The sequence below is a fragment of the Helianthus annuus genome, chromosome 13, assembly GCF_002127325.2.
Source record: "Helianthus annuus cultivar XRQ/B chromosome 13, HanXRQr2.0-SUNRISE, whole genome shotgun sequence".
Lineage (NCBI taxonomy): Eukaryota > Viridiplantae > Streptophyta > Magnoliopsida > Asterales > Asteraceae > Helianthus > Helianthus annuus.
Window position 1 is genome coordinate 35,866,015 of NC_035445.2, and position 72,089 is coordinate 35,938,103.

At 38.2% G+C, this 72,089-nt stretch overlaps 1 non-coding gene across 1 annotated transcript; it reads right to left on the reverse strand.

Moving 5' to 3' along the window:
* Positions 1–69,886: 69,886 nt before the first annotated feature.
* Positions 69,887–69,993, reverse strand: LOC118486057. Its single transcript, XR_004877913.1, has one exon. It is a non-coding gene; the product is annotated as a small nucleolar RNA R71 (small nucleolar RNA).
* Between the last annotated feature and the right edge of the window lie 2,096 nt (positions 69,994–72,089).

The following is a 72,089-nucleotide window of genomic DNA, read 5'->3' on the forward strand; positions in this document are numbered from 1 at the left end:
CTCATGATGACCCATTCCTCAGGGACAACAAATCCTGGTTTTAAAATCAAACACTCTTTGTCAGTGAAGTGAGTGGTATACATCCTGTCACAAATCTGAGAGATACTTAGTAGATTATTCTCAAGCTCAGCAATGTAGTTAACTCTTTCAAACATCACAATCCCATTGGATAACGTTCCTTCACCAACGATCCTACCACCTTGATTACCCGTGAATCCAACATATCCTCCATTTATATTCTTCACATCGTACAACAATGCAGTCTTCCCTGTCATATGTCTGGAAGCTCCACTATCCATGATCCATCTCGAAACCAGTTTTGGAAGATCCTGCACATAAACCAACATGATTAAAAAAAAAATCAATAAAGATGCCGATTCATGCTTCACGATCAAGGAAGTTCCGGCAAATCATACACACTTAAACAGATTTTGATGCTACCCAAGCCTCTTTGGACTTAGGTAACTCAAGTTTGATGTGAGATTTTGTTGTGTAAAGTGGCGGAAAATTTTTATCATTTAATTTCAAGCTTTCTTTAGACTCAACCTCAACCTCTTTGTATATGAAAAACTCATCTTTTTGAGGTTGACCAGATGGTTGGTCTTTCTTTGCCACCCATTTCTTTTCAGAAATTGATTTTTCTTTTTCAAGATTTTCATAAAAATCCAAAGGAACACTCATCTTTACCGGTGTGGTAGAAGATGATTGTTTTTCCATCTCAGAAACCTTTGGTTTTGAACCACTTGCTCTCATTTCAGCAACTTTCGGCATGCATGTTTGTTGAGTAGTTGCAACCCGTTTGTAAAATTTGTCATTTTTAGTTACCACTTTCTTTACGGGTTTAGTTTTGACTTTGATGTTGTCATTTTTCAAACTTTTTTTCTCAACAACCAATGGAGCTTTTCCCTTCACATCATCCTTCCTTTTCTGACTCTCAACGACTTCAGTCTTAGGCTTCAAGTTGGTACACTTTCGTGCAATATGCCCAACTTGATTGCATCTGAAGCATGTTCGGGTGTCAGTTACCCGACTTGTGCCTTCAGACTGAGGTTGTGAGGCCTTCTCCTCAAAGAACTCTTTGTATGATTTTGAAAAGATTTTAGGTTCTTCATTAGAAAATGAACTCGAACTGTTCACAAACACTTTCTTTTCAACAGACTTCTTGTTTTGAACATTCGTCTTCTAATAAGACTTACCCCCTGATAACCACCTGACCAATTGTTTCGTTTGTTATTATAAAAACGTGGTGGAACAACAGGTTTCTTGTAGTAAGCTTTATCTTTCTCAAAATTCATTTGTCTCTTTGTATGACTCAGATTGTTCACTTCTGACAAATCAATTTCAACCAATTTGAAAACATTTGTCAATTTGTTCACATTTACATTTTCATTGGGAAACTCAAAATCCGAAAACAACTTATCTGAACCCAACATCTTGTACATGACAAGATTTGGTTCTTCATTTAAGTTGTTCTTGGACTTTTGTTTCGGAATGTATTTATCCAAGAAACATCCATCATCTTCATTTGAATCAGTCTGAACACTATCATCAGATGATGATGACGAAAATGTGACATCAATCAACTTTGGAAGTTTTATTTCTTTTAAATCTTCTTCATTATTAACCAGCCCAGACTTTTTCTTTGAAAAGTTGTTTAAAACTGGTGGTGGAACTTGATGATATCCCACCCCTGTTCCATCCGAAAATACATCTTCGCCAGCTTTGTTTATCCTGATGGGTTTTGGAACAATGTGCTGCAAAACAAAGCTCGCGGAGATGTAGCTGGTTAATTTTAATTGGATGTGTTCAGTTTCAATTTTCTCTTCTTGAAATTGAAGCTTCAGTTTAGCAATTTCATCCAATTGTTTATTGATTAACTCTTCTTTCACTCTAAGCACACCCGACAGTTGAAGATTCTCTTTTGTTGTTTTACCATTTCGTTCATCAGAATCTTTAACCGTTCGCTTAAGCTTCTCAAAATTTTCAGTGATGTGACGATTTTCATGAATGAGTTTTTCATTTTCTTTCTTAGTTCTTTCTATGTCACTTTTATCACTTTCAATTTTTTTAGTTAACTCTTTTGCACGATCGTTTGAAGCTTTCAGCATTTTATCCCGGTTTAAGATCTGGTTTTCTACCTCTCTGACTCTTTTTGTCAGATCTTCAACCTTTTTGTTGTTAAGGTAAGCGATAGTACTACAATCTTTGCAGTTTTTCATGCAATTCTTGCAGTCACTATCACTTTTAACTTTCTTACCTGACACTTGATTTGTATCAATCTGACTGACCTGGCCTTTTGACTTAGTTCCAGAACTAGAATCTACCTCCAGTTTCTTTGCAGCAAGAACTTTGTCCGCCATTTTCATCAGATTTTCAGTTGTGAGCTCCTGTGATGTATCTATCAATCCATCATCAATCTTCTTTTCTGCCATCTTCACTTTTTCTTCTTTCTCTTCCACTTTCTTTTCAACGCCACCCCACCATTCTTTCTGTCTGGCTTCTTCTTCTTCAGCGTATTGCTGAATGATTGCATCAACACTGATGGAATTGGAATCAACTGCGATATTTCCTTGTGGATCAAGGTAGCATTCTCTATCTGCATCCCATCGTTTTGCCCTTTTTACTTCTTTGAAAATGTTGTGGATTCTGCTCATTTTTTATTGGGCTTTCATTCTTCTGTTCACAAACTTTTCTTCTTCCGTTATGTTGTCTTTAAACGGAACAATCTTTGTTGCTGCGAACGCATAACCAACTGCGTCTTCCTCAGGCAATATCTCACTCCAGTCATATCATTCATCGTCATGAATGACCGCAAGAGCTCTAGACTTCTCTTTTTCCTCAATTTGCTTAAGCCTGGGAGGTTCTGATTTATTCTGATGGTAAATTGCTTTCTTGTAGTAATCTTCTCGGAATGGATTAGTAGAATCGTCAGCATAATCATTTCTACACTCGCGTTTAAAGTGACCTTTCTGTTTACATTTGAAGCATGTCACCTTTGATTTATCAAAACCTAATTTGGTAGAAGGTCCACCAATAGATTTTCTCCCAGTTATTTCCATGAAACAATGTGCCCTTCTTACAGCACTGGCCATACACCACCTTATGTCGATCAATTCCATCTCCTCCGGATCTAACTGATCATAGTCTTCTTTTGTAAGGTTGGTGTTGCCTATCTTCCCTGCTATAAGACTTTCATATGACTCCAATACAGAGGCTAGGAAAACCATTGTTGTTTTGCTAAATCCTCACAGAAATTTTGACCATTTTTCAAATCCACAGCGATGTTGCATTGAAATACATTCTTTGGTGCTGATTGCTGTTGGCTTGAAGTACTAGAAGATGATCCTTGACTTGAGGTATTAGAAGACATTCCTCCATGAAAACCACTGTGTGAGGTCTCTTGATTCTTTGGTTGTGAACTTTCTGCTGTGAAGGCCGTTTTGGGAGATGCTGTCTTTGGAATCATGCTCTTTGGATAATAGAGTTCCACATTTTGCTGATATAATGAGTGATTGACTTTATGAGTTTTCTTTATTTCCAGCTCATGACTTTCTAGTCTCTCTATGAGCAAATCAACCGTTAACTCTTCTGGCTTGATTGTATTCTTGATCATCAATGCAAAATATTGCCAATCCATTTCGTCTGGCAAAGAGTCAAATAACTTCTCAACTAGCTCTTCTTGAGAATAGATGACCCCATGTCTTGCCAACTCCAGCTTTAGATGCCCAAATCGTTCAATTATTTTAGGAACAGACTCATTTTTTAGACATCCAAACAAATCAAATTCCTTTCTTAGTAATTTCTTTTTGTTTTTGATGATTTCGGCAGTACCAACACATTTAACTTTTAACTTCTCCCAAAGATCTTTTGCGTTTTCATATTCAAGCAATGAGATTATGTCTTTTCTCACTGACTGGTTTATCAATGCTATGCATTTCTGCTCAGCCACGAAAGTTTCTATTTCTTCAGTTTCTGACAAGTTTTCAAAGTCTGATCTTCCATGGTTGAAACCGTTCTTTAAGCTTTTCCAGCTCGGGTACGCGAAAGCTCTCAGCCATTCATCGAATCTTTTGGCCCACCTGTTATACTCTTCGATTGCCATCAGCTTTGGTGGTTTAATATACGTTCCATACGCACTTTCTACTCTTAAGGCATCGGACAATGTCTTCTTTGCACTTGGAGAGTTTTCATTCGTTCGGCTTGATGTATCATCTCCAGAATTTTCAGCAAATGCATACATCTCACTAAAAGGATTCATGAATTCTTCCATTTTCAAAGTACCTGAAACAGTTAACAAACACTTAGAAAAATTTTTGTGATTTTCAAAAGTCTAACACAAATGCACTTGGATCGAATGGCTTGTTCGATCGATCAGCACACCCTTAATCGGTTGGCTCATTCGATCGGTTAGCTAGTTCGATCGAATGACAAACAGAAGAATATAATCAGCAATAAATTACTATCCGATCGATTGGCTTATTCGATCGGCTAGCAATATGACGTCAGCAAAAGATATCAAATATCAACAATGCTGTCCGATCGATTTGCTCGTTCGATCGGCTAACACTGATGATGTCAGCAACACTTTCTGAATGCAATCTAACTGAAATTATCTGAACGGTTATACACCCAAGTTGATGATGTCAGCAAGTCTAAGAATAGCTAGGTCGTTCGAACGGCTGACATCAGCACACAAGAACAGTTTTTCATAGTTTGTGATGAATTTGAATAAGTTTTAGGTTGAATTTAGTTATGAAAACTTGAAGGATTGTACTTCTGATGATTACGAGTCAATCTGTAGCAGATTTATCAAATTTTTAACCGTAAAATCACTCTGAATTTTAAGTTTTTCTGATTTTATGGTGACAAAGTGAAAAATAAAGCTAGATCTGAGTAGAAAGTAGAAGAATCTATCAAATTTCCAGTGAAATTTGAGTCGAATCGGCAGAAATAACAAATTTCCGGTGAAATTTGTTTCTGAAACAGCAAACACGGCTTGAATTCCGATGAATTCGTCTCTAAATCAACAAGCACGGCTCGAATTCCGGTGAATTCGTCTCTAAATCAACAAGCACAGCTCAAATTCCGGTGAATTCGTCTTCGTAGATCTCGATTCAGCTTCCTGATGCTCTGATACCAATTGTTGGTCCCTCGGATGGGATCTTCTTCTTCGGAAACTAAGTTGAATCGTATATGATTAATGCGCGGAATTCATGTAATCACACAACAGATATACGAGAATAAATTCTACTCTGAATCATAGTCTGATCTTCTATTGATAGAATATGAAAATGTACAGGCTCCTTAGAGAGTTCAGACGGACATGAGTTTGCTAGAAAGTGAAAGTGTCAAAGGTTCCAAATGAGCTGATCGAGCAGCTATATATAGGCACAGTCAGGATAGAGTGAGTGCTGGCCGATCGGCTGACCTGCTGTTCGATCGAACATGCGGTTCGATCGGTTGGCCTGTTCGATCGGCTGGGCTAGCCGATCGGTTAGCATGGTCAACAAAAGTCAGGACTTAACAAAATAACACGCCATATCCTGACTTGCTTTACAAACATACAAACAAACATAAACTATTCACAAATATACAAAACATGAATACATGTTGACGGAAGCTACAGACGTTATTGTACTAACACCTTCGTTATTACCTTTAACCTTTTCATTATGTCTAAACAATATTCAAATCTAGATTTTTATACTAACCCCGACATGTTATCACATGGTATATCAGCACACATACCATCAGACATTTCATCACCACCTCAAATTACATTAGAACTCTAAATCTAATAAATCAGTAGATCAGATTCAAGCCAACAGTTTGTCACAAGGATATTATTAAACACTTTATCTTTATTCCTAAATTCAATCATATATAATTGTACTACTTTTTACCAAATCACCGAAAATCATAGGAATGCAAGACATACATGAACTGACCAAGGGTTTTGGAGAATCGAGAGGGTGTATGTCACTCGTGTCACTGTTCCTTTCCGTCATTTCAGTCACAAGACACTGTTGCGTCACATCGAAGCTTTGTCGGAGGAAGATCCCCTGCCGCTGCCATCCACCGCGCCGCCGTCGTCTGACACCGCTGTCCCCATCTCCGACGGTTACAACCGTCATTGCCGGTGCGGTCGTCGCCACCGCTGCGGCTTCTTTCTTTCTAAGGTTCTTCTCTCTCTATGGATTTAGAGGGGTGTGGATGAGAGTGTAAGTGTTGGAGGTCAGATTGTGCACAAGAAAAAAAGGAGTAGATTGTGAGGGTATAAAGAAACGAGATAGGTGGCCGGATTGTGGAAATGGTGCCTATCGGAATGGAACAGATGTCCGGTTGATGATGTTGGTCGCCGGAAATCTAAATGAGGGAGAGGGAGTTGTGCGGCTGCATTGCTTAATAGGGTTTTTGTTGAAACAAAAATGTGGGGAGGGGTTATAAAGTGTTCACATATACAAGTAGGGTTTTGGTTTAGGTGAATTGGGTTACGTTGGGCCTTAGCCCAAGCGCGTATGGATCATAAAAATCACGTGCCTCTCAATTTTACTGGGTAATTTTAAAATTAAATAAAACGAAAATTATACATGTAAAGTGAATGCTCGGCTTAGGTTTGTTTGCTTAAACGAAATGCTCCTCTCGACGCGGTTGTGATTATTTAATAAGTAATAATAATAAAAATAATATTAATAAATGCACGTATTACTAGAACACCCTTCTCTCGACAACGAGAGTACGGGTTGTCACAGTTACGATTGCTGAAGACGCAAGACTGTGAGTTTCATGTCCCCCTTTTCTTTTAATTGTTTTCGTTTTAGAACTTCGGGGGTGAAGTACATGGATTGCAAATGATTTACAAATGAAATGAACTGCTAGATCATGTGAAAGGGTAGGCGTTAGCTTGAGACCATTAATCCTTTAGAAGGACCGAGGGGCATGAGTGATAGATCTATTTGGGTGTTGCGAGCCCCACCCATGAGTCCGCGAGTTGGCTCATGTGGTGACTATGTCGTTCCAGCCGGGAGGCCCGGTGCGAAATACGCAAAGGATTGAGCCTTCCTACACCGGTTCACCCATGTTAATGTATTAGTTACACATTAATTGATCTGTTCATTTTCACATTCAAACTTTCAACGATTTCAAAGGTTTATTCACAAACACACACATGAGCTCGCTCAACTTTTGTTGATGTTTTCAAAATACATGTATTTCAGGGAAATAGTAGTGGATCTGGCGGGCGTTGGATGTTTCAAGCTGCGTTAAGAATAAAAGATGTCATCCATGGTCTTAGGGTTTGGTTAGTGTGTCTTATTCCTGAACGAGACACGTCTTCCAAATCCTGGTTTATTTAAAGTCATTGGTCGAGTCTATGTGAACTTTTAAACAAGTTGCAAGGTTGTACTCGTATTTGAATTTTTATGTTTTAAGATAATGTTGTCATGTTTGTAAACTAAATTTATGGATGAACATCTATGGTTTTAATCATATAGTGTTGTTATGATTGAATGCAATGGTATTAAGAAAGTCACACCATAATCATGCTTCCGCAAAAGTCAGGGTGTGATAGTGTATGTTAGCTTCTAGGTCTCTCATGAGAAACTTAGAAAAGTTGTAAGGTTTTTCCTGTACAACTACATGAATCACTTCCATCATCCTGTATGATAGCTTGTTGAAGTCTCCAATCTTCTTAGAGAAGCAGACACTAAGCTGTGTTACTAAGTACTGGAAAGGTGGTATGAAACCAGATTTGCTTATCTGCCTTGACACGTTATATGTATGATAGCCCATGTCCGTCAAGGTTTATTGTACCATTTCCTTATCCAGAAAGGTATTTTCTTGATCATCACCCAGCTGGAGGACATCTCGAAGAGTTTCCTCCTTTAGGGTGATTATGACCCCCATAACCTTGCTTTCTATCCACATGGAAGTGCCACTGAAGACGATTTCAGCATTCCACCAGAATTCTTGAAGAAGTTCTGGATAGATGGTGACATGTGTAGATACAGCAAAGCCCAAGGGACTTTGCATGATCATGTTGTACACATATCTGCAATCTTCCCATGCAGGACCTTTCAGATTAGACCTAAGTCTAAAGTTATGATGTCTGTGAAGAGGGAGAGGAAAGTGTGTTTGTCTCATCATTTTTGGGTGTGCCATTTTAAAATAAGAAATTTCTGATGAGGTGCTTTTGAAGATAAGATTGTTTGGTGTGAAGAAAGTCTTTTTCAGGGTGTTAATATTTATAGATGAATGTGATAGTTATACCATAAATGTTATTAACAGCCAAAGATTTTCATTTTCATTTCAATCTCTTCATTTAAGACGATATCTGTTGCAGTGAGAATATGACAGTCTGCTAAGCCCCGTGTGTGAGTAAGCATTGAATAGCCAGGCGGCTACTTTTATAGCTCCTAATCATTTTTGTGCCTACGTGTCTCTCAAACTTCTTATGAAAAAATGACGTTGCATGCATTGGTGGTATAAGAAAAATTCAAATTTCTGCAAAAATTTTCTTGTGATGGTTGATTTTCTCTGCTGTGACATTGAATTTTATCTTAATGCATGTTACTTTTCCCCCTTTTTCGTTTTTTTTAATAAAAGAAAGAGAAAAAAAAATACAAAAACAGACTATTCACAGTTATGAATTTATACACATGTGAGATATGCATGAACATGGAAAATTTTTGATGATCAGTGATCATTCTAATGTTTCAACAAAGTTTCTGATGATATATCAGAATTTCTGATGATTTCATCAGATTTTCTGATATTTCTTCAGATTTTCTGATAAATCATCACATTTATTGAGGATTTATCAGATCTTTTGATATTCCATCAGATTGATGGATTTCTTTGTTAGAAACCTGTTTAATTATTCTTTGTTTATCAGAATTTTGATCTTCATCAGTTTGGTTTTCGATTTGTGGCCTATTGTTTTCTGAAAAATCTTCATCCTTTATATTAACCATGCCAAGTTTGCTGATTTAAAAATTGTGTCTCTTTTCATCAAGAGGTTTTGTAAAGATATCAGCAATTTGGTTTTCAGTTGGAACAAAGTACATTTCTATGTTACATTTCTCAACATGATCTTTTATGAAGTGATATCTGACATCTATGTGTTTGGTTCTTGAGTGATGAACTGGAATTTCTATTATTGCAATTGCACTCTTTGAATCACATAGGATTGGTATTTTTGTCAGATTTACTCCATAATCTTTCAGCTGAGTTTGCATCCACAGCACTTGTGAACAGCAACTTGCTGCTGCTACATATTCTGATTCAGCTGTTGATGTTGCAACACAGTTTTGTTTCTTGCTTGCCCAACATACCAATTTTTCTTCCAAGATTTGACATGCACCAGGTGTGCTTTTTCTGTCAATCTTGCACCCTGCATAATCTGCATCTGTATATGCAATTAGTTCAAGGTTTGTATCTTTAGGATACCAGAGACCAAGTTCTGATGTGCCTTTTAGATATTTGAAAACCCTTTTTACAGCGTTTAGGTGGGATTCCTTAGGATTGCATTGATATCTGGCCAGAAAGCATGTTGCAAACATAATATCTAGTCTGCTTGCAGTTAAGTATAGCAATGATCCTCTCATCCCCCTATAGGTTTTTATATCTACACATATTCTATCTTTATCAGAATCCAATTTGTTCCCTGTTGCCATGGGAGTTTTTGAAACTGAGCAGTTTTCAAGTGAGTATTTTTGAAGAATTGTTTTTACATACTTTGATTGACTCAAAAATATTCCATCAATTCTTTGTTTTACTTGTAAACCTAAGAAAAAGGTTAACTCACCCATCATGCTCATTTCAAAGTGGCTGGTCATTAGTTTTTGAAACTTTTTACAGAAATTTTCATTTGTTAATCCAAATATGATGTCATCAACATATATTTGGACTAACAAAGTGTGACCTTTGTGTGTTTTGAGAAAAAGTGTTGTGTCAATAGTACCTTTTGTGAATCCAGAATTGAGTAAGAAGTTTGAAAGTGTTTCATACCAGGCTCTAGGAGCTTGCTTCAAACCATACAAGGCTTTGTTTAATCTATAAACATGATTTTGAAATTTTGGATCAACAAAGCCTTCTGGTTGATGCACATAAACTTCTTCCTCAATTCTTCCATTCACGAATGCAGATTTTACATCAATTTGATAAACTTTGAAATCTTTGGATGCAGCATAAGCAAGAAAAATTCTTACTGCTTCTAATCTTGCTAATGGTGCAAAGGTTTCATCATAGTCTATACCTTCTTGTTGACAATAACCTTTGACCACTAACCTTGCCTTATTCCTGGTGATTATGCCATTTTCATCAGATTTATTTCTGAATGCCCATTTTGAGCCTATGACTTATTTGTCATTTGGCTTAGGCACCAGATCCCATACCTTACTCTTTTCAAACTGATCCAGCTCTTCTTGCATAGCTTGAATCTAGTCTGAGTCATTTAGAGCTTCTTTGATAGACTTGGGTTCCATCTTGCTTAAGAACCCAGCAAATGCACACTCATGTGCTGTTGCAGATCTTGTTCTTACACCATCTGCTGGATTGCCAATGATGTCAGAATGAACATGTCCTTTAATCCATCTCAACTTGTTGTGAAAAGTTGTTGGTTCGGATGGATTTGAAGTTTCCCCCTGAACAATTGCCTTAGTTGTTTGTAGTGTATCAGAGTTTTGATTATCATATATATATTTCATTGTTCTGATTCAAGATTTCTGATGCACTGACCATTTGTTCTGCAGGGTTAGTACATGAATTATCTGTTGATTTGTTTGTAAGAGATTTATTATGTTCTAAGAAATGTTATGTTATCATTTCAAAGAGATGTTCATAATTTTCTTGTTTGTCAGAAAAGTTTATTTCTTTCATGTATTCATCAGAAATCTTTGTTTCTGATGAGTCATCAAAAGATACATACAGACTTTCTCTGATTGTCATAGTGTTTAGAATAAAAATTCTATAAGCTTTTGAGGACAAAGAATAACCAAGAAAAATACCCTTTTATACTTTTATGTCAAATTTCTCAAGGCTTTCAAAATCATTGAAAACAAAACATCTACAACCGAATGTATGTAAAATGTTTAAACATGGAATTCTTCCATTGATAATGTTGTATGGTGTTTTGTTTAGCCTTTTGTTGATTATGGTTCTGTTTTGGGTAAAACAGGCATTTGCTATTGCTTCTACCCAAAAATGAGTGGGCATTTTAGCATAAGCAAGCATTGTTCTGGCTGCTTCCACTAAGGTTCTATGTTTTCTTTCAACCACCCCATTCTGTTGAGGTGTTATGGGAGCAGAAAAATCATGAGAGATTCCTTTACTTACAAGAAAGCTCTCAATCTTTGAATTCTTAAATTATGTCCCATTGTCTGATCTGATTCTTCTGACTGTTAGTTTTAACAGATTTTCAATTTTTTTGATAAAATTAATGATCAAATCAGGAGTTTCACTTTTCTTCCTTAAAAATTATACCCATGTGTACCTGGAAAAATAATCTACTATTACTAGTATGTATTTCTTTCCAGAAAAGGTCCACACAGATCCATATGTAAAAGTTCCAAATTTTTTGTAATAGAAGACTCAGAAATTGATTTGTGTGAGCTTCTTTTGGATTTTCCCATCTCATAAGCTTCACAAATTTTATCCTTCTTTGAGGATATAAAAGGTAATCCTTTTACCAGGCCCTTGCTTGCTAATTTGCTTAGGTTTTTTAAATTTAAGTGAGCTAACCTGTTATGCCACAACCAACTACTACCCTTGTTGATTTTTGAAAATAAACATAATTTTGGATGTTCATTTTCTTCTTTGAAATCATTGATTGTCTTATCCTTTTTCCACTTAAATAAATTTGATTATCATCCATACCTATTAACAAGCATTTTTCTGGTAAAAAGGTTACCTGAAAACCTTTATCACAGAATTGACCACAACTTAGCATATTGTACTTTAAGCCTTCTACATAGGCTACTTTCTCTATGGTCAAACATCCATACCTTATGCATCCATATCCCATGATCCTCCCTTTTACTCCATTTCCAAAATTTACCATTTTACCCAGTTTTGAAACAAAGTTACTGAGTAAGCTCCTGTCCACAGTCATGTGCTTGGAGCTTCCAGAATCACAGTACCAGATCTGCTGCACATGATGGTCCTGAAATGGAAAAATTAGAGGGTTTTTGGTACCCAGACTTGCTTGGGTACTCTTTCTGATGAGATTTTAATCAGATTATTTTCTCTTGATGGCCTTTCATCAGAATATCTGTTATATGCTGAGCCATAAACAGATTTTTCACTTTTCTTTTGGAGATGGTGTTGAACAAGCTTCAGTATATCAACACACATACAAGATTCTTTATCAGAAATTTTTGATATTCATTCTTGTGATGGAATGAGTGGATAATTTTGAAAAAATGAGTGAACAGCTTCTAGAGTTTTTAAAGATTTTTTTTTGCGTTCACTTATTTTTGCTTTAAAGTTGGGTTTTTCAAAAGAGTATTCAGAACAGGTTGATTTGCATGATTCAGAGTCAGATTCTGATGAAAATTTATTGGAAATCTGATGGGTTGCTTTTACATAGACAGTGGGTTTACTTTCTCTTGTTTTTACATATCCCAAGCCTTCTCCTTTGTTCATTGGTGTGGACTCAATGAAGTTTATGAATTCTTTAGCTTGTTGAAAACCTCTTACATTAATTTCCTTATCATTAATTTTCTTGTAAAGATCTTTTCTTTCATTTTCATAGAACTCAATTTTAGCTCAGTGATCTAAACTTTCTTCTATTAGTAATTGGTTTTCAAGTATGATTTTATTCATGGTCCTTTGCAACTCATCAGGCTTTTTACTATCTGATTTCTGCTTATCTTGTAGATTTAGAAAATCTGACATGAGCTTGTTTAGCTTGTGTTCAAGATCATGATTATCTAAATTTACCTTCTGTCCTGAAGTTTCTGGTAGGTCATCAGAAAGTGCCATAAGGCAGAAATTACCCATTTCTTCTTCTTCTTCATCAGAAGAATTATCAGATAGCCATGTATCAGTCCCTGCAATTAAACTGACTTGTTGTTGTTTCTTTGCTTCTTCCAGCTTCTTCTCATAATAAGCAACATCTTTCAGTTTCTTCGTCTTGCATTCTGATGCATAGTGGCCCCTCTTCTTGCACTTGTAACACACAACTTCAGCCTTTGCCTTATCCTTAGATCTACCTTCTTCCTTAGATCTTCCATCCATCCTCCCTCTGTCACTTTTCTGGTATCTTTGGCCTCTTCCCCTCAATCTCTGCCCAAAGGTTTTAGTGAGCAGTGCAATTGCTTCAGCAAAAGCTGAAAAATCTGATGATGTATCTAAAATTTCAAGATTTTGACTGTTTGATGATAGTGGATCATTGGTAGGTGTTCTTTGTGAGTTTGAGATAAGAGCTAAAGATCCCCCTCTTTGAATGGATTCTTCAAATATTTCTTCCTCTCTAGAGACCAGAATGCTGTACAAGTCATGAAGACTCATATTACCTAGTTCTAAGGTTGAGGACAAAGTCATGGTTAGACTTCTCCATTCTCTAGGTAAGGCATCCAGAAATTTTATGTTTCTTTCATCATTTGATTTTATTATTCCAAAGTCTTTAGCTCGTTCAAAAGTTTTGTAAATCTTTGATATGTTTCATTTAATCTTTCATTAGGTAAACTTTTGAACCTCTCATATGAGGAAACGTTGTTTGTTCTCTTGTTTCTTTTCATCCTTTCTCCTCCTTCACAAAGATTTTCCAACTGATCTCATATTTCCTTAGCTGATGCACATGCATCAACTTGTGAAAATATGTCAATAGGGATAGCCATTATTAAAAGTGACTTTGCCCTTTCATCCCCAGCCACCTTTTCCTTGTCTTCCGGACTCCAAAGTATTTCACTTTTGGGAGCTCGGGAGGCAGGGATTGCAGGTGATTGGTCAATTGCTGGAATAGCTGGTATTTCAGTCATTGGTATATGTGGACCCCTTTCAATGGATTGAAACAGAGCTCGGTCATGACCATTAAGGAAATTGACCATCCTGATTTTCCATTGGGGGTATTCCTCTATGACCAGAGTCGGAGGTTTAGACATAGAGCCATTGTTAAAAGCATTATTCCATGACTGAAAGCTGGCCATATTTAGAGAAAAGAAGATGAGCGATTGATCGTTTGAAAATGATTTACTCAATCTGCTCTGATACTAATTGTTGGTCCCAGTTTGGACTTAAAAACTTCTTTTCACGTAATATGGCAAGTGATTTCAATAGATGTGAAAAAAGTGTGTGGAAATGGAAATCAGACTTTCAAGAAACAAGACCTATAGAATTTTCAAGTTTATATCACTTTGAAACAAAATGGTTTACAAGGTGATTGTAAGATTATTATCTATTACAAATGAATACTTGAATTCTGAGGGTGAAAGGACAATGGAGTTTGTAGTATGTATTGAATGCTAAGCTTAACTCATTGTTCTTTGCTTGGTGAGCCTTCTATTTATAGATGGCTGGATACATGAATAAACATTTGTTTATTCATGTATAAGTCCTGCATAAAGTAGCTATTTGACATATTCATTGAATCCAACAGTCAAGTTGCCTTTGTAATCATGATATCCAATAATGTCAAGTTGCTTCGGTTATTGTGGCAGGATAGAGCTGATTTTTAGACAAGTGGGGTATTCATCAGAATTTCTGATAAACCACTTCATCAGAAATTCTGGTGAACAAATCATCAGAAAATCTTATGACCAGAATCGTCAGAAACTGATAATATTTCATCAGAAATATCATCAGATCCATTAGAAAGACCTTCTATGATAATCTTCTTCAGCTCTTGGTCAACTTATGATACTTTGAAGTAGATGTTGTTCTTTTTAGTTGTCCTATCCGATCTTCTTCTTCTTGTTGTGATCTTCAGAACTGTTATCTTCTTCATAGATCAAGTTGAATATGATTTTCTTCAATACTTACAAATAAAGTTTCCTAACAAATATGGTTCGTCATAATCATCATAATAGTTGTAGTCATAATCTCCCATGTAGTAATTCATTGTTTCGATAATACCTAGGAGATTACGGCTCTCGGGAAAAAGTTTTTATGAAAGCAGAAGGTAAAAACAGTCTCGTGCGATTAGGCACGGCCCCGTGTTTAGGACTGTGATTTATCTGATACTGAGCTTTTTTTAATACGACACCATGTCAAACTAGGTACGGCCTCGTGTGAGCCTTCTGTGATGAAAATTTTGTTAATTTTCATATACTGCAAATTAGACGTGGCCTCGTGTCACATGAGGCACGGCCCCGTGTCAAGTTTATGTACCTGAAAATATTTAGAAAAAGAAGAAGAATTTTGGAGTGAAAAAGTGAAAAAGATGATAAGGCCGTTGATTTTAAACTTTCTAAAAATCCTTGTGTCTCCGGTAACGGTGCCAAAAACTTGACGTGGCAGAGTGTAGGTATAGTTTTTAGTATATTTTTAGCACTTTTACTAGTTTATCAAGCTTTAAATTTATAAAACACGATATAACACTATAGCTCTCTACAACATGTTAAGGCAAGTCACCCATCGTTTGCGTAACATAGTGATGGTAAGATACCGAGGTCGTACAAGGACAAAAGAGCTTTTAATACCGGAATATTGTCAACGTCTAATTTAACCAATTTTTTTTGAGAAAACGTTTAGCAAATAAAAATAAAAAATACATTAAAATATTAAAAAGAAACAATAGACAATGTAGAATCACATGGTTTCGACTCCTCTTTGACGTATCCTTTGATGATTTCCTCACATTGGTTTTCTAAGAGATTATCTTATGTATAGTGGCATGTCCCTCTTTTGGAAGCAACGCTACCCTCGACCATATTGGTCTGAGTCAACAGGGATACAGTCCCGCAAGGCCGGAATATGGAAAGATAACTAAGTAAGTTTTTAATGCAAAATTTGTCATGTCCCACAACCCTCGGCCATATTGGTTTGAGTCAGCAGGGATACAGTCCCGCAATGTCGGTTTAAAGTTTTAATAGTAGTTTATTTATAAGGGATTCAAGCCATTCTTACTTTTCCCGATTTGATACTATCTTCCTCAATAGAAGTCCTAATAAGCTTGAATCAAGTCCTCGCAGGATCTATACACTGAACAACGCAAGAACTTTACCCAAACCTCCGTTCTAACCCCCTTCCAAGTAGTTAACGTGCTTTATATAGACCGTAAAGACACGAATGAGTGAATCAATAAAACATGAAGAGATGATAGAATAAAGTTCACTTTCAATATAAAAAAAACGACTTATTAAAGTCATTAATACATACCCAAATAGAAAGTAGACCTAAGCTTGGGAATCAAAAGTAATACATAAAAGATTTGTCTTCACCAAGTGATGTAAGAGATTAGCCAAGCATAGCCCTTGTTTGACAAGAACTCTTACAATCAATCTTGGATCTCAAGACTACTACACACTCTAAACTCGAACAGGTGTGGCGGATGATGGTGTTGGAGTAGTGGTGAAGTGAGAGAGAGGGCTGCCAAGGGATGAATTGCAATTGAACCAAGCACCCCTACTTATAGTTGGAAACAGGCCTTTCACACGACCCCATGCCCAAGGGGCACGACCCCGTGTCCTCTTCTTCTATGTCTTCAGTTAATGAGCTGTGTCAGTCCGTATGCTCAGACAGCCCGTGTGCTAGAGGGCACGGCCCCGTGGTCTTGTACTTGCTGTACTTTGGAAGATTTCGCATATCTGGTAGTTGACCATGGCCCGTGTCCCTGGGACACGACCCCCGTGTCTCTTCTCTTCTTCTGATCGTCTTTTTCTTCATGGACTCTGGAATGGGGCACGACCCCATGCCATGGTGGCACGTCGTAGTGCCTGTCTTCTGATTTGTTGTTTTGGCCTTAGGATGAAGCTTGGAGAGTAGTTATGGCTTGTCAATTTCTCTTCTTTTGTATTTATGTTGGTTTTTTGTCGTTAATTTGTTCCTTTTGTACATTTAAGTTCTTTTAATCCTGAAAATCAAAAGTATACAAAGAAACACACTTTTCCCAACATTAGTACATAAAAGGGTTGATTTTATACCTTATTTGATATAATTTGTATGTTGCGTTTTGCGCATATCAATAATTCACATGTCGGGTTAAGGAATGATAGGTATTGGTACTGTGGTGTTGGTTCGTGATACGTGAAGTGATCAATAAGTTATTATCCACTAAGTCGGGAGTTAAACTGAAATGACCAGTTGCGATTTGGGTTGGATGTTGGGATGGGTGTAGAATTGCAGATATTGGTTTTGAAATTGATGGGTTGGTAAGGTTTGTCTTATAAACGAAATCTATTCGGTTCATGTAGATTTGCACAACCTTCACCCTTTTTTTTTCAAGCCTACATTTTTTTTTGCTTGAACCCTCCATTTGATTTTTTTGTTTAATTGCGGTGGTGTCCCATCATGCCACAATGAACCTTCCATCACGACATGCCCCTCCCCTAACACATTATATTTTAAAAGTTATAAACAAAAAAAATGAGAGAAACCTATGAAAGTGTCATATCTCAATGTGTGGTTAGTAAAAAAAACTAACATATGGGAAAGTGTAAGGTTTAAATAAGGCTGGGTCTATTCGCACACGCTGTTTGTCTTTTTGCACATCCAAAGCGCCTCGCTATGGCCAAAGCGGGGCGCTTTGGCTTTGGTCAACAGACAAGGACTGACTTCTGTCAGTCCTTGTCTGTTGACCAAGCCAAAGCGCCCCGCTTTGGCCATAGCGAGGCGCTTTGGATGTGCAAAAAAGACAAACAGCTTGGGTTGGGGTTTATTTGGGTTGATGTGGGTTAGTTTGGTAGGGATTTTTGGTTGAATTAGTATGGTAGAGATTTTTGTAGTAAAAAAATTTTATGTGAGATTTGCCGTTGTGAATGGGAATTTGTTTTTGAATGATTGAATGTTGCCTTTTTTGAATTAAAACGTTGTTTATTTTATTTTATTAAATTTGCCGTTATAATTACGTCGTTACGTCATTATTTTTACAGAAGGTGTATAACATAAGTTCAAGTTCAACGAGCGTTAAATAAAACGAACACGTTATTTGTTTTTGAATGATTGAATGTTGCCTTTTTTGAATTAAAACGTTGTTTATTTTATTTTATTAAATTTGCCGTTATAATTACGTCGTTACGTCATTATTTTTATAGAAGGTGTATAACATAAGTTCAACGAGCGTTAAATAAAACGAACACGTTAAATAAAATATATAGAAAGCCATAAGAATTAAACGTGATGTAAATAGAAGATTAACTGCAATATATATATATATATCAGTTTGTACATACAATACACAACAAAAAGGTACAACTGAGTACATAATACATAACAAAACACTAAACAAACAAACTAAATGTACTAATCCTCGTGCGGTGGGGACGGTGGGAGGGGACGTGGAGGCAACGCAGCGAGCTCTCGTAGCTCAACGAGCGTCTGGACCATCCAGTCAATAAGAGCGCCCTGACGTCTGAGGCGCCGGTCGAAGTCCCAAGCCACCTCACGCGCTACCGGAGGTAGGTCCGCGTAAACGTGCTGCGGGTACTGTGGAGGCTCAGGAGCTGGCTCAACTGGTGGTACGTGGACCTCCTCGACCCGGTCCTCCTGCGCCGGATCATCCTGAGCCTGAGGCTGAGGCTGAGGCTGAGCCTGAGCCTGAGCCTGAGCCTGAGCCTGACCCTCAGGCTGATCCTCAGGCTCATCGATGCCCAGAGCCTGTCGCTGAGCCCGCCGAGCGGCCTGCTGAACATCAGGAGGGGCTAAGATCCCAGGCCTCACCTCAATAACAACCGATATGACCTCCGGCAACTCCACTGGCTGAAAAATCAGCCCGTCAGCACCCCTGAACCGCAGACCGACATCAAAGGTACGGGTGATCTGCATAGCGGATACTGACGCGCGGCCCAACCTGGATGACGGGACCGGATCGGACAGCAGCGGATCTAGCTCGGGCACGATCCCTAGCGATCGTGCAATGGCGGTGATAAACGAGCCAGTGTGAAGATACCCGCGGAGTTGCCGGTGGTATGCAGTAGCAAAGTACTCTGCCAGGCTGGCTGCTAGATCGCAGGGCTGGCGGCGTAGTAGGCAGTAAAGAAAGAAAAGGTCACTAAGGTTGACCTTCTCCTTGCTGGAACCCCGCGGTACGATAGTCGACGCAATCACCTGGTGCAGGTATCGGTACAAGGGATCTACAATGGTGGTGGCCTTTTGCCAGGATTTCCCAAAGGGAACCCTGGAAATGGCCCTCCAGAAACTAATAAGCGTCTGCCTGTCCATCATCGTAACAGCCTGCGTATATAAATCAGTATCAAGCTCAGGCTCAGTGTACAAACCTGTGTGGACAGCAAACTCCCGCACACTCATCTCAAACTGCTGACCGGCCAGACGGAATGTAACCTCGTGTACCGGAAATAAAGGGTCCTCCACGTAATCCGCCGGATGCGGCGCGTATGTAAACGTAGAGCAAAACTCGTACGTAAGCTCAGGGTACGAGTCCTCCATCGCTAACTCAAATAGGCGCGACCAGGGAGTATCTAGCCCAACTATGTCACGCGCCCGCTCGATCTCCCCCACGGTAGATAGCAGCTCCCAGTCTATGCCTACGTGCTCCCCAATCGGTATGGTGCGCAACCTAGCGCATCTCCCCCTCGCCCGCGACCCCACCGGAAACTGAAGATACGGACATGCCGGCTCCTCCTCGTCCCCCACCAATCCCTCATCAATATGCTCAATCTCCTCATCGGATAAATTCATCCCTGCACGTTGATCAATTAAACAAATATTAATAATTAAACAAATAATAAATAAACAAATAATAATAAAATAATAATTATTAAACAAATAATAATTAAATAATAATAAATAAACAAATAATAATTATTAAACAAATAATAATTAAATAATAATAATTAAACAAATAATAATAATTAAACAAATAATAATTAAATAATAATAAATAAACAAATAATTATTAAACAAATATTAATAAACTAATAATAAATAAACAAATAATAATTATTAAACAAATAATAATTAAATAATAATAAATAAACAAATAATAATTATTAAACAAATAATAATTAAATAATAATAATTAAACAAATAATAATAATTAAACAAATAATATTTAAAATTAATAAACTAATAATAATAATTAAACAGATTATTTAATAAAACAAATTAAAAAAAAATCAACATGAACCAAAGCGCCCCGCTATGGCCTCGGCGCGGCGCTTTGGTTCTTCATTCTGAAGAACAGAAGCCAAAATGGCAGCGGATCAACCTCAAAACAACAACAATCAAGCCATAAAATTGAATGAAATGATACACGAAAGATTAAGGGCTTTAGATCTAACCTTTATGCGGCTGAAAAGCTCGGAAAATCAACGAAAATGGCTCGAGTGTGTGTAAATCGCACTTTGTGTGTGTTTTTTGTTGTTTGGGTGAAGTGAGGGGGAAGATGCCCCGCTTCAGGGTATAACGAGGGACCAAAGCGCCCCGCTATGACCATAGCGCGGCGCTTTTGTCCCAAAACGCTGCGTTATGGGCATAGCGGGGCGTTTTGGTGTTTTTTTAAATTTTTTAAAATTGTATTTAATTAACAAACGGGCCAATAAATAGTCTAAATTTGCCGTTTTTTCTTTTATACATCATTTTTTAATATATATGGACTATACGGCAAGTTTCGGATCAAATCGGTTACGTGTGATGTCTTATTCCGTTATCTCGTGTCATTTAGGTTTGAAATCACAAGTACTCCTGTGAGAAGTGTTATGTGTAACAGCCGCCTACCGTACATGAACATGACTTATTTTTTCATTAATTGCAGTATTATGATGTATATTGTCATTTCGGGTCGTACAAGTGCGTATTGAATCCGATTGGGTCGTGTCGGTGACATTCGGTTTTTAACGTGATGTAACGCGTATATTGAACAAACACAAACGTGGTTATTATTAAACACATTTAAGATACACAAACACAAACGTGATTATTATTAAACACATTTAAGATACATCGTGAACATATGGGATTGCATTAAGGTCGGGGGCACGATACGTAAGCATTTCGTACGTGTCGATCTGATCCCTGTATAATGTATGCCAGCCTACTGCGCGCTCTGTTCTGTTCGATGTCCAGAGTAGGTTTGGGGGAGGCATTGGATAACAACCTTCAAGCTCTACATGTATGAAATGCCCCTTGTCGACGAACACAACCGCAACTACCAGGTGAGGTTCCTCAGCTTCGTTTGGGCCGCCCAGCATAGGGAAAATTGTATCGCTCCCACGAATGTCGAAGGTGTGAACAATCACACCGTATCGTTGGGCAATAAGAAACCCCGTCTCAGGCATCGACATGTAATTTTCGATACCGTTTAACCAGCGCATCATAATGTCCTACATTTTCCGGATCGAAAACCTGCCTCCAAAGCGATTCGTGCATACATAACTCCTTTAGAAGCTGTTCCCGGATCTTCAAATATGAATTTTGTTTCAATCCTAACCCAACAGCCACCGATCTAAATCCACAATGACCATCTGGTTTCACGTCCTTTATTTTAACGATGTATGGATGGATCACGTTGGGAATCTGAGATGCGTAGTTGCGGATCGCTATATCCGTCTTAGGACCGAGCTTGATATTCGGGAAATCAGGGTGTAGGTTGAGCGGTTTGGTATTCTTTCCTCTGCAAGAATCTTCGGCTGATATGTACGAGCTGTGACGGGGAAGATCGTCTGAGGCATCGACCCAAGTTTCTTCTGACGGATTGTAAGAGCTTTGTCTAGCAGCTTCAACCTTTCTTTCTTCCTGCCTTTTCAATGTTGGTCGACCACGAGTTTTCTTCAGAACAGCAGGAGGTTTTTTGTTACTGTTCCCTGGATTGAGGATTTGCTGAAACTTTTCAAAGAAGCTCCTTTTCACTTGAGGGGGTGTTGGATCGATCTGTTTTTTCAATTTTTCAAATTCCGCGTCTACATCAATATCCTCTATTTTATTCCTTGCAGGCTTGAAGTCAAGCTTCTTCCAAAACACGTCTATGTGTGTGATCCGGATTTGCTGACCTGTGGATGAAAACAAATTAGGTGGCAAAATCATAACGAGAAAGTTCAAAAATAATAATTACATTTATTTTCCAACTTTTCCAAACGACAGGCACATGGCAAACCACAGCTGGTAAAAAGTTGGCAACCACAGCTTGCACCGTAGGCTCTCAACCCGTCTTCCTTACGCTTTAGTTCCATACTCAAAAGCTCAATCGCATATATTGAAACCTTTCTGAGAATATATGCAAGCATGGGCTGCTTCTTGTGGTGTGTCATCACTTTTCGGAGGCTTGTTTCAAAGGTACTTCTAATCTCGGCGTATTGTTTAGCAACAACATGATCAACATACAGTACAAGTTTATCCAGTGTGTTGCGATGACTTGGAAAGTGACTTTTTAATGTTGCATGCATGCTCTCAACCCTGTTGGTCGTAGTCTGGCGAAAGTTGATAGTTTGGTTAATCCAGCAAGATACAAACTTTTCACGGTACGGATCCAACCAGGATTTCTTCATATAATCATAAACCTCTAAAATTAAAAAAACGTAAATAGTCAGTTTTTGTTATTATATAAAATTTGAACATAATTATGTAAGAAATACTCACGTTCACGGTCAGCTTCTTTCAGCTGTGCTTCAAAGTTTTCCAAGTTATACATGTATATTTCCTCGGTCGTAGACTCGCACAATGTCCTAAATGTACGTACGAATTCTTTCCACTCCTTGTCAGAGAATTTCTTCTTGCTGTTCTTATTAATATTTTGTTGAATATGGAACCGACAAAGATACTTATGCGCTTTTGGAAAAACTTGTTCACACGCGTTCATTAGCGCAAAATCCCTGTCTGTTAAAATCACGCGCGGTTCCATACATCCTGCCAGCATAGACTTGATCCTCTGCAACACCCATAGGTAGTTCTCTGACTTCTCGGCGGAAATTACAGCACAAGCAGCCGTAAACGATTTGTTTGTCGACGTCATGCCTACGACCTGAACAAATGGCAGGTTGTACATGTTCGTTTTGTATGTGGCGTCAATCATTAGCACATGCGGGAAGGCACACCACATAGTGAATGATTTTTCGTGAACAAAGAAGACGTCTTCAACTTCGTTCGATATCTCATTCGTGCGCATGTAATAAGTGTAATTTTTTTCGATAAGAATGTTTTCAAGTTTTTGCATCGGAGACTTACCGACATTTTTTTCGGCGTTGATCTTCTGAACAGCGTTGTGTATATCTTTCGGAATAAGCTTTCTAGCCGGATTGTTTTTTGTCAGCGTTCGCCAAATACTTTGGTTGCGAATATCTTGCTCTGCCAACTCCTTAACCAGTTTTTTGTCCTCCGAAGAAAGCCTTCTCGCATACGCGTGACCCTCGAAGTTTTCAATAGGAGTGTGGTTATGCTTCGCCTTCGTCACCTCGATCCTCCAAACACTTCCGGATGATTCCGAAAACCCGATCATCTCGAACGGGCAGCCTATTTTCTTGCTACCCGTTTTCCTCTGTGTAGCTACACTCTTATGCTCCCCACCAAAAGTACATTGAAACCAAATCTTGTAATTCTCTCCTCTTTTATTCGACCTCTTTGTCACAATGAGGTAACCATTGTCTTTTGCCGTGTCTTGTACCCAACGCACCAGCTCTTTACGTGACGAAAAGGTCTGCGTTGTATCAAACGAAAATGTAACCGGGTAACAACCTTCCTCGTCAATAGACACATCCTCCGGCTCACCATCGTCACCGAGATTCGAATAGACTTGATGTTCAAAGCTTTGTTCACAACCGTAACTCTGGTTTGGATAACACTCCTGCTGTACAAAGCTTTGCTCGCCACCGTAACCGAAATTCGAATAACCTTGTTGACAACCGTAACTTTCGTTTGGATAACACTCCTGCTGTACAAAGCTATACTCGCCACCGTAACCGAAATTCGAATAACCTTGTTGTGCGTAAGGGTCCTCCACAGGGGTATTCAAATCCAGCTGCACCGTGTTATCACGATAACGAATGCCAGATACAACCTCTGTCTCCCTCAAGTTGGACGACACCGGTTTCTCAAACGAGTCAGAAATAGCGGTCCCCTCGTAAGAATCAGGAACAACCGACTCGTCAGAATAATCACCGAAAAGATAGTTACTGAACCACGACATCGTTTTTTCAAAAAATTTAACTAATAGAGCAAAGAAGATCGACAGAAAACAATTCGAGTGATGAATCTGTTGTCTGGCCAGTGATTTAAAGCCAGAATTTGGGATCGAAGCGCCGCGCTATGGGCAAAGCGCGGCGCTTAGGGTTCACGGGACGACTGAAACCTAGGAAGCTTTATGTCTGTCAGTCTGTCACTCAGTCAGTCATTCGAAACCTCGTATCACCTTTTGTCGCCCTAAGCGCCGCGCTATGGCCAAAGCGGAGCGCTTAGGGGTGTGAAAATTATTTTGGCTGTGTGTGATTAGCATGATCCTTAAATAATAAGCTTAATGGAAGTGGACTGGTACCTTTTAGATGGTATGATGAAAGAACATGCTTTAAGAGCTTATACCTCATGCTGCAAGATATGTACAATTTGCTACATCAAACCCTCCTCACAAAGCACTTATTTTTAATATAATAATATAAAATAATAAGTATTGTTAACACTGTATGCAACATATCTATATGTGTAAACTTTCATATCATAATAAACGAACGAAAAGCTGGTTTGTATTTCTTTATCTATTATCCAACTAAAAAATATAAAATCTTTTCAACGTTCACAAACAGTTTGTTAAAATGCGTTGCTCGTATCATGTTGTTATATAAATGATAAACGTTTTACGTTAGATAGATTACAAAACACATTTCGCATACAAACTGTAAGAACCATTTAAAAATTGTCACGTGACATCCAAACAATTATAGAGAAATGATAAAATAATATCCTAAATAATATCAGTTATATTGAATTCTCTATAAATATGCTAACAAACAATTAATTCTTTATTTGGATCGTCCTTTCATTTTCAATGTGCTGATTAAGAAAAGTACTGATATCATTCAAATATATGCTAAAATCAATTATCTTGATTAATTTTCATGTGCTAATATAATTAAAAAGTGCTACTTTTATGTATGTATTGTTTTGTATGTGCTAATTTAACTCTTTTTTAAGTGTTAAGATTTGTTCTTAATTACAATTTGTAGGATAAATATGGTTTATACCAGAACCAACCCCTACAGTTTTATTTTTTGTTATACACATATACTACCAGGGGCGGTTCTTAGAAGGGTTGTGGCAGGGCCACAGCCCGGGCAAGTTTTTCGGCCGTAGTGCTAATTTTCCGTATTTCGATTGAAATTTTTTATATATACTATGATTGGCCCGGGCTTGCCCGGACTTTTTTTAGTGCCCGTGTCTTTCGGCCCTGGCACAGTCAACGGGCAAGATCCGCCACTGTATACTACAATTAACCTTAAAAATATTGCATAAGTTGCTTAAAAAGCGAGAAATGTAGTATCGATGTTGAGAAAGACCTATTTGAACAAACTTTACTTAAATAAGGAACCATTTAAGTTTCAATTATTCCCGTTTACCAGTATTTCCGAATCAATATTGTTCATGTTACTCCAAAAATAACTTAAATAAAATATGTAGATCGAGTCTTAATCTTTTTCTAAATGCAATTGTACTGCATAACATAAAAGTGCAATTTAAAACCACGTTCTAAAGAAAAGTTTTATAACGAGTAAATGAGGTATTAAATAGAAACTTAGTGAAGCATAATGACAGTACCATTACCGGTACCGATGTTGATAAAAAAGTAAAAGTATTACTTTGGTTCATCATTGTACCGGTACGGTAATTCTTCTCGTTGTAACATACCATACAAAAAGAATACTCTATTGCGAATACAACTCTATCTTCAAAGAAATTTATGCCTAAAATCATATAAACGAATACTAGTGCCACTACAGAAGTTGTTCACGATGGTATTAATTCGCTTCGTAACGATAAAGAAAAAAGTTAATTGTATTTGACCATTTATATATAAAACAAAACTTTTAAAAACATAAATAAAAATAAGCACATCACAACGATATATTCAGAATTGCATAAATATTACATTATATTAATAGGATGAAAAAAGGGTAAAAGACTTCGGTTTATATATAAAAAAACTAAATGTGATCTAGCTTTATAACATATACGTTTTTGCCTTGATTACGTGTACATTACTATCTACCACGTTTCAAAAATAAAAAAAATAAATAAATAAATAAAACTAATATTAAGACATTGATAAAAGTAAACAAATCAAAATGGCATGCTTGAAGTTTAATATATTATAAAAGTTACAAGGAAAGAAAAATATGTTAAAAAATAAAAGAAAGATAAAACTTAAAAATAAAAAAAGATAATATTATTCTGTTGTTTATTGTTGAAAACTTAGATAGGTTGTACTATCCCGTTAATTCATTGTAAAACTTTTGAATTTTTTATATGAAGTTAACAAAATTTATTTTATATAGAGTAAATCGTTAAAACCATCTAGGTTTGAGGTGATTTGCCTGTTACACTCAATATATATATATATATATATATATATATATATATATATATATATATATATATATATATATATATATATATATATATATATATAGGAACATGATCCGTTAGGAACCACCCTTTATTGCGAGAACCGCGAGAACCAATGTGAAGACAACCAAAAAATACCTAAAAAACTTCCCAAAATTTTTTTTTTTTACTATTTTTTGGAAAAATCGCTATATTTCGTCAATAATAAAAAAAAATTCGAGTAATAGTTATCCTTGCACATGTGCATTTGTATCATTTGTTTGACAAATTCTGTAATTCATTATAAATATCAGACAATTGCACTTTCATTTACACTATCATTCATAATACACTACTTTTTACATTAACAGTAATAGAAATGCAAATATGCATCTATATGTATGAACTTGTTATAACATTAACAACACTAGAAATGCACATGTGCATTTATATATATAAACATGTCATAACGTGTTTTAGTACACCACTTTGAATACACATTCCCTTTCATCTATCATACCATCCATACTACACTACCATTACCTCTTACCATCCGTAATGCAATACCATTGCTTTTTACCATCCATAATACAATATTGTTACCAATATTTCACTTTATTATATGTACATCAACACCCTTTATACAATCCTAACAACATATTACATCATAAAGTGACAAATATAATCAAACCATCAACCACTAGATATAACTAACCAAAACACATGTATATGGGCCTACTTCATCATTTAAAATCACAAACTTTTTGTACCAAAACACCTTATTTCATGTTGATACATATAGATGCACATGTGCATTTCTAATATTAGTAATGTAAAAAGTAGTGTATTACATATGGTAATGTAAATGAAAGTGCAATTTTCTACTACTGGTAATATATTATGGAATTTGTCCAAGAAATGATACATATGCACATGTGCATCCATAACTGTTACTAAAAGAACGTTTTTTTATAACAAAATATAGCGATTTTTATTAGAGAAATATTTAAAAAAAATTTGTGGGTTTTTTGGATTTTTTAGGTTTTTTTTGTGTTCATATTGGTTCTCCTGGTTCTCGCAATAAGGGTGGTTCTCAAATATATATATATATATATATATATATATATATATACACACGACTTTGTAGCGAACTCTCATCCTATACATATATAGGGATGAGTTAAAATGAGAACCACCTTAGTTGTGAGAACCGTGAGAACTAAGTCATCCAAAAGGTTTTTCCGATTCTTTTTCTCAAAAGTCATAAAATAAACATCACTTGTTTCAGCAAAAAAAAAAAATGCCGCATACCAACATTTACGTGAGGAGTAAAAAAATATTCATCTTCATACAAAATTTACCCCAGCTCGTAAAAAAACTTGCATTAGTCAAAACTACCGACTCGACAATTTTTTTTTTACTTTTTTTTTACAGATGTGTTTATAATATTTTCATCTACGTTTGTGGGAAAAAAAATTTCACCCAACTCGCGCGAGATAAAAAAGTTCTCACGGTTCTCACAACTCTTGTTGGTTTTCATTTGAACACATCCCTATATACATATAGTATTTGGACACATATTGTTTTGATTTTGTTGTCATTTGCATTCAAATCAATTCAAATCGCAAACCCATAAAATGTTTTGTTAACTCAGGGACGGATTAACCCAATTATTTTTCAATTTTTTATTTTATTCTTAATTTTTTTCTACCTTTAAATAATAAAATAAAAATATTTACAATTATATAATATATACATATATACACGAATTTATATGTGTATATATATACACACACATTTATTTTTTAATTTCCTTTTTTATCTTTAAATAAAAATAAGAATAAAATGAATTATAATATATATACACACACATTTATATATACACCCACCACACACACACACTCTCTCTCTCGCTCTTTTCTCCTACTTTGTTCTCCACCTTCATCATTACTACCACCACCACCACCACGAGCACCCCATTTATCTCTACAGTTGTACCTCATCTCCCCCCGACGACCCGTCGTACCTAACATCAGTACCACATGTTTCTCCAGTTTCTCTCTGTTCTCACCAATACAGATCTCGTCTCTCTCTTTACTCACCGGTAAAGTACCACTCAACTCTCCCATCTCTCTGCACCTGACTAGTGCAGTTTCTGTCGATTTTGCACAGGAAATCCCCAATCCACTACACACACGCATCCCTAGAAGCTCAACCCCTCCACCGATTTTTATCGATTAGCTCTTAAGTTAAGGCACAACCGTGCTCCGACATGTGCCTCTGTGTGCCGCCTTCACCCCCAAATTTTGAGAAAAAGGTTTTCAAACAAATAAAAATAAAGAAAGAAACTAATGTAATAAAAGAAACAAATAAACCAGAAAGAATCCCTTGGTTCCGACTCATCTTTAATGTATTCTTTGACGATTTCCGTACTTTGGGTTTCTTTAAAAGATTATCTTAGTTATAGTGGCATGTCCCTCTTTTGGAGGCAACGCTACCCTCAGCCATATTGGTCTGAGTAAGTAGGGATACAGTCCCGCAAGACCGGAATATTTAAAGATAATTAAGTAAGTTATTAATGCAAAAAGTGGCATGTCCCACTTTTGGAGGCAACGCTACCCTCGACCATATTGGTCTGAGCCAGCAGGGATACAGTCCCGCAAGGCCGGTTTAAAGTTTTAATAGTAGTTTATTTATAAGGGTTTCAAGCTGTTCTTACTTCTCCCGATTTGATGATATCTTCCTCAAAAGAAGTCCTAATAAGATTGAATCAAGTCCTCGCAGGATCTATACATTGAACAAGGAAAGAATTTTACCCAAACCATCCTTCTAACGCCCTTCCAGGCAGTTAACGCGCTTTATATAGACCATAAAGACACGAATGAGTAAATCAACGAAACATGAAGAGATGATAGAATAAAATTCACTTTCAAAATAAAAAAAAACTATTTATTAAAGTTATTAATACATACCCAATTAAAAAGTCACCAAAGGTTGGAAACAAAACTGATGTAAGAGATTAGCCAAGCATGGCCATAGTTTGACGAAATCTCTTACTGTCAATCTTGGATCCCGAGACTTGTGACAACCCGAGATCCCAAGGTCCTTCCTATGTGTATTATTTGTTTTGCAATCTTGTTCTTATTATGTACAATCATCCAAATGATCAATGTTTATGTGTAATGTTTGGTTGCTTATGTATGAGTAAGTTTGGTTGTTAAACTAATGTGTTAAACAAGATTCTTCATCACAAGTCCATCCCGACGAAAAATAGGACTTTCACCACATGTAACTTCGACGAAAGATGGATCTTTCGTCGAGGATGGTTTTTCGCCGTAGCATGCCTCGGCCCAATGTATTTCGTGGCCCAACTAGTGATGATTAGAAAACCCTTATAACCGTAAGACGTAAACGTGAAACCCTAAAAACTCTTTCTTCCTCCCCTTACTGTGCGACGGCATTCGAGAGTTTCGAGACCTTTATCTCAATCGGATTAATCCTCTTCGTATCACGGTTAGTGTCTCCTTGTTAATGGTGTGTTATGATTCTGAGGATGCTTTGTTATGATTTTATGCGATTAGGGTATGTTAATGACTATGATAGATGTATGCTTAATGATTATTGATTATCCAGAACTGTTGCACATCAAGTCTTGATGATTAGAGAGTATACATGAATTGCTGTGGTTTTGATTGTAACGCAAAAACTATGGTTTCGTGTAAAGGATCATAGGACTAGAGTTTGTGTTTAATCATGATATGAAACTTTGGTTGATTGTGATGATGAACAATGATTAAGATTACTATGAACATGATAATGTAACTGTCATTTGATCCTTTGATTATGATGTATATGTGTGTAACTGATGATTCTGTGGCCAAGGGGCTGTTAACTGATCTCGACGAAACATTGTTGATGTTTCGTCATAGTTGACACTGACGAAAGATCGGTATTTTGTCACCCGGGATGTTGACGAAAGATAGGTATTTCGTCATTTGGGATGTTGACGAAAGATGGATATTTCGTTGGAATTGTTTATGACGAAAGAGAGGGGACTTTTGTCGGTGGGGGACTTTCGTCGAAAGGGTTATTCGCCAAAAGAACCAGATTGGGGTTGGGCTTTTATAGATAGCCCAGTTAACTGTTGTGTGCTATTGCATGTTATACATGGGATGTGAACATGTATAGAGCAGGGTATTTGATATATGATATACGGTAAATGCAAACTGTATATGAATACGTGAATTACAGTATTTGAATACGTGACTTATTGTGTACAAATACGTGACTAGTTTGATTGTGTAACTAATGATGATTGGTAACCACGATATGGTTCGGGTAGAGCAACTTGGACGGGTAATTTAACATACCGAGCAAATCAAAGGTGAGTTCATTCCTCTTGAGCATGCGTCCCGGTGGTTGGGACAGTCATTGGGTATCCCTGAGAGGGATAGGTTTTTTGGGTAAATCAATTGGGTATTCCGGAGAGGAATACGTCTTCTGGGGTAAAATCGGGAATGTTGGATAATATATTCATCCTATCACCTTTAAGTCCCATCTTGTTTGTTACCTGAGAGGTAACAGAGTATTAGTTGGTAGCGCTATCTAGGTTTGGCACCCTCACCCCGTACCTGAGAGGACGGGTGTGAACTAATGACTCAGTCATGCCCAATGCTTTGATAGGAGCATTGGGGAACGGGCAAAAATCAATCAGGAGCCGTCTTGTATTCGGGGTATTATCAACATTAAATCAATGAACTAAACTAAACATTTGGTAATCAACGTTTTCGTAAAACTATGAACTCACCAGCGTTATCTGATACACTTGTTGCATGCTCGCAAGTCGTTAGGTACTTTGGGAAAGGAACTTGTTGTCTGGATGGCTGGAGTGGTCATGGGTCGAAGAGCTTGGATACGCGTGTCTTGTTTATGGAATTCTTAGACATTGGGTTTTGAAACATTTAAACAATGAATTATTATTTGCTTCCACTGTCACTATTTAACTTGGATTATGTTCTATGAATGTTTTATTTAATGAATTGGAATTTTGTTAAACATCTTATGGTTAGTTCAATGTGATTGGTGGCTAGATCCTGGTACGTCACACGCCTAACGGAGTTACCGCATGTGGTATTTTAGGGGTGTGACAGTTTGGTATCAGAGCCACTTGTTATAGTGAACTAGGTTTTAAAACGCTTTTATAAAACCAGACTATAACCGAACAGTTCAGAAAGCGACCATGACACTCAGCTCCAGATTGTAAGGTCTGCTCTCGTTTATTTATTGTCTAGTATATCTAGTATACCCTTATGTATGATGTTGCGTGCGATTGCACACACTTAGCATTTCAGACTAGATTCATGTGTATTTACCTGAGTTATGTGATTGATAGAGTCATAGTGCGATATCCCGTTAGCTTTTCGTGGTCTATGTTTGTGGTGCTTTGTCTTGTTGCGAGAACTTGAGGATCCTTTTAGCATGAGTTGGGAGGAGCCGAGATAAACATACAAATCGCATTATTATGGGTGCACACATAATAATAATGTGGGGTGCATGCGAGTCCCAATGAGATCTAACGAGTGTGAAAGGGGTTCCGCTTTGTTGTCTGATGTATTTTGTAATCTATAGAAGTTGTTGTGAGTTTGACTCCTACCTCATCTCGACTCTTAACCCTTCTCCTTCTCTTATATAGAATCATGAGTGAACGAGGTCATGGACGTAGTCACATTGCGATGATCCGGGCTGAGCTGACAAATTTGATTAACACACGTGTGGCTGAGGCTTTGGCAGCCTACCAAGCTGGTACGATATGTGCCAATTACCCTTTATTCTTGTGTCACGTACACAACTCTTGCCCGTGTGTTGTGTTTATTTTCTCCTTTAGGTCAGCAAGCTAATCCGAATCAAAATAATCCCCCTGCTTGCACGTTTAAGGCGTTCATGGATTATAGGCCACAGACGTTCAGTGGGACTGAAGGGGCCGTGGGGCTACTGCATTGGTTTGAGAAGGCGGAGTCAGTATTCGCAATGTGTAACTGTCCTGCCGGGGACAGAGTGAAATGCCCAAGTCCAGATGTTGGGCATTGAGATGGCAAATGCCACTACTTAGGACGATTTTAAGGAGCTGATGCAGGAAGAATACTGTCCTCGCGATGAGATTCAGAAACTCGAGAACGAGTACTACAATCTGAAGATGGAGGGGTCTGAGATCTAGGCTTTCAAGAAACAATCTCATGAGCTAGCAAATTTGTGCCCTAACTTATCTCGACCCCCACCGCGGAGAATTGAGTTGTATATCAAGGGTCTAGCACCAGTAGTAAAGAGTTTGGTCACTGCTGCAAACCTCAACAACTTAGCTCAGATCATCCGCTTAGCACCAGCGTGGCTCGCTACCACCGCGTGTTTCTAATACTGCTACTACTACCACAACTACTACTCCTGCCACTGATAGTAAGCGCAAATGGATGATGTGGACAAGGTGTCCAATCCGAATCAGCCCCAGAAGAAGCCAAACACCAACAGCCATCGCAGTTTTAGCCAGACATCCTCAGTCAATCAGAATCAAAGCAACAACTCAAATCAGGGCTCATACGCAGGGAAGCAGCCTAAGTGTAACAAGTGCAACTTCCACCATCGCGGGCCGTACACCCGAGTCTGCCACAGGTGAAACAAGGTGGGCCACATCGCTAGAGACTACAGAGTCTCACTCCCAGGGCAGCAGCAGCAACAACCTCCACAGCATCAGCAATCACAACAACAGGGGAGGTAGCAGCCTCAACATAATCAGGGAAATCGTAAAGGGTGCTTTCAGTGTGGTGATGAGGGTCATTTTAAGCGGGATTGTCCTCAACTGAATCAGAATGCGGGTAACAACAACAAAGCGGGGAATAACAATAATGGGAACAATGGTGGGAACGGGGCACGTGGAAGAGTATTTACTATTGGTGCTGGGGAAGCTCGCAATGATGGCAACGTTGTGACCGGTATGTTTTCTGTGAACGATCTTTTTGCTTCTATTTTATTCGACTCTGGTGCCGATTGGAGTTATGTGTCTTTGGGGTTCAGTCGTCAGTTAGGGTTGACTCCCACACCTCTTGTAAATAAGCATGTAGTAAAATTAGCTGATGGTAAATCGATTGAAGCTTCTCATGTCCTTTTTGGTTGTAAACTTGATCTTATGGGTCAAGTGTTCGACATTGACTTACTCCCGTTACTCTTGGAAGTTTTGATGTGGTCGTTGGCATGGATTGGTTGTCGAAGCACCAAGCAGAAATTCTATATAAAGAGAAAATCATGCTTATCCCTCTCCCTAGTGGAGAATCCTTGTCGGTTCAGGGTTATATCATCTTAGCTATGCAAGCTTAGAAGTGTCTACGAAAGGGCTACCCTGCTATTTTAGCTCTTGTTACCGATTCGCAACCTGAAGAAAGGAAGATCGAGGACCTTCCAGTTGTTCGTGAGTTTTCTGACGTGTTTCCTGAAGAGTTGCCTGGTTTACCTCCACATCGCCAAGTGGAATTTCAGATTGACCTTATGCCAGGAGCAGTTCCGATTGCCTGTGCTCCTTATCGTCTTGCACCAGGAGAGTTGCAAGAGCTGTCAAATCAACTTCAAGAACTGTTGGATAGAGGTTTTATCCGACCCAGCTCTTCGCCTTAGGGAGCCCCAGTTTTGTTTGTGAAGAAGAAGGACGGGTCCTTTCGTATGTGTATAGATTATCGGGAACTCAACAAGGTGACAGTCAAGAACCGTTATCCCTTACCGCGTATCGATGACTTGTTTGACCAATTGAAAGGGTCAAGTTTCTACTCGAAGATCGATTTAAGATCAGGCTATCATCGGGTGAGAGTCTGAGAAGAGGATGTTCCAAAAACAACTTTTCGGACGCGATATGGACATTATGAGTTTTTGGTTATGCCATTCGGGTTGACAAACGCACCAGCAGTCTTCATGGACCTTATGAACCGTGTGTGCAAGCCGTATGTTAACGATTTCGTTATTGTGTTTATTGACGACATCTTGATCTACTCTAAGAGCAAGGAGGACCACGAGCGACACTTGCGCCTTATTTTGGAACTCCTGAGAAAGGAGCAACTCTACGCGAAGTTTTCTAAGTGTGACTTCTGGATACAAGAAGTGCACTTCCTTGGTCACATTGTTAATGAATCAGGGATACATGTGGATCCTGCTAAGGATTGATGCTATCTGGAATTGGGCGGCACCAAAGAATCCTTCGAAGGTGCGACAATTTCTTGGTCTCGCTGGGTATTATCGAAGATTTATCAAGGATTTCTTGAAGATCGCTCAACCTCTTACCTCGTTAACACAGAAAGGCGTTGTATATTCTTGGGGAAATAAGCAGGAGGATGCTTTCCGACTTTTGAAACAGAAACTCTACAGTGCACCAATCTTGTCTCTGCCTGAAGGTACTGAGGATTTCGTGGTATATTGCGATGCTTCTATTCAGGGTCTTGGTTGCGTGTTGCTGCAACACGAGAAGGTAATAGCCTATGCTTCTTGATAACTGAAGTTGCACGTGAAGAACTACACAACTCACGATTTGGAGCTAGGAGCCGTAGTTTTCACGTTGAAAACCTGGAGGCACTATCTGTACGGTACCAAATGCACTATCTACACCGACCACAGGAGCCTCCAGCATATTTTCGACCAGAAGGAATTGAATATGTGACAGCGTCGCTGGGTAGAATTATTGAACGACTACGATTGTGCCATTAAGTATCACCCAGGTAAAGCTAACGTTGTAGCTAATGCCCTTAGCCGAAAGGAGACGAAACCTAAGCGTGTGCGAGCTTTACAGCTCACTATTCACACAAATCTTCCTGATAAGATTCGTTCGGCTCAGACAGAAGCGTTGAAGGAAGAAAATACTACAGCTGAGTATTTGCGGGCATGGAGAAACGACTGGTGGAAAGATCTGACGGCATATACTATTTTATGGAACGGATTTGGATTCCTCTGTTTGGTAACCTTAGAGACCTTGTGATGGACGAAGCGCACAAGTCTCGATATTCTATTCACCCAGGTTCGGATAAGATGTATCAAGACCTCAAAGTTATGTATTGGTGGCCGAAGATGAAAGCTAACATCGCGATGTATGTGAGTAAATGTCTGACTTGTGCGAAAGTCAAAGTAGAGTATCAGAAACCCTCAGGCCTGCTTCAACAACCAGAGATACCCATGTGGAAGTGGGAGCAGATTGCTATGGATTTCGTCACTGGTTTGCCAAGAACTCAAAATGGAAACGATACCATCTCGGTGATCGTTGATCACCTCATGAAATCTGCGCACTTTCTTGCGATCAAGGAAACAGATAAGTTCTCTCAACTTGCTGCTGTTTATCTGAAGGAAGTGGTTTCTAGGCACGGGGTGCCAACTTCTATTATCTCTGATCATGATCCGCGTTTCATATCTGATTTGTGGCAATCTATGCATAAATCTTTCGGCTCACACCTCGACATGAGCACTGCTTATCACCCACAGACGGATGGTCAAAGCAAACGAACCATCCAGACACTTGAAGACATGCTGCGGGCATGTGTGATCGATTTTCGTAAGGGCTAGGAGAAACACTTGCCGCTGATCGAGTTCTCTTACAACAACAGTTACCACACTATCATCCAGGCAGCTCTGTTTGAAGCGTTATACGGCCGGAAATGTCGTTCTCCTCTTTGTTGGGCTGAGGTGGGTGACAGCCAGGTCACAGGTCCGGAACTTGTTCTTGAAAATTCGAAAAAGATTGTCCAGATCAGAAATCGTATGGCGGCGGCATGCGACCGTCAGAAAAGTTATGCTGACAAGCGTAGGAAACCCTTGGAGTTCGCTGTAAGCGATCGCGTTATGCTAAAAGTCTCACCCTGGAAGGGTGTGGTGCGCTTTGGGAAGCGCGGCAAGCTTAATCCATGTTATGTAGGGCCATTCAAGATTCTGGAGCGTATTGGTAAAGTGGCCGACAAACTCGAGTTACCTGCAGAGTTGGGTAACGTTCATGATATCTTCCATGTTTCACAACTAAAGAAGTGTTTCTCTGATGAAACACTGGTGGTGCCACTCCAAGATCTGAGAATTAACGACAATAGAAATTATAGATCGGGAAGTCAAGGTCCGTAAGCATAGTCGGATTATAATTGTGAGAGTTCATTGGAACTCAAGACGTAGACCGGATTTTACGTGGGAACGCGAGGATCAGATGAAGCTCAAGTACCCTCACTTATTCCCAACTGATCAATCTAAATCTGATGCAACTGGTGAATTTCGGGGCGAAATTCCCTTTCAAGTTGGGGATGATGTGGTACCCGCGGAAAATCCACAGTCATCCTGAGTTAACATCTTGCTGTTTTGGATTACTTGTCAAATTTCGAGACGAAATTTCTTTCAAGTTGGGGATGATGTGACAACCCGAGATCCCAAGGTCCTTCCTATGCGTATTTTTTGTTTTGCAATCCTGTTCTTATTATGTACAATCATCCGAAAGATCAATGTTTATGTGTAATGTTTGGTTGCTTAAGTATGAGTAAGTTTGGTTGTTAAAGTGTTGTGATAAACAAGAATCTTCGTCACAAGTCCATCCCGACAAAAAATAGGACTTTCGCCACATGTAAGTTCGACGAAAGATGGATCTTTCGTCGACGATGGTTTTTCGCCGTAGCGGGCCTCGGCCCAATGTATTTCGTGGCCTAACTGTTGATGATTATAAAACCCTTATAACCGTAAGACGTAAATGTGAAACCCTAAAAACTCTTTCTTCCTCCCCTTACTGTGCGATGACTTTTGTGAGTTTCGAGACCTTTATCTCGATCGGATTAATCCTCTTCGTATCACAGTTAGTGTCTTTTTATTAATGGTGTGTTATGATTCTGAGGATGCTTTGTTATGATTTTATGCGATTAGGGTCTGTTAATGATTATGATAGATGTATGCTTAATGATTATTGATTATCTAGAACTATTACACATCAAGTCTTGATGATTAGAGAGTATACACGGATTGTTGTGGTTTTGAATGTAACGCAAAAACTAGGGTTTCGTGTAAAGGATCATAGGACTAGAGTATGTGTTTAATCATGATATGAAACTATGGTTGATTATGATGATGAACAATGATTAAGATTACTATGAACATGATAATGTAAATGTCATTTGATCCTTTGATTATGCTGTATATGTGTGTAACTGATGATTCTGTGGCCAAGGGGCTGTTAACTGATCTCGACGACACATTGTTGATGTTTCATCATAGTTGACCCCGATGAAAGATCGGTATTTCGTCACCTGGGATGTTGACGAAAGATAGGTATTTCGTCATCTGGGATGTTGAAGAAAGATGGGTATTTCGGCGGAATTGTTTACGACGAAAGAGAGGGGACTTTTGTCGGTGGGGAACTTTCGTCGGAAGGCTTATTCGCCGAAGGAACCAGATTTGGGTTGGGCTTTTATAGATAGCCCAGTTAACTGTTGTGTGCTATTGCATGTTATGCATGGGATGTGAACATGTATAGAGCAGGGTATTTGTTATATGATATTCGGTAGATGCAAACTGTATATGAATACGTGAATTACTGTGTATGAATACGTGACTTATTATGTACAAATACGTGACTCGTTTGATTATGTAACTAATGATAATTGGTAACCACGATAGGGTTCGGGTTAACCAACTTAGACGGGTAATTTAACATACCGAGCAAATCAAAGGTGAGTTCATTCCTCTTGAGCATGCGTCCCGGTGGTTGGGACAGTCATTGGGTATCCCTGAGAGGGATAGGTTTTTTGGGTAAATCAATTGGGTATTCCTGAGAGGAATACGTCTTATGGGTAAAATCGGGAATGTTGGATAATATACTCATCCTATCACCTTTAAGTCCCATCTTGTTTGTTACCTGAGAGGTAACGGAGTATTAGTTGGTAGCGCTATCTAGGTTTGGCACCCTCACCCCGTACTTGAGAGGACGGGTGTGAACTAATGACTCAGTCATGCCCAATGCTTTGATAGGGTCATTGGGGAACGGGCAAAAATCAATCAGGAGCCGTCTTGTATTAGGGGTATTATCAACATTAAATCAATGACCTAAACTTAACACTTGGTAATCAACGTTTTCGTAAAACTATGAACTCACCAGCGTTGTCTGATACACTTGTTGCATGCTCGCAGGTCGTTAGATACTTTGGGAAAGGAACTTTCTGTCTGGATGGTTGGAGTGGTCATGGGTCACAGAGCTTGGATACGTGTGTCTTGTTTATGGAATTCTTATACATTGGGTTTTGAAACATTTAAACAATGAATTATTATTTGCTTCCGCTGTCACTATTTAACTTAGATTATGTTCTATGAATGTTTTATTTAATGAATGGGAATTTTGTTAAACATCTTATGGTTAGTTCAATGTGAATGGTGGCTAGATCCTGGTACGTCACACGCCTAGCAGGGTTACCGCATGTGGTATTTTGGGGGTGTGACAACTACCCACTTTAACTCTAACAGTTATGGTGGAAGATAATGGAGTTGTGGTGGTGGAAGTAAGAGAAATGGTTTACCAAGGGATGAGTTGCAAGTGAACCAGGCACTTCTATTTATAGCTAAAAACAAAATGTTTACATGGCCCCCGTGCCCTTCTCCTTCTCTGCCATCTATTAATGAGCTTGTCAATCTAGATGTTCACACGACCCCGTGTGTCAATGACACGGCCCCGTGTCCCTTGTCTACTTCTGTTTGTCTTCTTCTTTAGGGAATATTGAGTGGGGCATGACCCCATTCCCGGCAGGCGTGGCCCGTTCTTGGCTTCTGGTTTGTTGTTTTTGGTCTTAGGGTGAAGCTCGGAGGGTCGGTATGCAGTATCAACTTCCCTTCCTTTGTATTCATGCTGGTTTTTGCCGTTAATTTGTTCCTTTTGTATATTTAAGCTCTTTTCATCCTGAAAATCAAAAGTATACAAAGAAACACACCTTTTCCAACATTAGTTCTAAATAGGCTTGTTTTTATACCTTATTTGATATAATTTATATGTTGCATTTGGTGTATATCAAACACCCCCACACTTGAATCTTTGCTTGTATTCAAGCAAAATTCTTTAATATTGCTTACACACCCAATTGGAATGGGTAGAAGAGAAGTTTTCAAGTCTTGTTTGTAGAGTGTCAGGAATCCAAGTTCTTTTTATTCTTTTTTTTCATTTGGCTATATACATTCACATACCTTACAAGTGATCACTCAACACTCAGCCGAAGATGTATAAGTGAAACGCTCGGTCCCGGCATGGAACTTACTCCTACCATATGTTTGACAAGTAATCAAACCTCCTCCTTTTTAAGTTGATCCTTGTAAATATCAAGAGAACTTTGAAATGGTAGGTTTTTGGTTAAGGGTAGGGTGGTTTTATTTAAAAATTGGGTAAAGGCGTAAAATGTCGGTTTTTAAAAATTTATTTGTGACTTAGGTACTAACTGAACACTTATAAGCAATAAGTTTGCTTAATTATTTCAAACAACTAGAGATTTTTTTTTGGAATAAAGTCACATGCTTTTGCGTATTTTCCAAAAAAAAAAAAAACCCGAATTTTATTAAAATTAAGTGGTGGAAAAATAAAAGATGGTTTTTGGGTGATGGTGTTTTGTGGGTTTCAAAATGAAGGGTTTAGGCTTAAATGGGTTAACTAAGGGAAGTTTTTGTGGGGAGATAAAATAGAAAATAATGTTGAAAAAGAGAAAGGGTTTATGGTCCTAATTCCTCAATCATATACTTACTTGGATTAGTTGGTAAGGACCGGGAATGTATTGTCTTGTAAAGTTCTAGATTCGTAAGAACTGTACCGGCTATTCACACAAGAAATGAAAAGTGAGCATTTAGTAGGGATACAATATTGAATGCTCGTTAAAGGCTCAAAACTCACAATTTTGTGAAAAAGGGTGAAAGTGTGAAAATATATACAATCAAATTTTAAAAATGCGTCATGCCTTTGTATGAATTTTCCTTATATGGTTCTTTGTGTATCACGGCGCTATCTGTTGTAAATTTGTAAAAACTTGAATTTTTAGGACTGGGGGGGGGGGGGCATGTCAAGGGGGCACGACCCCGTGTGGCAAGTCGAGAAAGAAAATAATTTCAGCGACAAGGAGGCACGGGGCCGTGTCTGAGAGAGACTCAGCCCCGTGTGAGGCTGCTATTTGTTTTTGAAAACAAAGGTTAAGGTGTTGGGCCTCCTGTTTTGGATCCGGGGTGTCGTATGCTTGGTTGATCCAAGCATCCCAATGTACCTGTAAGCTTATTCACCACAACAACAATCTAACAAAAATAAAATCCTAAATTACAATTGTTCAAAGTTAATTATCCATCACACCACAAACATAAAAAAGATAAAGTAAATTGCAAAAAAAGAATTAATTTGTCTAAAGAGTAAATTGTTCAAATGGGTTACAATCCGCAATTCATCATCATTATGAAAAAAAGAGAGGAGAGATTTAACCTGCCATGCCGCTAATAATACCACTGCCTTTGCCATCACCGCCTAGTCCGATTCCATGTCCTCGCCTTCCTCCTCATCATCCCTTTACGCCATGTGCTCTTGGATGTTAGTAATGTCGAAGCGCATAGAGTTCATGTTGCTTTCCATGCTACCGACCCAGGTGCTTGTGCTTTGACCCAAGCTGAAGGTGTTTCGGGATACTTGAAGTGTTTCCTACATAATGGTTGGGTCATCTTCAATGGTGAGGACTTGTTCTGGATCATTTGGACTCCAAACCTTGCCCTTATTGTCTTTGAAGCACAAGAGCCCATTGTTGCAGTCGGCAATGAGGTTTAGGCTGCGGCTTAGGCTGATGTCGGCCCGGGTGACACGATCCCCTTTTGTTAAGCTGTGTGGGGTGCGTGTGGTGTGACACCTGTGTCACCACGAACACCAAACAAATGCCAAACCTATGAAACATTGTGTTTCATACCTGGGATTTGTATAAATATGTGTATCCTTTGCACATATCAATTCTTGTTCAATTCCGAGCTTTAAATCGCTTTCTGGAAAGTTATACGCACACTGGTGCGTAAACGTAATCAGTTTAGCGCGACAAACATTCCGGAATAGTGAAATAGGCTTAACATACCTTAAATGACCTTTACATAACTTAGAAATAAGTTTTGGAAGGTTTGGTATGGCGAAAACAAGTTTATTCGATCGCAGGGACTATTTGCGTCAAACTGCGAAACTATACCGATTCGTAAGGTAACTTGTAGTCCAGAACTTGATCATAAGTTAAACATACTATATATAACCTAAACATGGCTTAGAAATAAGCTTTTATAGGTTCGGTGTGCGAAAACATGCTTATATGATCTTACAGGGACTAAAAGTGTCAAAAATGGCGTAAGTTTGCATTTTCGCGCATATCTTACGTTCTGACCACTTCTGGACATCCAAAATTTTTGTACACACTAAAATATTTTTATTTTAGTGATCGGCATGCAAAAATTCCATTCGTCGCTTAGTTTGGATCGATTTTACGTTCGTTACGACTTCCGTCGTAATTAACCGAACAACGCGATTGTACGATCAAACGAACCGACATCCGAGATATTTTTGAGCATGTTTTGAGTCCCCTATACTTTAACTTCATTTTAGAGCCTTGAAACGAGGTTAACGGAGGTTAAAAACGTCAAAAACAAGCTTAAACACGTGCAGGGACCATTTCTGTCATTTTTGAAACTTTGCTGAATCAGACACATGGTAGCGTAGCGCGACCATCCCCTGCCTATTCCGTCGCGCTACGCGATGATCACATCTAGGCAGAAAGTTTGTTTTCAGCATCAGTTTGTAAATTCAGGGGTCAATCTTGCAATTTCTTTGTGTGGTAGCCAAGTTACCACCTCTCCAAGGCTTTGCACCAGCTCCTAACACTTGTATGGTTGTGATTCATTGCTTAATGGCTAAACAAACCACTTGTCATGATCTTGTTGATCACCAACAAGTATAAATAGTTGGCCAAACTCCTCAATTCTTTGCTCATTCCTCTCATTTCTCATCTCTTATCTGATTTGGGAGCTTTCTAATCTGCTTGGAACTTTATTCTTTGTAGAAAAGATAGCTAGGACCCTTTGTAAGTCTTCTTTCATGCTTGTTCTTTATGTTTAAGCAGAAAGTCAAACAGTTTGGCCAACAGTTTGACTTTCGGTTTTGACCATCAATTGGTCAAGTCAAAGTTCAATTGAACTTTGAAACGTGATTGTAATCACGATAGTTATAATCCTTCGTGATTATAGCCGCTGATTACCACGTTAACTAGTTGTAGTGTCGAGTCAAAGTTTCGGTCAAAATGCGTTTTAGCACGCATTTTGCAACGGAACTACTTTAGGGTATCAAAACGCTTTGTTTTGATACCAAATCAGTAGGTTAGACATGTTTTGACATGTTTAACTCGACACTATTAGTTTAGTGCTTGTTTAGGGTCGTAAGGTAAGCGGTCTAAACAACCGCTTAGCCTTTCGAACCCGACCCATTTAGTCGATCTTTAAGATCCGACCAAGCTTAGTTAGTGATCATAGTTGCATAGGGAATAACCACTGAGGTTATACCTTATGATCACATAGGATTGGTTAGTCGTATGCTAGTTAGCTTGTATGCCCATAGGAAATGACCAAAATGCCCTTTTGAAGCTAAAATCCATATTTTGATTATGTGAACATATTTTTGACATATAATCTGAATTAGTAACATGTTTAGGGATAATTGGGCATGTAAGACTTGACAAAGCACATAGTTAACCATCCGAACATAAGTTTTACGCAAACGACGCATTATAGTGGCTTATACTACCATAATGGGTCGAAACGGGTCAAAAGCACTTAGGTAAACTTCCAAATCAGAATGTTAGGTCTATTAAATCATGCCATATGAGTTGCAATACTCATTTGATTTATAGAACTTCATTCTATCCTATCTTCCGATTTAGGATCCGATTGTTTAACATAGTGATCCATACTAGGTGCCACTTGATTCCTTGATTTCCCAAGCTTTGTGAGGACACTTAATCAAGGATACTTGCAATCTCAAGTGAGTACATAGTCCCCTCTTTTACTGTTTTCAATTGTTTTGGGGTGAAACATATATGCCTATCTGTTATTTTCCTGATTTTAAACTATATGATTACACATGCTTAATACATATTCTTTTGACAAATTAAACAATTACCTATGGTTTAAACACTGATTTTCCAAAACTTAATAAACAAATTGTTGGATTGTACCATTTTTATACATTCACCCAGCCGATTGGTAGTATGATATAGCGCTATAGGACTAGACACCCCATTCCTGTTGTATGGAATGTCAGAAACCAAATTTTAACCAAATAGAAATTGCCTTTGTGGTGTTTCTATAGTCTCCAAAGTGTAGTTTGATACATTAAGGCATGATTGAATACCAAATCACACTCTTTTTGTATATGTTGATATACTACAAAAGTACAGTTTGATGTGCTCTCAAATGTGATCTACCAAAGTATATTTTGATATACTAAGTACAAAATCCAACATATGTTTTGACATACTACTTTGTTATTTCACAAAGCATAGTTTGATATGCTACTGTTTACCAAAGTATAGTTTGATATACTACCCACTTTGTTATTTCATAAACTAAAGTATAATTTGATATACTACCAAAGCATAACTGATATGCTATTTTTAAACCAAAGCATATTTGATATGCTATTTTCAAACCGAAGTATAATTTGATATACTACCAATACTTTTATCCTTAAACTAAAGTATACTTGAGATATACTACCAAATCTAATATTTTAATTACTAAAGCATATTTCGATATACTACCTATTAACTATTTCAAAACTAAAGTATACTTTGTTATACTATTTATACAAACTTTCCAAAACCAAAGTATATTTTGTATATACTATAAACCCTTTTACAAAACGACACGTTTTCAGAAACAAAACTTTTTACATTGGATTCATGGCTATTTTGAAAACATAAAACCTTTTCCTCCTTTATCCATAGCCATGAATCTAATTCATAGAATCCTATGTTACTCACATGCATTTTTATGCTGACGTACCTATTTTCATATATTTTTCAGGTACTGCTTTGTGATGATTGTTGATGCATGCTACACATAGGATGGACTTGTGCCTTAGCGACTTTAAAACTGAGAAATAATTATTTGTATTTATCTGAATTGTACCAAAACATTGAGTTCAATAATTTAATAAAACAAAACTATTTGATCCATGGTTGTGAAACAATGATTCTGTTACAACACTCCCCGACGTTTCCGCCACGATTTGTTGTTTTACGTGGTCGGGGTGTGACATGTGGCGTAGGTCTTGTAGAACCGGGAAATCCCGTCACCGAAGAAGATAGGCGTTAGATGTGTGGCTTTTACATTTGTGGCCATGTTCTTCAACAACATGTATGCGACACTAAGGGGCTGTTGGTTCAGGATGCAATATAGGCAAGTAAGCTCCCGAAGATTCACAACACCCCTGCTATCCCTCATTTGGCATAGAGTACCACTTAGGACCTGATGAATGTAGCGGGTCCCGGATTTTGGTACTTTTGTGTGTCTCGAGTTATAGGTCCCTTCTCCAGTCTGTGCCTAGAAAGTGTTTCTTGTGTTGTCGGGCATCTCAATAATATTGTCGTTGAAGTTGGGTTCTCCAATTTCTTCTTCGGTGTAGATTCCCACATCTACACCAAATTGAGCCATAGAAATGCCATACCAAGTACCATCGCAACGGAAAGTAACCTCTTCATTATCAAACATGTCATCTATGTCCTTCTTGAGGGCAAACATGCTTAGGAATTCAAGATTGAACTCAAAATCGGATTGCGGCGGTGCCTCAAGAAAGACATGAATGGGACCTTTCACCATGCTTTCATATCGTTCCCTCTGTCCCACAGTATCTAACGTGTCATAGCAGACTTGTCTTAGCGGATCTTTGTTTTGATCTTTGAGTATTTCCATCCGCTCTGCGCATTGTGCATGCTCTGTTTTGAATATGAGCCACTTGTGGGGTGCCATTTCCATCAGAGAAAGAGTATTAAACAGTCAAGTACAGTAAAAAGTGCAAAAAACTGAAAAACAGGGGGCTTCACACGGCCTCGTGCCTTATAGGCACGACCCCGTGCTGCAGGGTTTTCAGGGGACACGACCTCGTGCCTCAGATGCACGACCCAGTGTGAACCTACTGTTTTGGCCAAATTCCAACTTTTTCAAGCCGGCTTCAAAAAGTCCAAATTTTTCGTCCCCTGTGTGCGGTATACCCTGAAAAACGAACCCCAAGCATCAATTTCAACTTTCCAACCCGTTTCCCCCTTCGATTCTTAGTGTTTTCTTTCAAGAACAAGGGTTTTCTTAAACCGGTTGAAAATTTCTGATTTTCCACAATGGGTTGATGATTTACTCTTTAAAGTACTTTTATTATCTACTACTAATAAGATTTGAAAAAAAATCAGATCGACACGGGTCAAGTTCAAGAACCCTTGATTTTCCACAAATCTTGATGTTATTTAACATGCAAAACATAAATCGAACTAATCTAGATGTTAGGAGCATACCTCGTTGGTAGATTATGGTATGATATCGTCAAAAATTATCGGGAGCAGACGAGGAACCGGTGGTTGCAGAGAAACGGATCATGTGAGTTATGAGAAATAACATATGAAACTAAGGGTTTTATCCCGTCTGCAGTCAGGCCCTGCCCCGTTCCTCAGAGGCACGGCCCCATGTCTTTTAAAAATTAATTTTTTATGTGGTCGTTTCTCTATCCACTTAGTTCCTTTGCTCGACTTACCTGGCTCGTGTACTTTTTGATATCGTCTTCCAAAGTGTACCTACAAGATGGATTCTTGCAACAATGAAGATAAATGTATACAAGTTGTTATCATATTCTCCTTACTTATCTATCTCTTCCAAGGTCATTTATGTTTCTTCTTCCTCGAGGAATCCTTCACAGAACTTAAGCCTTTGTCGATTAACTTTAAATAGTTCTCCATTTGAAGGCCTAATATATGTTGCACCATGAGGGTAAACTTTGGTGATGGTAAAAGGTCCGGACCATCGAGAGTTAAGTTTTCTTCCATAGACTAGCTTATATGGCGTTGTACCTATTGGTGTATTGTAATCTGTTCGAAATGCACATAAAGCATCGTCTAATAATCTACCCATTCTTTTCGATTTTGACCCATAGTTTTTTCTAGGATTCTTTTTAAACATCGATTTGTTACTTCGACTTGACCATTAGTTTGAGGGTGATAAGTGGTCGAGAGACGATGATAAACCCCATATCGTGTTAGAGTTTTCTCCATTTTTAGATTGCAAAAGTGTGTTCCTCTATCACTTATTAGGGCTTTTGGAGTTCCAAAACGTGAGAATAGCCTTTTTAGGAATTTTACTACCACTCTTCTGTCATTGGTGGGAAGAACTTCAACCTCGGCCCATTTAGAAACGTAGTCGACAACCACCAAGATGTATTTGTTTCCCTCTTGAAGGTGGGGATGGTCCCATAAAATCCAATCCCCAAATGTCGAAGATTTCACTCACAAATAAGAATGCTATTTTGTGTCATTTTGTTTCTTCTTGATATGTTGCCTGCTTGCTGGCATGCATCACATGTTTTGATCAATACGTAAGCATCTTTGTGTATTGTAGGCCAGTAAAATCCTGCATCGTACACCTTTCATGTGGTGCTGGCTATTCTGTGGTGTCCTCCACATGGTCTTTCGTGACAATGGCGAAGAATTTGTCTTGCTTCATGACCATGGATGCATCATTGAATGAGTTGGTCTGCACATATTTTCAAAATACATGGGTCTTTCCAAAAATAGTGTTTTACATTAGCGAAGAAATGTTGGATCTGAGTTTGATTTTGATTGTATTTTATGTTTGAAATTAAGATGAAAGTGGATGAGTGTGCAGCGGAAATTAAGATGAAAACAAACTTTTCATACAATCAAACGAGAGTAATACTTTTATCAAACATCTTTACACAATGAACCGAAAGATTGAATTTATTTCAAACACGATTACACTGATTGATGAATGAATGCAAACTCCCCTTCAGCCAGAGCTCAGTAGTTTGTTCGTGCAAAGAAGACGAATGATGCAAAGAGCTAATAGAACAGTACAAAGTACTGTACTATTTATAGGCACTTGCAAACTACTGAGCATCTTAGCTGACGTCACCATGAAAGTGACATCTAACCTCCTAACAAACTCTAACCTCTGATCTATACAGACACTGCTTGTGTTAACTACTGCTAATACATTCTATTACAAAACAGACTTTAGAACAGCTGCTGCAACCTTCTACTGCTGTGAACCCAGCAGCACTTGTCCGGATCAGCAGTGCTTGACTCAAGGCAGTAGATTGAATCAGCAGGACTTTAGTCTTCCATCAGATCTTTACTTGAGCAGCAGTTGTAGGTCAGCACTTTGCAAGATCAGCAGATAGGAGGTCATTAGTTGTTGTAATCACTTTCAAGGGGAGAGATTTGTATATCAACATCTGCTTATTCAGGATCCACTGCTCTGATCCAGTTTTGGCTTTAATTATCTGTTCCTCTGTTAGAGTTCAATCCCAACAAGAAATTATTTCTCTGAAGAAAAGACAACCCTTTGACATTAGTGCCACTAGCTAAGTAGGTAGCATAATCTGAGTACCAGGGTTCTTCTCGATATTCTACCATTTCTAAGGATCCTGTGAGAAATTTCTCATTCATAAGTTCTTCTCGAGTTCCTCCCAGAGCAGGATCTTCAAGACGAGACAGGTGGAAACCAGCAGTGTTTTTTGCTCCTCTTTTGTCTTATATTCTATGTTAAATTCTTGAAGGAGAATAATCCATCTTATGAGACAAGGTTTTGCATCTTATATTTTGAAAAGGTATCGGATGGCAGCGTGGTTGGTGTAGACTATAGTTTTGGAGAGCACAAGATAGGAACGAAATTTATCAAATGCAAATACTACAGCTAATAACCCTTCTTAGTGGTTGTGTAATTTTCTTGAGCGACATTAAGAATTTTGCTAGCGTAATATATGGGAAGAAAATGTTTTTATTTTCTTTGTCCCAAGACTTCTCCAACTGCAAAATGCTTGCATCGTACATGATTTCAAATGGTAACTTCTAGTCGGGTTTGATCATGATTGGTGCTTTGACAAGCATATCTTTAAGAGCAAAAACTGCTGTCGTGCAGTCCTTGTCAAAGATGAATGGGGTATCTTTTTCAAGTAGCTTAGTCAGAGGTCGAGAGATTTTAGAAAAGTCTTTGATAAATCGCCTATAGAATCCGGCATGTCTTAGGAAACTTCGAATGGTTCGAACGAATGATTGGGGAGGTAGTCGGGAAATAGTATCGATTTTTTCGCGGTCGACTTCCATTCCGGCGTTTGAGATTTTGTGACCGAGTACTATTCATTCTGTGACCATGAAATGGCACTTCTCCCAATTTAGGGCGAGGTTAGTCTCTTCACATCTAGATAGCATTCGTTCAAGGTTATCGAGACATTGATCAAATGAATCGCCAAAGATAGAGAAATTATCCATGAAAACTTCCATGGTTTTTTCTATCATGTCATGAAAAATCACTACCATGCATTGTTGGAACGTTTCTGGTGCATTGCATAGACCAAATGGCATGCGTCGATATGTAAAGGTTCTGTACGGACAAGTGAAAGTGGTTTTCTCTTGGTCCTCTGGGCGATAGGAATTTAGAAGTACCCCGAGAATCCATCGCGAAAGCAATAAAATTTATGACCGGATAATCGTTCTAACATTTGATCAATGAAGGGTAAAGGAAAGTGGTCTTTTCTTGTGGCTTCATTGCGTTTCCTATAGTCAATACAAACTCTCCATCCGGTGACGGTTCTTGTTAGTATGTGCTATTTTTTTCGTTGGTTACAACCGTCATTCCACCTTTTTTTTTGGTACGACTTGGACGAGACTTACCCATGGACTATCGGAAATAGGGTAGATGAGTTCGGCGTCTAAGAGCTTGATAACTTCTTTTTTTACTACTTCTTGGATATTGGGATTAACTCGTCTTTGCGGTTGGATTACTGCTTTGTAGTCGTCTTCCATTAAAATTTTATGTGTGCACATGGAAGGACTTATTTCTTTGATGTCCATTAATTTCCATGCAATTGCTGTTTTATGACTTTTAAGTAGATTTAGTAATTTTTCTTTTTCATGAGAAGTGAGATACAAAGAAATGATGACGGGAAGTTTACCTTTATTATCTAAGAATGCGTATTCTAAATCTTTTGAAAGTTCTTTGAGTTCTATAGAAGGGGGATCTTCATAGATGGCTTAGTTTTTGGTTCGTCATCGTGGTCGATAGCTGAAACGCTTTGGTTGATGGCGACTTCCTCATCAACGAATTGGTCATTTTGTTCCTCCGTATCGGGTGGTTCAACTTCATCTTCCAACAAGGGGTTGTCATTGCCGATTGGATATTTCATTGATTTATTTAGATTGAAATTCGTTTGTCGACCCCAAGTTTTATGGGAAGATCTTGATGTTTTTATTTGAGCAAAGCTTTATAGGTTTTTAGAAAAGGTTGTCCCAACACGAGTGGAGCTTCATTTAGGATGACGAAGTCGGTTGGTACAATCATTTGGTTAGTTTGAATGAGAACGTCTTCGATAACTCCCGTAGCACTTTTATTTCTTCGATTAGCCAAAAGGATCAGAATTTTGATTGGAAGAAAATCACCAATACCTAATCTTTCGAAAACATAGCTTGGCATTATGTTAACACAAAGATCTTTATTTATTGATATGTTACTAATATAGATGTTTTAAATAAAACATGTTAACGGTTTTATGTTTGATCCATTTTGTTCATCTTGTATTAGCGAAGTTTGACCTTTAGTTAATTTAATACTTGCTATATCTTTGATGTTAGAATTAGCGGTTAACTCTTTTAAAAACTTAGCATGAGATACAACCAAACTATGATTTTCAAAAGAAGGTTGTAGGATGTGTATTTCTTGGAGGTCTTTTTGTTCCTCTTCGAAATTTACCTTTAAGGACTTACCTTTCGAACGGCTTGGTTCGGGTTTTCCCCCTTCATGTGTTAACTCTTCTTTTAGTGGTTTTTCTTTCATTGGCTCTTGAGATTTACCTCTTCTATTATTACCTCTTTTGTACAAATGGTCTCTTCTTTTTGTACGAGATTGTTTGATCAAGAATTCTAAGTTCTTGAGACTTTGTATGACGCTTTCGGCTTCGGGAATTATTGTAGGTGGTGTCTCGTATGTTTCAAACGCTGAAGTGTCCCAATCAAAGCTTGATTTTGGAAGCTCAAACCTTGGTTCCTGATATGTTATGTATGAGGTTGATTGTTAAAAGAGGTAACAATTTTGTGCCGAATGGGACCGCATATGGTACAATATGGTTCCTCATAATCATCATAACCATAGTAGTCATAATATCCCATGCAATAATCCATTGTTTGGAGAAGATTATGGCTTTCGGAAATTAATTCTTTTTTGTGAGCACACAGAAGGTTTACACGGCCCTGTGCTCTATGAACACGGCCTCGTGCTTAGGACTGTGTTTAATTTGGTACTGGGCATTTTTACACGGCCCTATGTCGAATGAAACATGGCCCCTGTGAGCCTTCTAAAAAAAGATTTTTAGTTACTGCAGACTGGACACGGCCCCGTGTCTATACAGCACGACCTAGTGTTAAGCTACTGTAACTGAATTTTTTTAGAAAAACAAACAGAAATTTAGACAGAAAAACTAAAGAAAATGATTAGGCTAGTTATTTTAAGCTTTCTTAAAATCCTTGTGTCCTTTGCAACGACGCCAAAAACTTGACGTGATGTTGGTGCATATGTCTGTCGACTTCGTCTTGTATCAAGTCTTGTGTCTAGATTAGATAGAATGGAGCTCGGTAGGCTAGTTTAGATGAAATTGGGCGTAATGGATCATTCCGCACGAAATGGAAGAGTCCATTTCGCACGAAATGGACATTGCCCATTTCGCACGAAATGGCACTTAACCATTTCGTATGGAATGCCTCATCTATAAATACCCGAGCTGCCAATTCATTTGTAAGGTTTTTTAGTTCCGGTACCGAAGTGCTGCCGACGTGTCTACTGCCTGTAATTGTTGTCAAATCAATATACAAGACGTTAAAAGTGATTCTGTGTGCAATTCAAGCTGATTCTACATCAATATGTCTGTTTCCACCTTTCATATTGACTAGAACTCTTCTGAACGACTCGTTTTGGTGGTGCAAACAAACCTACAAGTGGTATCAGAGCTCAGGAGGAAGAGTTCATGCCAAATCAGCTCGATTTCACCAAAATTTCTGACTTCTACATCTTTTTTTTCAAAATTAACAAGATTTTATGGTTAAAATGGATTGAATTTTTCACATAACAAGCGAAACACAATTTTAATGAATCCTTGAAAGAATCAGATCTAAAATCGACCTAAACCTTGATCAATTTTGTAAAAAACTAGCCGATTGGATGACATCAACACGATTTCGCCTGAAATGGATTTCCATTTCGTTTGAAATTGCCATTCCGTTTGAAAGAGACATTATTTCGCTTGAAAAGTATTTTCACTTCGCACGAAATAGTCCATTAGACATTTATTCCATACGAATTGACCCATAGTTCCATTTCACACGAAACAGAAGTTCATTCCGCACCAAAGATTCATTACGCACCAAAAAGTCATTTCGTTTCAAGTTCATTTCACACCAGATCTCATTTCGTGGGAACTTACATTTTGCTTGAACTTTGTGAATTTGTGAAACAGGTTACCTAAACATGGAAGAAGAGTTTTACAACGCGTTTGCTACTACTCCAGCTGCCCCAGTCACAACTGCAGAAACAATTGAAATCGAAAATGAAACTGGAACGTCTCAAAAGCCTCTAAAGCTTATGTACATCGAGGATTTTAAAGGATGGCAAAATCGTTTTGAAAACTGGGTGCAAGCCTACAAGTTTGATGCATGGTGTTCGTTAGATGTAGATTACGTTAAGCCGAAAAAATGAATGTGGGATTGAAAAAGCTTTAAGTGATTATTCAGCGGCTGAGAAGTTAAAGTACACCAGTGAGAAAATGATGATTAGCACTCTTCAACAACCAGTAAAAGAAGATATCTTTGTTTTGCTTCAACATGAAGACACTGCTAGGTCAATTTGGTTGGCTTTGATTAACAAGTTTAAGGGAAGTGCTGATATGATCAATAATTAATGTGCATTACTAAAGAAATCATTTGATATGTTTACAGCGTTTGAAGGTGAATCAAAAAAACGACTATCGATGGATATTGTCATCATGTCCAGGAGATGAGAAGGTTGGATATCAAGAAAAAAGATGATGAATGGGTTGATAAGCTAGCTGATGCGCTACCACAACATAAATGGGGAACATATTTGTTGATCTTAAAACATATGAGAAAATCTGAAAGTATGAGTTTGGCTAAGTTCATTCAAAAGCTTGAAGAACATGAATTGGATGTTCAGAAAACTGCTATCATGAATAATCCAAATGCTCAACAAAATGTTAGTCTATATTACAGAGGAAGCAAATTTGAGACTACTCCGAGTTCGAAGATTAAAACTGCTTTCAGTGCTGATAGTTCTTCTGGAACAAAAGGTAGCACAGTAACTCAGAGTGGTGGATATTCTTCATCGTATTCAAGTTTTGATCCAAATTTCACAACACCAATTCCTCAACGACAAAATTCAACAAATCTGCAATGCAATGTTACATTGAATATTCAAAATGGTCAAAATCTCTCTCCAGAAATGGCTAAGCAACACATGGCATCACTTGTTACCATGTTAGAGTCTTATGAAAGCTTAGTTGCGGGAAGAATCGGAAATCCAATGCTTACTAAAGAGGCTTATGACCAAATTGATGCTGAAGAACTTGAGTTGATGGATATCAAGTGGTGTTTAGCCAGTGCTGTAAGAAGAGCAGAAAAATTCACACAAATCACCAGAAGAGATGATTTCCGCGATGTTGCTGCATCTCCGATAGGATTTGACAAATCAAAGGTTACTTGCTTTCGTTGCAAAGAAAAGGGGCATTTTAAACGAGAATGTAAAAACAAAGAAGCAACCGGAAGACAAGATTCGTTTGGAAAGAATGATTATTATCAAAAATCAATTTTTCATCAGATTACTCAACAGCCATCATCATCCCGTGTTATTGAAGACGGAAAGAAGAAAGCTTATCTTGTTAATCAAGATGATGAAAAAGTGGCAGAAGGTTTTAGCTGGGACAAATACATTCCAGCTGATTTAGGACTTGTTGCTCAAATCTTGGAAGAAGAAATAGTCAAATCTAAGCCAAAAAGGACGAAGATTTTCAGATCATCAAAAAGTGATGAAGATACCGATGATGAGGAAGAATACATTAATAATGCTAGAAAAAGTTTAGACTGATTCAGTTTTAATTTGTTTTTTTGCAGATAAAATTGAGATGTTGAATGAAAAAAGGGCTGCTCGTCTAAAGAAAGAATTGGAAGAATTGGAAGCAAGAAAGTTTGCTGAAGAAAAGGCAAAAATGGAAGCTGAGAAAGCAGAAGTTGAAGAAAATTCGACGGAAAAGGTCGAAGTTGAAGGATGGAAGCAGAAATAGAATTCGATGAAGAACAAATGAAGAATGAAAGGGTAATTGAGAAAATAGTTGAGAAAGTCGTCGAAGTTGAGAAAATCGTCGAAGTTGAAAAAATCGTCGAAGTTGAAAAGATTGTCGAAGTCACAAAACCTTGTCTGAAATGTTTGGAATCATGCAAACATTGTGAAGAAAAAGACAAGAAGATTAGTGAACTTGAAGAGTTGAAAGAAAAGTTGTTGTCTGATGTGAAGTATGTGAAAAAGACAATGATGAGTTCAACATTAATGACAAAGCAGAAGGTCATCAATGAGTATATTGAAGATTGTGCTAAGCTGAAGCAGGATTTGGAACTCGAAAAGATTGAGAATGAGAGAATCAAAAGATTGCTGCTGAGTTATACATCTTGTGATTATTTGATTGACAGAGTTTATCCTACTGTTGCAAGTCTTGAAGCCTTTCAAGATAAAAAGACAGAAGATACGGATACTGGTAAGAAACAAAGTGTCAAGTATAACAAGTGTCCGCCTCCAATCTAGGAGAGTTATTCTCCCAGAAAACCAAATGAGGAACGATTGAAAAAGGCAGTCAATATAAAATTAAAGTCTGAAACCATTGATGAGTTACCAGACAACATTGACGTCACATTCATAGCATCTGACACTGATCATGAGTCTGAGTTATTAAAGAAAGTTGTCGATCAGGTGTTCGATATGGATGAAGAGTCAAAGTCGGAGTCTAAATCTGAAAGTTCAAGTTCATCAGACAAGAGTCCGAGTTCACCGATCAAACGAGTTTACAATAAAGAATTCCTGTTGTCAAAAAATAATTTGAATGATGAACCAATCAAAGTGGCATATACTTTGAAGGATTAAGAAAAATTATATTCTGATAAGGAATTTCCAATAAGAAGTGTCAAAACTGAACAGATCAAACAGGTTTTCAAATTAACAGAAATCAATATTTCTAAAATAAAAGATATAAATCTTACTGAAACATCTAAAAAATACACTTCAAGAGTTCAACTAAGATTGAACAAAAAAAAGGGTTACAGTTCTAGTTATAGTTTTCAAAAGAAACCAAACCATAACTGTAATTTCAAAAAAGACTGGATTAGGTTTCATTCCCCCAGAAAATCATAAAAATGACGAGGACAAAACTCGCAGCTCATAACGAGGACAAAACTCCCTCATCATAAGAGTTCTAAGTTCAGCCCATGTTTGTGCTAAAGCAACTTCAGCACCACGATCTCTCATAACCCCGTTCCACCATGTCAAAGCCCTCTTTTGAAATACGCTAGAAGCAAACTCAACCTTCCGGTTCTCAGGGCACAGAATGTGACGGAATGTACTCTCAATGCTCTCGAACCATTGAAGGAGCCCAGTTGCCCCTTCGGTACCACTGAACTTGAGTGGTTTAGCCGAATTAAAACTCTTGAAGTTACAAGGAGCGTTCTAATTGTTATTGGCTTGATTCACCTGAGCTATAATGTTTGGGAGTGCGGCAGCCATGTGTTGTGTTAGAATATCTGCCATTTCGGCATTAGATAACGGGTTTTCACGTCGAGGAGGCATGATAAAAAGAGGAAACATGAGAGGAAACGAGTGCGATGATTAGATGAAAAGAACGAGAGGAAACAAAATAAAAAAAAGCAAAGATGGTGGTCATTCGTCTGTATCATAAAGCAAACAAACGACACACAGTGACTGATCAAAGTAAATGGGTCCAAAAATAATGCTTAGCGAAGACATGCTCGCCTATAAGTGAACACTCACCCCAAGAGTTCCCAGGTAAGAGTGACTGGTCCGATTATGTGGATTTGTACAAACACTCTAGCCTTAGACAGAAAACCCAGGGTACAGGCATTCACCCTTCCAGTTTGAACGTGTTCACACTATTTAGAACCCAAAACTTTGACGAGATTTTGAAAACTTGAAAGGCACAAGGCCAAAAGAATCATTCAAAAACAAATGATAAATTTTCAAAATCAAATTGAAAAATCAAAAGGGTTCAAAACCATATAATAAATCATTTAAAAAACAGAAGATTGTTTTTCAAAAATCGTTATAGAAAACTGGGTTCTCGTTTTAATGATCACCTAAGGATAGGTGAAGTGCATGTTTTATGATCTAAACACAAGATAACTTGTGTTGGGGTCCTAGAAAGGTTATAGTCTAGGCCAAAGCATTACTAATAACCTAATTCCCTATAACCATTGGCTCTGATACCAACTCTTCTGTTACACCCCGACCACGTAAAACATCAAATCGTGGCGGAAACGTCGGGGAGTGTTGTAACAGAATTATTGTTCCACAACCATGGTAATTAAAATTTCATTTTATTCATCAACCAAAGGTGGAATACATTGTTTCAAAACAAGAACCAGAAAGTACATAACATAATTAAACTAAGTCTATCTTTATTTTATGTCTCTAAGGTACAGGTCCGCCCTAGTGTCACGATCATCATCCTAAGCAACAGCTCCTGAAAACACATGTGAAAATAGGTACGTCAGCATAAAAATGCCTGTGAGATACATATGTTTTATGAAAACGGGATTCATGACTTATTTTTAAAGAAAATGTTTAATAAAATTTAGTCATGAACCTTGTAAATTGTTTTGTTTTGTAAATCATTTGAAAAGCGATAAAATCAGATGATATGTATAAATAAAAGAATAGTATATGGTTAAATGAATAACCAAGTAAAATGAGTTGTATAAAATAAATTGTTTTGTAAACCAAAGTCTTGTGAAAACATGTTAATTGTGTAAAATGTATAAGTCCAAATTGAATGATTTAAATAACGCTATGACATGTAATATAATACAAGCAATTATATATAGGAAGTACAAGCGGCGTATCCACCATGCTTGTATCATACTACACACACCTCGTTACTTAAGTCACTTAAACAAACCGCCAATGTATAAAGTCCATGTTTAAACCAATTGTCAAAAGTTCTTGTATAAACCAAGTCAAATGTTTAAAAGTCAAAATGTAGTCATGTAATGTGTAACAAATGTTATGTATGGTAAGTAAAGTGTTGTCACATAAACCAAATGTAAAAATGTACAAAACAAAGTATTTTGAATATATCAAAAAGTTGTGTTTTGCAAGGTAAATGCATGTTTTAATGATACAGACATTTATGTGGTAAGTTAACGCATACATTCAAGCCTTGAGACAGACGGATAACCCTAAGTCAAGGTTATCAAAAGAAATGTTTTCGGATTCAGTCGTTCCTTACACCCAAACAAACCTAGGATGTCGGGAACGGGATTTGTCAAGTCCTATGGTACCATTACTTACTACCGAGCGGCATAGCTAATGTTAATGAATGTATATAACTCCCGTTTGTACAAACCAAATGTTATACCAAATGTAAACATGTTATATGAACATAATGCACTAAGTATGCTAAGTTAACATACAAAGCAGAAAAGTCATGTAAATCATGTGCTAGCATGCTCAGTCAACACACATAGCAGAAAATGTAATGTAAAACAATGTGCTAATATGCCAAGTAAACATATATAGCAAAATGATGTAATGTAAACCAATGTGCTAGCATGCTAAGTTAACATACATAGCAAAACATAATGAAATCATAGTAAGTATATGATGTGAAAACAGGGAAGCACGAAAGTAACAAGTAGGCACATGTGTTTCACCCCAAAATATTTGGAAAACAGTAAAAGAGGGGTCTATGTACTCACTTGAGATTTCTCAATAGACTTTAGATATCCACCAAGCAAGCTAGAAGATCACGGATTCAAATGGCACCTAATATAGGTATCTACATTAATAAACGGACCTATCGGAGGATCGGGTAGTACGAGGGTTTGTAAACCAAATAAGTGTGGGAACTTATGTAACATGGTTTAACAAAGCCTACATACTAAAACGAAACCTATCCTAAGTGCTTTTGACCCGTTACGACTCGTTTAGGTAGCTTATGCTACTTTAACTCGTCGTTCGCGTAAAACGCGTTCGGAACGCCTAACTAGCCCTATGACAAGCAAGATATGCCTTAACATGTTTAATATTGTTGCTAAATCAGTTTAGGTGTCAAAAATTATGTTACATAGGCTTAAAATGAATTTTGGTGCGAAAAGGGCATTTTGGTAATTTTCCTAAGGCATAGGAACTACTTATCATACAACTACTTAAACGACGTGACCATAAGGTATAACCTCGGAAAGTTATTCCCTATACAACTATGGTCACCTAATGTGTTTGGTCGGATCCTAATGATCGACCAAATGGGTCGGGTTTGAAAGTATAAGCGATTGATTAGATCGCTTACCTTTACGACCCTATATAAGCACAAATCTAAAAGTGACGAACTAAACATGTTGAAACATGTTTAACGAGGTTTAAAAAACAGGTTTGATATCAAGACAAAGGGTCTTGATACCCACAAGTAGTTTGGTTACAAAATACGCAAGAATACGCATTTTGGCCAAAACTACGACTCGTCACTAAGCCTAGATAACGTGGTAATCAGTAGGTATAGTTACTAGAGACTATAACCATCGTGATTATGCTCACGTTATGAAGTTCAACGAACTTCACATTGACTATAAACTGGTCAATGCAGAAAGTCAAACGCAGTTGACTTTAATGCTAAAACGAAAGAAAGGCACGAAAGAATACTTACAGAAGGTCCCCGCAAGATCTGATCCGATTTACTCTCAGGTATGAAGCATAAACTTCAACTTAGAGAGCCAAAATCAGATTCAAATGTGGGTTTTTGCAAATGAGAGGAAGGGGTATTTATAGGCATGGCACTACCGTTAAGATCGTTCGTCGAGAAACGTGCTTCGATCTAGGCCGTACACATGGGCCCGTTGTTTTGCAGAACCATTAGAGCCCATAGATTAAGCCCATGGTTTGAAAAATACCATTTGCAAATGGGTTTTGAGTGTATAACAGCTGTAAACAGCTGTTAAAACAGTTTCTGCATATCTGGGAGGGCCTCGCGACTCGCGTAAGGCATGATCAAACCTTATGCGCCCCGCCTGGGGGTTCTGATCAGCAAACAACTTTAAAAATGTTAGTTTCAGTCCCTGTTGGTGTTTAAAGCCATTTTCGACATGTTTAAGGCCCGTCAAGCCAACTTTAAGGCCCTAAAATGATGCTTAAACATTGTGGACAAGAAACATGCTCAAAAATATGCCCGATGTCGGTTCGTTTGGTCGTATGATCGCGATGTTTGCTTAATTACGACGGAATCCGCATAAGCGCGAAAAACGATCCAAATTGTGCGACGAATGGATTTTTCTTATGCCAAACACTAAAATAAAATATTTTAATGCTTACATAAATTTTTGGATGTCCAGAAGTATTCAGAACGTAAGTTATGCGCGAAAATGCAAACTTATGCACTTTTTGACGCTTTTAGTCCCTGAATGAGCATAAAGTTTATTTTAGCACACCGAACCCCTCAAAGCCTATTTCTAAGCTATGTAAAGGATATTTAGGGTGTGTTTAACTTATGATCATGTTCCGGAATGTTCGTTATAGTTCAAATTGGCATACTTTTGCAGTTTGTCAATTTTAGTCCCTGTAGGCGAATAAACTTTATTTTGCCATACCAAAGCCTTCAAAACTTATTTCTAAGTTATGTAAAGGTTATTTATGGTATGTTAAGCATAAATTGACGTTCCGGAGTATTTGTCACGTTAAACTGAGTACGTTTACGCACCAGTTTGCATATAATTCTCTAGAAAGCGACATAGAGTTTGAAATCAAATAAAAGTCAAAACATGAAAAACATCAAACATAAACAAACAAAAATTAGGATCAAATAACTTTATTTTATTGATAACTGAACTACTTACAATGATTACAAGCACAGATGTCACAGTAAGATTGAAATTTCAGATCAATTCTTCGCAAGTAAAGGAGAATTTGATGCGGAAAAAGCTTTTAATGGAAATGTAAAACATATCTTTGGGAAGATGGTTGACAGGAAGGTAAAGGGTGTGAAAGATTTTTATAAATAAAAAAGATGGTGGGTTAACGATGACGAACAATCACTCAAGGCTGGTCAGGCTTGGGTGACAACATTCTCTACTTAAAATCCTGACTTGACGGAACTCCCAGGTTGGTAATTGGGGAGTAGGAATCGGCATCTTTCTTGAAAAATATCACATATGAGAATGGTGGTTGTTCTGTGAAATTTCGTTTTACATGTCGTTATATTTATGAAAATTGTCATATTTCAATTTTTGAGTAGTATGGTTGATAAGCAAACCTACAAGTGGTTGAAAGAGGGTTTTCACCTGCAGGTTGTTAATCAAGGTCATTGAGTTGAACTTGATTTAACTTTCATACAAATGGATGAAAAAACAAAGTGATGATCATAACCCCAATACTACAAGTGGTAAAATCAACAAAACTTATTTTCCGGAAAAACCATTTTGATTAAACAAACTGAAGTGTTTTGAAATCATAATGGGAAAATAGTTTGTTGTAAGGGGGAGTTCTGATTGTTTATGCCAAGTGGATGGCGAATTGAAGCTTGAAAATCAGTTTGTCACTTTATTTGTACAATTATGTTTTCAAATTTTCCTTGAAAATCAAAATTTGAAACATAATTTTGATTTTAGGGGAGTAAAAAATTTAGAAATTTTGAAAATTTGAAAAATCCAAAAACATGATAAAACAAGAAAAAGCCAAAAACATTGAAAAATTCTAAAAGAGTTTTGTTGTGAAAAAGGGGAAATGATAGTACATCAGTAGACTATCACAACACACTAAAGAATTGGAAATTCAAATGTAATAAACGATCTCACTGAGGATGTGCCAGTGGGTTTTTATACACTTAGAAGACTGTTTTCGAGATATAAACCTAAATATAAAATGCTTACTTATCTCGTGGGGAACATCTCTCGGATATATGGGTAACCCCCGAAATCTTGTTTGAAAGACTTTCTATTTCTGACATACTAGGTCTTTGTGCGTGCTGATATCTGGGGTATTATACCAGGACTTCTAATTTTGCGGAAGCAATAGCCTAGTCCTCTCATAATGCTTTGCACTGCTTTAATCTTAAAGCCTACCCTCAGCATAAAAAATGACGAAACATTGAAAAATGCTAATCATGTGTTGTTGAAGAAAAGATCCCCAAACGGGACACACCTAAAGACGAGCCATCATCTCTTTGTCTGAATGGAAGTTCTAACCTGAGCTCTCATGGTCACGCATTTACCCGTTTACAGATATCATTAGTGTACACTCACCTATAAGACTGAATACAGAAGTCAGGATACGGGAGTATATTCTGAGATGGGACACACGAATAAGTTTAAGTTCCTAAGACACTAATCTTGTATCTTGAAACAGTTGAACTTTGTGTAAAAATTTAAGTGGATCAGCATACTGACAATCTACGTGAATTGTTTAGAACTTAAAATGTTTAAAGCTTAACGGTGTTAGTGATTTGTCTCAAAAACTGATATGATCTTCTTACACAAACTCACAAAAATAGTGTCTGTAAATATTTCTTTACTGGATTTCATTAAAAACAAAATTCAAAAAGATTTTCAGTGTGTTTTAGCATAAATTTTTGAAAATACAAAAAGATTTTGGATAACTGATGATGAAAAGCTGATTTTCAAAATTTCGAGTGCTAAACATGATGAACCGGTTTGGGAGAGTTAGTCCGAGATGAAAAATAAAGTTAAAAGATTGAAATATTTTGTGAAATGTCATTTTATAATAGTTGATGTTTTGAGTTTATTTCTACAAGTGGTAAGCAAAGAATAAATTTGTCAAATTTTAAATTTGTGAAATTTATTATGAGGTAGAGATTTGTGCAGGTCCCCGTGTCTAAACCTGAGCAGAGTGTGAGCCAGGTTTTGATTCTGAACCTGTGAAAGTCAGACTACGATCCCAGTACAACTTAAGGCGGAGTCTGTTAGAAAAGGGGAGTCTGTAGATGCATAGAGCCAACTTCTGATATTGGAACCATGTCCTCGCTAGCTGCTAATGCTGAAGAACTTAAAGAATCAAGAGATCTTAAAGATTGTTAGATCAATATCCAAGGGGGTGGTTAGCTGCTCCTGAGATACAAGAAGAAAAAAGAGATTGAAGAATGATTACACTGTCAGATACTTTGGAAGAGCACGAAGACTGATAAAGACTGAAGACGTTGAAGACTCGACATTGAAGACTTCGTCAACATCCAAGGGGGAGTCTATTGGTGCATATGTCTGTCGACTTCGTCTTGTATCGAGTCTTTTGTCTAGATTAGATAGAATGGAGCTCCGTAGGCTAGTTTAGATGAAATTGGGTGTAATGGATCATTCCGCACGAAATGGAAGAGTCCATTCCGCACGAAATGGAAGAGTCCATTCCGCACGAAATGGAAGAGTCCATTTCGCACGAAATGGCACTTAACCATTTCGTACAGAATTCCTCATCTATAAATACCCGAGCTTCCAATTCATTTGTAAGGTTTTTGATTTTCGGTACCGAAGTGCTGCCGACGTGTCTACTGCCTGTAATTGTTGTCAAATCAATATACAAGACGTTAAAAGTGATTCTGTGTGCAATTCAAGCTGATTCTACAGCAATATGTCTGTTTCCGCCTTTCATATTGACTAGAACTCTTCTGAACGACTCGTTTTGGTCGTGCAAACGATCCTACACGTGATGCGAGCGTGCGTATGATTTTTATTATATTTTAAAGTACTTTTCACTCTTTTATCAAGTTTTTTTTTGTGATTTTTCATTTTTTTTTCTTTTATACTTGGACACGACATTAACTAAGAGACAACTAGACACTAGTCTCCCCTCCCCACACTTAAATTCTGCATTGTCCTCAAAGGAGCGAGAAACTATCTACTAAAAATAAAAATACAACAATAACAAAAATGGAACAAACTCCCAAGGTTTAAAGCGGTAGAATCCTCGGAAGTCTTGTTCCACAGCAACCGTATAACATTTCTTTCGCGGCTGCATTCAACAAGGGATGTTGTTCTTCAAAGACTATTTAAATCCCTTCGCCCAAATGGAGATTGAGTATGGACAAAGCGATCGAAACATGCAAAATAAAACTCACATGCTACCAAACAGATTAAAACGAGTCAATGTACAAAAACCATCATAATTTGTCCACCTAACCATCATGCGCGACGTGGCATATACCAAAGAAGCCCCCCGTGTGGCGCGAGGGAGTGTAGTTTGAGTTTTCTTGACTTGGAACCCCAACCACGTTACGGAAAAAGCCAAGATTCTCCTGCATGGCGCCTGAGAACCACTTTTATAGTGGGTTTGTCAAAAAACTTGGCTTCATGCCTTAGAAATTTTTTTTATTTTTTCTTGTTTTCACCTCCCAAACCCTCCAACAACTGTGTATTTCCCTCAACTGCACCAGAGCTTAGCCAAACCTCCTCAGACTTCCCCACACTTGAATAATTGCACGGTTAGACTCAAAGACTCAAAACAAAAGAACAACAATAAGAAAAGAAAAACAAAACCTTAGGCTGCCTCCTAAGAGCGCTAAGGTTTAGATCTTCAGCCAGATTATACCTACAATCTTCAAGGTGGCTCAAACGCATGCTTACCTCCAGACTTTTTTAGTTGACCTGGCTACCCAAAGTCCGAAAAGTTTGCAGCTCTATACCAGTTAGGCTCAATCTTGGTCTCATCTTCCCAAGCATTTCTACCATCCGGTGGCTTGCCTGCTTTTCTTTTCCTTTTCACATTCACTTTCTTCACAGATTCTTCGTTCTTCCCAAACTTGGACCTGTAACACTTAACACATTTCCCATCTAATGTGTCTTCACATACACATGAAGTGTATGGTGGAACAAACTCGTTAATAGCAACTTCTTCACACAAATTATCAAGAACCTTGTAAGTAATGGATTTTGAGAAAATGTTAAAGAATAACTTATGATTTTTTTAGAGCTCATGGAGATTAATCCATCTCTACAATTGATTTGAGCACTGGCGGTGTGCAAGAATGGACGTCCCAAAATCACATTTTGTTGCTCATTTGTCCTTGTAGGTACATATTCTAGTACCATAAAGTCTACTGGGTAAAAGAACTCACCCAGCTGGATCATTACATCCTTTACAACCCCACGGGGTTGCTTCCATGTATCATCCGCCAAAATCACCCTCTTATCAAGAGTATGTAGAGGACCAAATTCATATTGGTTATACAAGCTTCCAGGGAGGACACTCATACTCGCCCCATAATCCAATAGAGCTTTGTGGATCTCCAGCTTTCGCACCTAAATTGGAACGAGTGGTGCCCCTGGCTCACTCTCCTCACCTCCATCAATCTCCTCTCTTATATCTGCAATTACTTGGGATGAAGATGTAAGACCTGTATCAACAATCTCAGATTTAGGAAAGGTACTTATCGAGTTAACTCTTGCCTTATTTTGAGGATTATTTGTAGTATCACTCGGTAATTTCCATGGATCTCTTCTTCCTTGAGCCACCTTTTGATCCTTTTTTATTTGCTTCAGAATTTCCATCATCTCATTGTTCGACCCTTCAGCTAGGCCGCTTGATCTTCGTTGGTTTGAACTCTGTTGATAGCTCCTTTGATTGTAATTTTGGTTGTTGTAACCAAGCTGTCTGTTTTGATATGGCTGACCTCCTTGAGTAGGTACCTAAAAATTAGGATTATATTGATTAGCACTATTACCATATCTAAAATTTGGGTGATTCCTTAAAGCTAGATGATATGTGTTTGAATTCATATCAAATCTCTGTTGATCACCATAGACCTGGCTAACCTCTTCTTCAGCTCCTATGAACTGGTTCGGGTAATCTCTCATAGCATGGCCTATTTCCCCACACGAATCACACACTGGATAAGACTGAGCAGCATGTAGGATCGTTTTACCGACCAATTGAGTAAATAAGAGGCAATACACACTGTTTGAGAGGCAGAATCAAAATAACAGCTTTGAATCAATAAGAATGGAGTAGAAAACAGAAAGTTCACTTTTAATACTTGCTTCTCATTCAATATAAACGTGATAACACAGTGGAATTTTGGCAGCACTTTTGTGACAAGTTCCCTAATTCCATATGAAATGAAAAGACAACACACCTATATATATTGTCACTAATTCCGCATGAACCTATACATGCTCAGTTCAAACGGAATTACACAGAGTAATTCCGTGCGGAATTAAGTGATACAGCCTTCATGCGAAATTACATAAACAACCTAAAACTTTACAGATTTGACACTTAGACCCCTATACATTATGACCTAGACTTAAGACGTAGGCTTTAGACAACGTGCACCAACAAACTCCCCCTTGGATATAGCCGGAGTCTTCAGTCTGGTCTTCAACTCTTGATCATAGCCACTTGAAACGTTCTTCCCTCGGCCTAGGCTTTTTCTGCAACAACTTCCTAAGCTTCTCATTTTCATCAACTTTCTTTTTCTCCTCAGCAGCCATCCTTTGATTTAGAGTATGCCTCAGCATGTTATCTTTGTCTTCTTGTGCCTTTCGTTCTTTCTCTCTCTTTAACTTCTCTTCCTTTTCAATCTTTCACCACTTTGAGTTCCATTTGTTGTCAGCATTAATACCCTTTTGAAAGCAAATGGATACAACTTTCTGGAATTGCATCGCTTGTTCTCTGTCTTCAGCTTTGAACCATATCTTGTTCACAAACAAACATTCTATATCTTTCGCAGAACAATTCACCAGCCATAGAGGATCATACACAAAAATTTCTCTAATCTCATTCTCTGCCCTCTAGGTAATCACAGCTTCAGTCGAAATACAGCTGTATACCCAACATACAAACCCTTTATGAAAGTCCTGTTCCATTTTAGGCACATGAATATTCTTGATCACTCTCGGCTTTTTCACATGCAATATCGTCTCTTCATTACCAGTTTCAGGATTAACTCTTCTCACTTTCTTTGGGTAATGTGGCTTCCAGTGCTTGAAGTTTTTCAACGATTCATACTTGATCAATCCCCACATAGGCACATCGTTCTTTCTAATAGGATAGCCCAGCGTTCTGACCTTTGACAACTCTTCTACATCCTACCAAGGTAGGAACATAGTATCATACAGACGTTCAAAATACTGCACACCGTATTCTCTACGAATAGCATATACATTAACATGAGGTAGAAATCCCCAGTTAATGATATCACCCAGCGAAACATCACTATCTCTTTTGTAAAACTTGAATGGACGTTTGAACTTCCTTTCAGTGTCTTTACGAAACCACTTCTTTCTTTCTTCTTTCTGTGGGTCTTTTGTTGTACCATCAAAGTTTTTATCTATCAAGATTTCAGCGCATTTTCTCCTCAATTCATCTCTATTCTCTTGACTAAAGAATTCAACCAGAGTTGGAAATTCTGAAGTATCTTCATTCACATTCTCTTCATCAGTACAATCCTCAACCTCAACCCTGTCATAGACATCTGCCTCTTCAACATACTTGTACTCATACTCAGGTTGTTGATTGATATCAAAAGCGTTCAATTCTTCTTCAAAATCAAACTTGAAGTCATCTTCATTAACATTAAACATCTTGAGAACTTCATCCAAAGTATACGTATGCCTGATTTCTCCTTCTTCTACATCAGGCTCAATACGAAGAATTAACTTCTCAACTTGATCGACATTCTTATCATCCACATTCTCCCCCTCACTTTCAGCACTTTCATTATCTTCATTTGCATCGTCATGCATATAATCATCAACATTTTGTTCTTTTGACGCTTTAGTAACAGTAACACCCGTACCACCCTGATCGTCATCATCATCGTCATCAATGTGACTGCTAGCAGAGAATACATCATCTGCATCATCAACGTTATCATCATCTTCATCCTCTTCGTCATCTACTTCATCATTAGCAATATCTTCAAGTAATACAACTTCCTCAAAGATAGCAGATACAACAGATATAGGAACAGGATTCTGAATATGAGATACATGATCAGTAGATAGAACTATTGATCTTTCTGCAACTTCAGAACCTTCAACACCTTTTCCTTTATACTTCATTTCGGCAACAATCTCAGCTTGGCGTTTCACTCTTAACTCTTCAACTTCTATCCCCTCAAACCTCTGCTCTATAGACTTTCCAAGCATATTTTCAATCACTTTGTTCATCATATACAACTCATGTTCTTTCACTGCTTTGGCAGCTTCAAGTTCTTTGTTCTTCAATTCAAAGTACTTATTCTGCTCATCACGACGCGCTTTCTCTTCCTCTAACTTTGATATTTTCACTTTCAAAATATCAATTTCAGTCTGATCTGCTTCAATTTTCTTCGGCAAAGACTTATTCTCAGACTCAACTTTCTTGACACGCATCTCAAGAATTTTTTCAAGATCTGCCAATCTCTTATTCTCAACCAACCCTGCATCAACTTTCTTTTCTACATTCTTTACTTGTACATCACTTGCAAAGTTGAAATCACCAATTTCTTCAAGAGAAATACCTTCTTGTGGAATATTTGGAAAAGTTTTGTAGCCAGAAGAACCAGGTGTGGTTTGAACATATGGTTGTGAAGATGGTGGTGTTTGGAAGATTTGTTGTGAAGTAAGTGATACGTGCAAAATGCAACATATAAATTATATCAATTGTGGCATAAAACTAACCCTTTTTAGTACTAATGTTGGAAAAAGTGTGCTTTTGTCTTCCTTTTGTATTTTCAGGATTAAATGAGCTCAAATTAACAAAAGAAGCAAAAAGACAGCAAAATCTAACATAAATACAAGAAAAGGGACAAAAGTGGATTGCCCGACCCCTCGACAGCATCCTCCCAAGCAAAATAAAGAAGACAGAAGACTGAACAGCATCCTCCCAAGCACTTTTTATTTGGTTTTGTATTAATGACTTTAATAACTAGTTTCTTATGTTGAAGGTGATTCTTCCTTACCGTTTGTCCGTGGTGTCTTGACATTATTTTACTGTCTATATAAAATAAAAGATTTTCACCATTTATATATCCACGGTCTATATGGAGGTTTGTTGGCTACCTGGTCGGGGGTTAAGGGAACGGTTTGGTAAGAGTCTTGCCCTTGTTCAGCGTTTAGAGGTCCTGCAAGGGACCTGGGCCAAATTTAGTAGGATGTCCTTCAATACCCAAAGGTATTGGATGGCGGGGATCCAAACTCTTTGACCCCCTCATAAGTTAAACTACTATTAATACTATAACCCGGCTACTTAGGACTGTATCTCTGCTGACTCAGACTACTTAGTCGAGGGTAACGTCACCTTCAAAAGAGGGGCCTACCATAATTTGCATTAATAACTTAATTAATTATCTTTCAATAATCCGACCCTTTAGGATTGTATCCTTGCTGACTCAAACTACTGGGTTGAGGGTAACGTCACCTTCAAAAGAGGGGCCTACTACAATAACTAAGATAATCTTTTAAATAAGTGCAAAAGTGCGAAAATAATCAAAGGTTACACTATACACGAGTCGGATCCAAGCCATTCATCTTGTCTATCTGTTTTTAATTTTATTTTTATTTTTCAGCATTTAGTTAGTTTTATTTTCTTAGTTTTAAAATCTTTTCTAACATTTTGATTTGATTAGACGTTGAGGATAAACCAGTAATAAAAGCTCTTGTGTTCTTGGACGACCTCGGTATCTTACCAACAATATACTATGTCCACGATGGGTGCACTTGTCCATATGTGTGTTTAGTGTTGGTAAATATCGTGTTTTATAAAATTAAAACTTGGCTAAAAAGTGTAAAAAAGGACTTAAAATATATACCTAAAACATATACACACTAGCACGCATCAAGTTTTTGGCGTCGATGCCGGGGACACAAGGATTTTAAGAAAGTTAGGAATCAACGGCCTAATCTTTTTTTTATTTTCTTTTTATTTTTTTAGGATTTTTCTAGTTTTTCAGCTTCTGCGGAGCTCAGGACGGGCCGTGCCTTGTCGGACACGGGCCGTGCCTAGTAGTGTTACTGGCAGTTTTTAGTTTTCCGAGTTACAGAAGGCTGACCACGGGGCCGTGTCCAACTCTCCAGTAACAGGGATCCGGAAAACAATCACTGTAACTTCGACCACGGGCCGTGTTCACTGAGCACGGGGCCGTGGTGAACCTTCTGACCAACATTCTTTTCTGTTTTTGTTGCAGGACTCGGAACCAGACGCCACCTCTACGTAGTGTATGAGCTCCAGTTCTAATAAAGACATAAAAGAACCTCTAGAAGAACCCGAACGCTTTCTCAGAAAAAGACTAAAAGCCAAAAACCAAGAGAAGATTTCGGGGAACCCACTTCCAATGGCGGACCAACGTACCCTCATGGATTATCTACGACCCACCGTAGGTAATCTCGGCGCCGCTATCAATGCACCGAATGTTGAAGCCAATAACTACGAACTTCGGCCGCATTTGATACAGATGCTTCTAAACTCTGCAACCTTCCATGGGCTTGCGGACGAGGATCCCCATCTACATATTACTAATTTCTTAGAAATATGTGATACCTTTCGGATCAATGGAGCATCAAATGATGCCATCCGCCTCCGAATGTTTCCTTTTTCACTAAAAGACCGAGCAAAGGCTTGGCTTAACGCCCTCCCAGCTGGATCGGTAAACACCTGGGATGAACTAGCCCAAAAATTTCTATATAAGTATTTCCCTCCCGCTAAAACGGCTAAATTAATGACTGAAATTAATACCTATTCACAAGAGGACGGGGAATCCTTATATGAAACTTGGGAAAGGTTCAAGGAGCTATTGCGAAAGTGTCCTCATCACGGTCTTGCGATATGGCAACAAGTATCCACTTTCTATAATGGGTTGTTGCCACACACAAGACAAACACTTGACTCTAGCTCTAGGGGACTTTTAGGTAATCGCCGCCCGCATGAAATATATAATCAAATTGAGGAAATTGCTCAAACCAATTTCCAGTGGCACACTCCCCGAGGCAATATTTATTGCCCCGGGCGCCCATAAGGTTGATGAAAGCACCTCTTTACAAGCCCAAATCGAGGCCCTTTCTTCTAAAATTAAAAAGTTAGAGATGACAAAAACAGTCTCGGTTATGGCTTGTGAAGGGTGTGGTGGGCCACATGAAAATTGGAGTTGTATGAAAGAAACAGATGATCAAATAGAATCAGTAAACTACATTGATAATAGACCTAGGCCGTCGGGTCCCCCAACGGGCAACTACAACCAAGGATGGCGAAACCACCCTAACCTTGGTTGGGGAGAACCCGGCAATAGTAGTAACAAACAAAATCAACGAACAAACTTTCAACAACCAAGAAATGAGTCACAAAATTTCCCTCAACAACAAGGTGGATGAGAAAGGCTTGAAGATACTATATCTCGCCTTATCTCCGACACTGAAAAGAAAAACTCGGATAGGTTTCTACAATTAGAATCAAATTTTAGAAATCAACAAGCTAGTATACAAAACATCGAAAAACAAATAAATCAACTAGCCCAAAATTTCTCCGAGAGACCGAGAGGCGCGTTACCAAGTAATACCGAAACAAACCCAAAGGCGCAAGTTCATCTCATCACCTTACGGAACCGTACCATGGGTCCCGCGGAAGGGCCACTGCCTACTGAGGAGATCACATCACCGCCCCATCAAGAGAAGGTTACTCCTCCACCATCAGAGCCCACCAAGGCTCCTCCGGTTCTGTACCCCGGTAGGTTAATCCGTCAAAAGACCAATGAGCAATTCGCAAAATTCGAAAGTCTACTAAAACAATTGCATGTCAACATTCCTTTCATTGAAGTCCTAACCCAAATGCCTAAATACTCTAAGTTCATAAGGGACTTCCTCACTCACAAAAGGAAAATTGAAACATTGCAATTAGTTAACTTAGGCGAAGAATGCTCCGCCCTCGTACTCAACAAACTCCCCCAAAAGAAAATTGATCCCGGAAGCTTCACAATTCCTTGCTCGATCGGGGACTCCCCCACTCGTAATGCACTAGCCAACCTTGGGGCTAGCATTAACCTCATGCCCACATCAATGTTCAAAAGACTCGGCCAAGGAAAAACAAGTCCTACAAAAATGAGTATACAACTTGCTGATCGATCCGTCAAATTCCCGCAAGGTGTCATTGAAAATCTCCTAGTCAAGGTCGACAATTTCGTCTACCCGGCCGACTTTGTCATACTTGATATGGAAGAAGACACCGAAGTCCCCCTCATACTAGGGAGACCAATTCTCGCCACCGCACAAGCAGTGGTGGACATGAATGACGGAACACTCACTTTAAAATATGGGGATAATGAAGTAAAGTTCGGGGTTGGGAAGAGGATAGAGGACGATGACCCGGTCAATTACATGAAGGTTATTGATTCGAGTTTGGATGATGCTCTCCGACGGTGCAACATGGGATGCAAAACATCCCGCTCGGAAAACATATAACCTCACCTTGGGTCTAGCCAAGGACCCTTAGAAACGTGGAGCACCACGGAGGCATTCTGCGGAACTATCCTTAGTTTAGTTTAATCTTTTAGTTTTAATTTGCAGGAATAAAACACACTCGGGATGGTCAAGGATAACAAGGGAAACGAGAAACATGGCCCCATGCACGAAAACAGGGCCATCCGACAACAATTTATTCATTACAGTAAGCTCAGCACGGGCCATGCCCAGCCAACACGGCCCCGTGCTGAACATCCTGCAGAAAATTGCCCAGTTCAGGTAACTGGACACGGGCTGTGTTCACTGAACACGCCCCCGTGTCCAGGCTTCTGTTTCTTTTCTTTAATTTTTGTTACTGGCACCTGAACAAGGGGCCGTGCCCGGTCACCACGGGGCCATGCCCGGTTACCACGGGGTCGTGTCCAGACTGCTAGTAAGATAAAATTTTGCTTTTAACACCATTTT